This window comes from Heterodontus francisci, unplaced genomic scaffold, assembly GCF_036365525.1.
Source record: "Heterodontus francisci isolate sHetFra1 unplaced genomic scaffold, sHetFra1.hap1 HAP1_SCAFFOLD_51_2, whole genome shotgun sequence".
In the NCBI taxonomy this organism is placed as follows: Eukaryota; Metazoa; Chordata; class Chondrichthyes; order Heterodontiformes; family Heterodontidae; genus Heterodontus; species Heterodontus francisci.
Window position 1 is genome coordinate 6517131 of NW_027141369.1, and position 72089 is coordinate 6589219.

General features: G+C 44.6%; 1 non-coding gene across 1 annotated transcript; it reads right to left on the reverse strand.

Annotated features, from left to right (window-relative positions):
• Positions 1-47356: 47356 nt before the first annotated feature.
• Positions 47357-47430, reverse strand: trnat-ugu (transfer RNA threonine (anticodon UGU)). The gene has a single exon. It is a non-coding gene; the product is annotated as a tRNA-Thr (tRNA).
• Between the last annotated feature and the right edge of the window lie 24659 nt (positions 47431-72089).

The following is a 72089-nucleotide window of genomic DNA, read 5'->3' on the forward strand; positions in this document are numbered from 1 at the left end:
CAGTCGATGTGGTGCTGTTAGGAAGGGAGTTCCAGGATTTTGACCCAGCCACAGTGAAGGAACGGTGATATAGTTCCAATTCCAGGATGGTGTGTGGCTCAGAGGGGAACTTGCAGGTGGTGGTGTTCCCATGCGTCTGCTGCCCTTGTCCTTCTAGGTGATAGAAGTCATGGGTTTGGAAGGTGCTGTGTAAGGAGGCTTGCTGCGTTGCTGCAGTGCATCTTGTAGATGGTACACGCTGTGTGTTGGTGATGGAGAGAGTGAATATAGTGAATGAGGCGCCAATCAATTGGGCTGCTTTGTCCTGGATGACGTTGAGCTTCTTAAGTGTTGTTGGAGCTGCACCCATCCAGGCAATGGAGAGTATTGCATCACACTCCTGACTTGTGCCTTGTAGATAGGGGACAGGCTTTGGGGAGTCAGGAGGTGAGTTACTTGCCGCAGGATTCCTGGTGTCTGACCTGCTCTTGTAGCCATGATATTTATATGGCTACTGCAATTCAGTTTCTGGTCAATGGTAACCCCCAGGATGTTGATAGTGGGGGATTCAGCAATCGTAATGCTGTTGAATGTCAAGGGGAGATGTTTAGATTCTCTCTTGTTTCAGAAGGTCATTGCCTGGCACTTGCGTGACTCGAATGTGAAATATCCTTATTGTCGGGTATTGTATTGTACTGTACAGTGACTACACTTGGAAAGTCCTTCATTGGCTGTAAAAGGCTTTACAAAGTCCTGTGGTCGTGAAATGCATGCGTTGCTTTTTCCATTGTTACCAGTGTCATTTTGATCAAAAGATAGGTTTCGTGAGCACAAGGTTTAAATCAATGTTGATTCAAATAATGTAAAAGCATCTATATTCTTGCACTGTACTTAATAATCACCATCTTCCCATCCTTACAGAGTACAATGTTTTTGACCCTGAAATTGATTCCACAATCTCAGTCCCTCAGACAATTTCATTCCAGTTCTGATGAAAGATCACAGATCTGAAACGTTAACTCTGTTTCTCTCTCCACAGATGCTGTCAGACCTGCTGAGTATTTCCAGCATTTTCAAGAGTCTCGATTTAATGAACAGGAAACTTGTTTCAGATCAGATTGGGAGACAGTGTGAAACCACTCCATTGTACTCATGTCTGAGATTCTGAGGACAGTTGGCTGTTAGTGTAAGACATTAATTAAATGTACCTTGCAACAGCTCAGACCAATTATTATTTTACATGGTGGTGTGATGGCCATCCAGGGGTTAAAAGTCGGGATCTTGCAAGGTTTCAGTGTGCAGGAACACTAGAAGACCTCAGGGGTAAAGGCTCAGATCATCAACCAAGTTCTCCACCTGATGAGGGATCTAGACTGGACAAAGAGGACCGTGACACTTTGAGACCAAGCTCGAACAGTCCACACACCTGCTAGAGCTGTCAAGTTATATTCCCCAAGTTTGTTAAGTATAATTTTACTTCCAATTATTTAGTACTATTTGACTCTCAATAAATGTTCTGGACTTATTAATCAAGTATCCTGTTGATTTAATTGGTTAAAGTCATGCCCAAAGAGTTTGTCCACAATCGACTTTCCAGAACTGAAAGAGAAGTCTGCAAGGATTGCTAATTTTACAGCCCTGTTTAAAAAGAGAGATAAACCCAGGAACTACAGACCAGTTCATCTAATGTCAGTGGTGGGGAAAGTTTTAGAGACAATTATCCAGGAGAAAATTAACTGGCACTTGGTAGAACATGGGCTAATAAATGACAGCCAGTACAAATTGGTTAACAGAAGATTGTGTCTGAAATAATTAATAAATTAATTTATTTGATGAAGTTTCACAGAGAGTTGACCAGGGTGGTGAGGTTGATGGTGTGTGTCTGCACTTCAAAATTGTGTTTGAAAAAGTACCAGAAAATAGACTTGTTAACAAAATTTGAGCAGATGGGATTAAAGAGGCAGTGGCAGCGTGGATACAAAATTGGCTGAGAGACGGAAAGCATAAAGTAGGGTGAATGCTTGTTTTTCAGAATGGAGGGACTAATCCAGTAATGTCACTGTTGTTGTTGTGTGTGCAGTGTCTGACCCTGAGCTGTCCTAAGGAGGGGGCTGTTTGTGATGTTCCTGTGGGGTGTATTATCATCAGGGTATCTCTCTGAGCTGTCACAGGGATGGGGCAGTGTGTGAGATCCTTGTGCATGTCATGCAGGCCCACTGGCGTGTGGTTCCATCCTGATGCCAAGAAACAGAGCCCCATCTATGGGCAAAAAGTCTCACTTCCCTGTGGGTGTCTTGAGAGAGAAGAAGGCCTAGGGAGTAAACCTGGACAGTAAATCCGGAGTGGAGTCCCGTAGGCGGTTACCTGTTACTTATCAGGTAGTTTTCCAGCAACTCCTACAGCAGAGCTGGTACCAAACAGTGCTGTTTTTTTCCTTTCCTTTGGACAATACTAGCAATGCTGAGAGGGGGTCCTGATGCTCAGTGTCTCCATACTATTTGCCCAGGCCTGTGCCCTGGAGAGGACACTCCAGCTTCATGGTTAAACATCAGCAAAACATGGGAAGAAACAGTTACCGATTATAAGCTCTCACTCAATTGGTGTAGAGTATGAGCACCAGGGGTTACTTTTGACAGTGGGAGAGATCATCGCGTCTCAATGGATAACTACCACCTACTCCAAGCTGTGCAGCCGCCAATCAGTTAGGTGCTGTCCTGCCACGACCTACCTGCTTCAATGGGTGCTTGCACCTTCGAGAGATATCTCTCAACTGGCGGATTGATAATCTATGCACCAGGCAAGACAAACTCAACAAAGAAGACACCAGTGCTTCGCATCACAAGCTGGAATGTAAGGACCATGTGTCCTGGCCTTACCGACAACATTCTGCAGCACACACAATACAGCTGTGATTGACAAGGAACTAACAAGGCTCAATGTGGACATTGCTGTGCTGCAAGAAACTGGACCCATTCAAAGTGGATCCCTCAAAGAGAAACACTACACCTTCTTCTGGCAGGGGAAATCCCAAGAGGCAACTCGTGAGCATGAAGTGGGTTTCACAGTAAAAAAAACACGCCACTTGCAATGAGTGAACCCTCCACAGTTGGCTCAGAGAGACTTCTTCCCCTTCACTTGTTAACAAGCGCGGGCCCAGTTAATCTCATGTGCATCTATGTCCCGACACTCACCTCCACCCCAGATGTCAAGGATCAATTCTATGAGACACTTGACACTGCCATCAGTAGAATTCCCAGCACTGAGGGACTGTATCTTCTAGGGGATTTCAACGCAAGCTTGGGTACTGACTACAGCTTGGCCAATGAGCATAGGGCACCAGGGGATTAGCAAGATGAACAAAAATGGACAGAGGTTTTGGAGCTATGCTGTCACCATGGACTCTGTGTGACGAACAGCTACTTCCAGGTCAAGCTGTGCCACAAGGTGTCCTGGAGACATCCGAGATCATGCCACTGGCACCAGCTAGACGTTATCATCACCAGACATACCACCCTCAGCAGTGTCCTCATCACTCGCAGCTATCACAGCGCTGACTGTGACACTGACCACTCCCTGGTGTGTAGCAAGGTCAGGCTTCAACCAAGGAAGCTTTATCCATCCATGAAGAAAGGTCGTTCTCGGATCAACACTCTCCGAACCACTGATCCAGAAAGGACCCAGGAGTTCCTCAACATCCTAGATCAGGCTCTTTCAGAAAACACCCAAGGCTTCAGTGCAGTGTCAAAGTGGAATCATCTGCACGCCACCATCTATTACTCTGCACTCACTGTATGGGAAAAGAGATGGGAGGAATGCTGACTGGTTTGAGGCTTATTGGACTGAAATGGAGTCAGTTACTGCAACTAAGAAGAGAGCCCTCATGAACTACAAACAAGTCCCCAGCAAACAAACTCTAGATGCTCTCAGAGCTGCCAGAAACAAGTCTCTGCAGACTGCTCGGCACTGCACCAATCAATACTGGTTAAAACTCTGCAACAGCATACAATCTGCCACTGAATCTGGGGGATGCTAGAGGGACATATGAAGGAATTCAACACACCAAGGTTCCTTAGACAGCACCTTCCATACCCGCAACCTCTACCAACTAGAAGGACAAGGCAGCAAATTCATGGGAACACCACCACCTGCAAGTTCCCCTCCAAGCCACACACTATCGTGACTTGGAACTATATCGCCTTTCCTTCACTGTTGCTGGGTCAAAATCCTGGAACTCCCTTCCTAACAGCACTGTGGGTGTACCTACCTCACACAGACTGCAGCGGTTCAAGAAGGCAGCTCACCACCACCTTCTCATGGGAATTAAGGGATGGGCAATAAATGCTGGCTTAGCCAGTGATGACCACATCACATGAATGAATAAAAAAAAAATTATGAAAGCAACGGGCCCAGCAGTAACTAAATCAGCACCTTTGAAGACAAAGACAGGGACAATCATCACTGAACCTAACAAGCAGATGGAAAGGTGAGTGGAGCATTACCTTGAACTCTACATAACGGAGAACATTGTCATTGAAGTAGCTCTCAGCACCATTCCAGACTTCCCTGTCATGGAGGAGCTGGACAGCGACACCACCATAGGAGAGCTCAACAACGCCATTGACCGTCTTGCCAGTGGTAAAGCACCGGGAAATGATGGTATTCCACCTGGAATCATCAAAAGTGGAAAAGCAGCTCTGCTGCAGCATCTCCATGAACTTCTGTGTCTCTGTTGGAAGGGGAGATCTGCGCCTCTAAACATGCGTGATGCAAACATTGTCACCTTGTGCAACAATAAAGGTGATCGCAGTGACTGCAGAAATTACCGAGGCATCTGCTTGCTAAGTATTGTGGGGAAGGTCTTTGTTCGCATTGCTCTGACCAGATTGCAGACCCTGACATCACACATCTATCCTGAGTCTCAGTGCAGCTTCAGAGCTGGTAGATCGACAGTCGACATGATTTTCACACTTCGGCAGTTACAGGAGAAGTACTGTGAACAGTACAGACCAGTCTACTTTGTCTTTATAGACATCACCAAGGCCTTCTATCTTGTCAGCAGAGACGGACTCTTCAAACTGCTGTGGAAACTAGGCTGCCCTCCTGAACTCTTGGGCGTCATCTCTTCTTTCCACGAGAACATGCACAGTTCCGTCAGTTACAATGGAGCAACATCAGACACTTTCACGATCAGCAGTGGGGTAAAACAGGGCTGTGTCCTGGTGCAAACTCTCTTCGGAACGTAGGAGGAGGCAGTTTAACCTGTCGAGCCTGCTCTGTCATTCAATTACATCCTTGCTGATCATCTACCTCAATACCACTTTCGCGCGCTCTCCCCATATCCCTTGATGTCATGAGGATCAAGATTTCTATCAATTTCTGTCCTGAACATGCTCAATGATTGAACTTTCACAAACCCCTGAGGTAGAGAATTCCAAAAATTCACCACCCTCTGAGTGAAGAAATTCCACCCTATCTCAGTTTTAAATGGCCTTTTAAATGAAACTTTAAGGAATACAATCCCAGTTTCCTCATAAGACAATCCCACCATCCCAGGGATTAGTCTGGTGACCCTCCGTTGCACTCCCTCTGTGGCAAGTATATCCTTCCTTAGATAAGGAAACCAAAACTGTACACAATACTCCAGCACGATCTCACCAAGGCTCTATACGATTGCAGCAAGACATCTTTACTCCTGTACTCATGACCCCTTGTGTTAAGGCCAACATACCATTTGCCTTCCTAATTGATTGCTGCACCTGCATGCGAGCTTTTAGTGTCTCATGAAGAAGGACACCCAGGTCCCTTTGGACATCAACACTTCCCAACCTCTCACCATTTAAGAAATACTCTGTCTTTCTGCTTATTCTACCAAAGTGGATAACTTCACACTTATTCACATTATATTCCATCTGTCATTTCATTCACTTATCCTGTCCAAGTCCCCTGGAAACCTCCTTGTAACCTCCTCACAGCTCACATCCTTTACAATTGGCATATTCTTCTCCATGCTGCTATTTTAAACTTTCAGTGACTCAGATGGGGATGTCCACCTGCATACCAGAGCTGATGACAAGCTGTTCATCTTGGCAAGACTGCGCACCAAGACCAAAATGAGTCAGTTCTTGGTCTGTGAGTTGCTGTTTGCTGATGATCTGTGCTGACATCCCATAATGAAGTTCATTAACAGCAGCTTGTATATCGGTTCTCCCTGGCCTGCAACGAGTTTGGACTGACGATCAGCATCAGGAAGATCAAAGTTATGGGCCAGGCCGGAGAGACTCCACTTTCCATCAACATCGACAACCTCACTTTGGAGGTTGTCAACAGCTTCACAGACCTTGGATCAACAATCACCAGCAATCTGTCCCTTGATACTGAAATCAGCACCAGAATTGTCAATGCTGCAGCTGTCATGTCAAAGTTGAGAAGACGAGTGTGAACCAACAGCAAACTGATCGAAAATACAAAGCTCCGCGTGTAACAGGCTTGTGTTCTCAGCATCCTTCTTTTGTAGTAGAGAAGCATCAACAACTTATACAAGCCAAGAAAAGCAGCTGAACAGCTTCCACCTCCGCTGTCTCAGATGGATATTGGGCATCTCCTGGCAGGACAGAGTGCCGAATGCGGAAGTACACCAGCGTGCAGGGATCTGAAGCATGTTTGTCCTCTTGAGTCAGCAGTGACGCTGTTGACTGGGTCATGTGTGCTGAATGGATGACGGTCGCTTTGCCAAAGACACGCTCTTTGGTGAGCTTGCTATCAGCACGAGACCAACAGGTCACCTACGTCTGTGATACAAGGACATCTGCAAAGCGAGATCTCAAGCTGACTGGGATTGGAGTCGATGCATGGGACGTCCTTCCTGCTGACTGGAATTCCTGGAGAAAGGCATTCAGGAAGACCATGGGAAAAGCAGAGGACAAAAGAAATGACCAGATGGTGGGAAAGAGAGCTCAGAGGAAGGAAAAATTATCAGTCGACCTCGGGCCAATGATATTCATCTGTACCAGCTGCAGAAGGGATTGTCACTCACGAGTCATCCTCTACAGCCACAACAAACGATGTTTCATACAGAAGTGACGTACACCCCGGGTGTAGCCCATCGTCTTCCAAGACGGACGGTTGCCTATTACAATTAAAACGACAGCTACAACTACAAGAGCGAGTCAGAGGCTGGGAACTCTGCCGTGACGAACTCAACTCTTGACTCGCCAAAGCCTGCCCACTATGTACAAGGCCTTCCTCTGATTTCAATTGTACACACATTTGTGATGTCTCTGTAGCTTAGTTGGTTCAAGCACCTGTGCAGTAAACAGAAAATCTTGGATTCAACTCCCAGCAGAGCCTTGTTTCACAGTAACAACATGCTTGAAAAGTTTCATCATTAACATTGACATTTGTGAACTTTAATTCAAAATACATGATTAATTTCAATTACATAAAAAAACAGCCTTTGTGAAGGATATGAGTTTGGAATGGCTGTTCCTCCTTGTGCAGAATTTCAGTGCTGATACATCAAAGGTAACTTCTTTGACATAAATTTGTTCACAGTTCCATTCAACCTGGAAAACAGCTTGATATTAATCTCACTGAAGGAGAGTGTTTGTGTCATTATGTGTTGCTTTTAACCGAGACTGGGACATGACGCAAGTGGGAGGGTTTCTCTGAGGTTTGGAATATTTGTCAGTCAGGAACAAGAAAAATCAAAGGAACCAAATCAGAAAACCTATGTCTCATGTGGTTACCGAGAAACGGTGAGAAGATATTAAAAATTGTTGTATTTAATACAACTGTGTGAACTTTGATCTTTCCTGCCTTTTATAAACAGTATTTGAAGATTCTCAGTAAAAATGTTCAGTGTTGATGAGAGTGGGGTCTGGCTGAGCAGCTGCTTAATGTGACAGGGTCAGGACTGGATGCAGGAAGTTCTCTGACAGTCTCTCTCTGATGGGTTGAGTTGATTTTCAACTGGCAGCTGTTGATGTTTTGATAATTCAAGTTCCCTCCACCAATTTTTTTGGACAGACAGTGCAGTATGAGGATGTAAAGGGTTAATGCTGAAGACAGTGGGATCAACCCCTCCCACAATCAGAGTGATGATGTAACAGTCACATGAGATGAGGTTTGGGAGGAGAGAGAGCAGCACCAAGGATGCTAGTTTAGGAGGCTTGATGAGTGTGTATATAGTATTGTGTAAATTAGAAAAGAGTTCTTAGTTCTTTCAGCAGGAAATGTGTCCAGAAAATATCGCGAAACTCACAATTTTATTATTCAGGAGTTGGAACACAGGGATATTAACTCCAAGTGACAGTAGTGGTTTCATTTAACAAAAGAAAAGTAGAGAATAATATTGCTCATTGATTGAAATCCCCCAGTGAGGCGACAGTTAAACAGGTGATCTGTTGGGGCATCCTTCCATCCAAGGTTTCAGCAGCATTTAATCTCCCTTTTTGGTGAAATTCTCTGTTTTTTGCATCTTTTTTTAATCCAGCTTTGATGGACCAGTGAAAAAACTGGAAAAAGTGAACAGATCCATCCTTTCTTTTCTTCCTTCTTCCCAACAGTTTCTCTTTTCTGTCCCAATTTAATCTGCTGTTTTATCCATTCCAATCATAATTCAACATTCCAATCAAATCTATTTGTTATTCCACAGTCTCTCTCCATGTGTTTTATTCTGTTGTATTCTCTCACAGTCTGTTTGATGATCAATTTTACATCTCACTCTGTTCTGGTGAAGATCAGAAGCAGTGTTATCTGTTTGCAACACACGACAAGTCGGCCTGAGGCTGTGTCTCATAGATAATGTGGAGTTAGGAACATAGGAACATAGGAGCAGGAGTCGGCCATTCAGCCCATCGAGCCTACCCCACCATTCAATATGATCATGGCTGATCATCCACTTCAATGCCCTTTTTCCAACACTTTCCTCATATTCCCTTATGTCATTTGTATTTAGAAATCTATCAATCTCTGCTTTAAACATACTCAATGACTGAGCTTCCACAGCCCTCTGGGATACAGAATTCCAAAGATTCACAACCCTCTGAGTAACAACATTTCTCCTCATCTCTGTCCTAAGTGGCTTGCCCCTTATTTTGAAATTGCGTCCCCTGGTTCACGACTCCCCAACCAGGGGAAACATGTTAGCTGCATCTACCCTGACTGTCCTTTAAATATTTTGTAGGTTTCAATGAGATCACCTCTCATTCTTCAAAACTCTAGAGAATACAGCCCCAGTTTCCCCAATCTCTCTTCATAGGACAGTCCCACCATCCCAGGAACAAGTCTGATGAACCTTCTTTGCACTCCATCTATGGCAATAATATCCTTCCTGAGGTAAGGCGACCAAAGCTGCACACAGTACTCCAAGTGCAGTCTAACCAAGGTTCTATACAATTGAAGCAAGAATTCACTACCCCTGTACTCAGATCCTCTTGCGATAAAGGCTAACATACTATTCGCCTTCCTAATTGCTTGCTGCACCTGCATGTTAGCTGTCAGTGACTTATTGACATGGATTCCAGGTCACCCTTATATTCTATACCTCAGTTATTGACCTGTACTGCTACTTCAGGGATCTGTGGACATTCACTCCAACGTCCCTCACTTCCTCTACACCGTTCAGTGTTCTCCCATTAATTGTGTATTCCTTTGCCTTTTTTGACGCCTGCTCTCGCTGTTCCCTGCTCTCCGAGTGAACTCTTGCTCCCTCTCTCTCTCCTGGGCTCTTTATGCTCCACTCTGCTCTCACTGTTTCCTGCTCTCTTAATGTATCAATATTTGTTTGCCTTGTGTTTAATTTAAAATATGGATTAACTGTATTTTACAGTTGTAGGTTTTATTTGGTAGTCCTGTGCAAGTTGTGGATTGGTATTTAATATTTAGCTCTGTGAAAACGATTGTGAATGAAAATATAACTTTCAATCTTATACATGGGCTGGTCTGCAAGCTCCAAGTCCTTCATTTTGTAGTAATGGAATTGATACTGTATCTTTCAGTCTTAACCTCTGTGGGATTTTTGAGCTGGTATGTAATGCATAACTTGGTCTAACGTCTGATGTACATTATTGGGATTCATAGGATCATAGGAAATAGGGGCATTAGGTCATTGAGCCCATCAAGCCTGCTCCAACATTCAAACAGATCGTGACTGATCATCTACCTCTACGCCATTTTTCCCTGCTATCACCATATCCCTTGATCTTGTTAGTATTTAGAAATCTATAGATTTATGTCTTGAATATGTTCAATGATTGATCTTCCACAGCCCTCTGGGATAAAGAATTCCACAGATTTCTCACCCTCTGAGTAAAGAAATTCCTGCTCATCTCAGTCTCAAATGGCCTGCCCTTATTCTGAGACTGTGTCCCCTTGTTCTAGACTCACTAGACAGAGGAAACATCCTATCCATATCTACCCTGTGACACCCTGTAAGAACGTTGTCTGTTTCAATGAGATCACCTCTCATTCTTCAAAACTCCAGAGAATTTCGGCCCAGTTTCTGCAGTCTCTCATCATCAGACAATCCCACCATCCAAGGGGATGAGACCGGTGAATCTCTGTTGCACTCCTTCTGTGACAAGTCTATCCTTCCTTAGATAAGGAAACCAAAATTGTACAGAATACTCCAGGTGCGGTCTCATCCAGACTTCATACATCTTTCCTCATGTACTCAAATACGCTTTCAATGAAGCCAATATACCATTTGCCTTCCTGATTGCTTGCTGCACCTGCATACTAGCTTTTAGTCTCATGAACAAGGACACCCAGGTGCCTTTGGACATCGACACTTCCCAGCCTCTCACCATTTAAGAAATACTCTTTCTGTTCATTCTACCAAAGTGGAGAACTTCACACTTATTTACATTATATTCCATCTGCCATGTTCTTGCCCATTCATTTAACCTGTCCAAATCCCCTTGAAGCCTCCTTGCATTCATTCTGTACCTTTCAACCAGGTAAATTTTGTCTGTTCTATTTCAGATTTTATATTTAAAATGTAACCATGGTGACAGAGTTTATTTAGATCTGATAGTGAGTTTGTTTTTGGACTGTGATTGATGTATCAACCTGTCAGCTGTATTGAATTGGAGTGAAATGGAAACAACTTCTGTCTCTCCTGCTGTTGTTTGACTGTTGGATTGAAAATGTGTCTCTTGACTTTGGGATCAGTGTCTGTCTGACTACTTATTTTGTTTGCTACAGTGGAACTGATGAGCTGGCAGTATCTCTGTGCTTTGGGAGTGATCCTGTACCGACTGTGTGTTGGAACGCGATCACTTTCCTTGTGTCCAAGAACCACCACATCCATTCAGGTTCCTTCGTGTATTTTCCTGCAGGAATGAAAGAACTGGTGAGGTAGAAGATACAAAAACGATCAATGTAATCGTCCCAATAATAATCATTATGAACAATCATAAAATGAAAACCAGGAACACAAACAGTGTCAGTGTCTGACTCCACTGCAGTACTGCAGCATTCAGCTTCTGTTTACCAGGTGTTTGCAGAGGTTTTACAAACACTCCCCGACTCCCCCTCAACTTCCCGCCACTCAGTGCTAATCTCTGAGCACATCTGCGGACACGCTCCCAAAGCAGTGGCTGCTGGAAGCAGATGCTGTTTGTTCCCTTCCCCCGAGCCCGGGAAGTCTCCATTCGCAGCTGATTTAAAGCATCTTCCCCTGATTGAGTGAATGGCCTCACAGACTGGGTTGGGGAACGACTGCGCATGCGCTCCACTCCTCATTGTGACGTCCCACTGGGGCGGGGCTGCATCGCGCGTGCGCAGATCTTTGCAGCAATTCAGCATTCAAACATCAATGGGAACTTTCCCCATTTCACCCTCATCAAAGTCCCAAAGAAAGTGAAGAGGGGCTTGGACTGGAGGGAGGGAGGGGCGGGGTAGGGGGAACCTAGAACCCAGAAAGCTGCCCATTTGCCCCATTTTGATGCTCAATTTGCGGTCATTCCCTGCAGGGGGTTTGTTATTATTGAGTCCCTCCTGGTAAAACAATCCGATAGAAAGAGGGGAGAAAGGAGGGAGCCGGTGTGTTTGCTGGGACCTTGCAGAATTCATTTCAGCAGCAAAAGTCCCGGGTTATATTAACCCGAGTGAAACACGCTGTCAGTGAGAGGGAAACCGAACGGCCCTTTTCATCTTTTCATTGGAAACAAAGTAGAGCGGGAAGTGCGGCGAGCAGAGCAGACACACAAGCTCAATGACAGGAGAGCTCGGCCGTCCCTGAGTTTCAGCTCCCGGCTCTTACATTTCTTCATCCACACTGTCTTTACTGTGGATGTTCAGGGGTTCCTTGTCGGATCTGAGGACTGTATCCATTAAACATTCTGAGTCAGGGGATCCATACACTCTCTGTTACCAAGATTTATGGGCAGGAATGTTTCAAAACTTTGTCTATTAAATCATTGTATTATTCACAGAACTAATGAGGCAATCGGTTCATTATTCAGGCCTTGAACTTGGTTTGGGTAGACCGAAAACTGAGAGGTTCAGCACCTTTCCAGTTCTTCACGAATATAACTGATTTTTTTTGATGAGGTAACAGAAAAGGTTGATGAAGGTAAAGCAATGGATGTTGTCTATATGGATTTTAAGAAAGCGTTTGACAAACTACCACATAAAAGACTGGGTAACAAAACTGAGGCTCTTGGAATAGGAGGGTCAGTATCTGCTTGGATTTAAAAATGGATGAAATATCAAGAAAAGCGAGTTGTGATATTTGGTTGTTTTTCAGAATGGAAGATGGTGAACAGTGATGTCCACAAGGGTCAGTGTCAGGACCACCATATATAGAAATGACTTGAATATTGGAATCACAGAATCACCGAATTGTTACTACACAGAAGGAGGCCATTTGGCCCATCGTCTCTGCACTGACTCTCCAAATGAGCAATTCACCTCATGTCACTTCCTCGTCTTCTCCCCATAATCCTGCACATTCTTCCTTTTCAGATAACAGTCTAATTCCCCTTTGAATTCTTCAATTGAACCTGCCTCCATCACATTCTCAGGCAGTTCATACTTTAACCACTCGCTGTGTGAAAAAGTTTTTCCTCATGTCGCTTTTGCTTCTTTTACCAATGACTTTAAATCTGTGCCCTCTCGTTCTCGATCCTTTCACAAGTGGGAACAGTTTCTCCCTATCCACTCTGTCCACACCCCTCATCATTTTGAATACCACTATGAAATCTCCTCTTAGCCTTCTTTTCTCCAAGGAAAACAGTCCTAACTTCTCCAATCTATCTTCATAACTGAAGTTCCTCATCCCTGGAACCATTCTCATGAACCTCTTCCATAATCTCTCCAATGCCTTCACATCTTTCCTAAAGTGTGGCACCCAGAACTGGATGCAGTACTTCAGCTGAGGCTAGTGTCTTATACAAGTTCAACATGACCTCCTTGTTCTTGTACTCTATGCCTCTATCACTAAAGCCGAGGATACTGTATGCTTTATTAACCACTCTCTCAACCAATAACATATAACCCCAGGTCCCACTGCTCCTGCACCCCCTTTAGAATTGTACCCTTTATTCTATATTGTCACTCCATGTTCTTCCTACCGAAATGAATCAATTCACATTTCTCTGCATTGAACTTCACCTGTCATCTGTCCTCCCATTCCACCAACTTGTCTATGTCCTTTTGAAGTTCTACACTATCATCCTTGCAGTTCTCAATGCTTCCAATTTTCGTATCATCCATAAACTTTGAAATTCTGCCCTGTACACCAAGGTCTAGGTCATTAATATATATCAGGAAAGGCAAGGGTCCCAACACTGACTCCTGGGGAACTCCACTACAAACCTTCCTCTAGCCCGAAGAACCTCCATTGCTCACTACTCTTTGTTTCCTGTCACTCAGCCAATTCCATATCCATGTTACTGCTGTCCCTTTTATTCCATGAGTTATAACTTTGTTCACAAGTCTGTTGTGTTGCATTGTATCAAATTCCTTTTGAAAGTCAATAAAAGCAAAATACTGCAGATGCTAGAAATCTGAAATATAAACAGAAAGTGCTGGAAATACTCAGCAGGGCTGGCTGCATCTGGAGAGAGAGAAACAGAGTTAACATTTCAGGTCAGTGACCATTCAGATGCTGTCAGACCTTTTGAAAGTCCATGTCCACCACATCAACAGCATTGCCCTCATCATCCCTCTCTGTTACCTCATCAAAAATCTCCAGCAGGACAGTTAAACATGATTTTCCCTGAAGAAATCCATGCTGTCTTTCCTGAATTAACCCACATTTGTCCATGGGACTATTAATTTTGTCCCGAATTATTCTTTCGAGAAGTTTTCCCACCACCGAAATTGAACTGACTGGGGAGTGAGACGAGGTGAGTTGCTTTAGCAGAGAGCCAGCATGGGTTCGTCAGGCCGAATGGCCTCCTTCTGTGCTTTAGCCATTCTCTGATTGTATGATTCTAGCAACAACTGTTGGTGGAGAGGCAGTGATGCAGGAATGGGTTGACAGAAAGGGGAAAGTCTGGGCTGGTGTGTGTTTGCAGCATTTGCAGCTTGTGTTCGGGTTTGTGAATAAAGGTGATTTGGAAGCTGTGTTCCAAATTGAAGTGTTTATTGGAAGCAAGAAGTTGATGTCAATGAATAATAAAATATGTTAAGATGAAGCGTGGTGTGATTGTGGGCAGCAGTAAATATCGTGTTGGTGAATTATTTGTGTTAATAAACTTCCACTGCACCCTCTGCTGCAGGCTGCTGTTTATATCCAGCTGTGCATTAGTGCTGTGTGTTAACCAGATAAACGTTTGTTTCAACGCTGTTTATAAAGCAATAGCATTGCACTCAAACAGTCCCAGACATAGCAACACACGTACAAAAGCAAAATACTGCGGATGCTGGAAATCTGAAACATAAACAGAAAATGCTTGAAATAGTCAGCAGGTCTGGCAGCATCTGTGGAGAAAGAAACAAAGTTAATGTGAGCAAAGGAAACAGACCTGAACTGTGAACTGTTTCTCTCTGCACAGATGCTGCCAGACCTACTGAGCATTTCCAGCATTTTCTGTTTTTATTACAGCAACACCTTTGATCAGCAGTAGCGGTGATAGTGCGAGCCAGGGGGCAGCCGGGAAGGTAAGTTTCACTATAAAGTACTTACCTGGCGATTCGGCGGACGCGGACACGAGGACTTCTGGGTAAGTGAACTTATATATTCGGGCAGTGGCTAAACCCGAAACACTACACGTGTAGTGTCTCCCACCCATCCTCCTCCTCCATGCCATCCTCCTCCTCCAACCAAAAAAAAGAACTCTTGTGTGGAGGGTTTGGTAAGGTAAGGTTTTCCTTTATATTTTTTTATTCTCTGTTGTCAATTTAGAGCAGAGGGGATGGAAACTAGGGCAGTTGCATGCTCCTCTTGCAGGATGTGGGAGGTAAGGGTCACCACTTGTGTCCCTGCTGACTTCACCTGTGAGAAGTACACCCAACTCCAGCTCCTCAGAGACCGCGTTAGGGAACTGGAGCAGGAGCTGGATGAACTTCGGATCATGCGGGAGGCAGAGGGGATGATAGAGAGCAGTTACAGGGAAGTACTGACACCGAAATCACAGGATAAAGGTTGCTGGGTGACAGTCAGGGGAGGGAAAGGGAATAGGCGCACAGTGCAGGGATCCCCTTTGGTTGGCGGGGTGGGGGGACCTACCAGGGGAAAGCCACAGTGGCCAGGTCTCTGGCACTGAGCCTGGCTCTGCGGCTCAGAAGGGAAGGGTGGAGAATAGGAGAGCGATAGTGATAGGAGATTCAATGGTTAGAGGAACAGACAGGAGATTCTGTGGTCGCGAACGAGACTCCCGGATGGTATGTTGCCTCCCGGGTGCCAGGGTTAGGGATATCTCGGATCGAGTCTACAGGATTCTTAAGGGGGAGGGGGAGCAGCCAGAAGTCATGGGACATATCGGTACCAATGACATAGCTCAGAAAAGGGATGAGGACCTGAAAAGCAAATATAGGAGTTCGGTTGGAAGGTAAAAGGCAAGACGAGCAGAGTAGTAACCTCAGGATTGATACCGGTGCCACGTGCTTATGAGGCTAGGAACAGAGAGCGAGTGCAGCTGAACACGTGGCTACAGAGCTGGTGTAGGAGGGAGGGCTTCAGTTATGTGGATCATTGGGATACCTTCTGGGGAAGGTGGGACCTGTACAAGAAGAACGGGTTGAATCTGAACTGGAGGGGCAGCAATATCCTGGGCGGGAGGTTTGCTAGAGCTCTTCGGGAGGGTTTAAACTAGTTTGGCAGGGGGATGGGAACCGGAGCTATGGATAATTGGATGGAGTAGCTGTTGAACAGGCAGATACAGAGTGCAGAGAGTCTGTCAGAAAGGTTAGACAGTTGACAGGGCAAAGTTTCAGCCAGTATGATGGGTTGAAGTGTGTCTATTTTAATGCAAGAAGTGTCAGGAATAAGGTTGATGAACTTAGAGCATGGATCAGTACTTCGAGCTACGATGTTGTGGCCATTACGGACACTTGGATATCACAGGGGCAGGAATGGATGTTGGATGTTCCGGGGTTTAGATGTTTCAAAAGGAATAGGGAGGGAGGTAAAAGAAGTGGGGGAGTGGCATTGTTAATCAGGGATGGTATCACAGCTGCAGAAAGGGAGGTCATCGAGGAGGGTTTGTCTACTGAGTCATTATGGGTGGAAGTCAGAAACAGGAAAGGAGCAGTCACTTTATTGGGAGTTTTCTATAGACCCCTCAATAGCAACAGAGACACGAGGAACAGATTGGGAGGCAGATTTTGGAAAGGTGCAGAAGTAACAGGGTTATTGTCATGGGTGACTTCAACTTCCCTAATATTGATTGGAACCTCCTTCGTGCAAATAGTTTGGATGGAACAGTTTTTGTCAGGTGTGTCCAGAAAGGTTTCCTGACTCAATATGTAGATAAGCCGACTAGAGGGGAGGCTATGTTGGATTTGGTGCTTGGCAACGAACCAGGCCAGGTGGCAGATCTCTCGGTGGGAGAGCATTTCGGTGATAGTGATCACAACTCCCTGACCTTTACTATCGTCATGGAGAGGGACAGGAGCGGACGGGATGGGAAAATATTTAATTGGGGGAGGGGGAATTACAATGCTATTAGGCAGGAACTGGGGTGCATAAATTGGGAACAGATGTTCTCAGGGAAATGCACGACAGAAATGTGGAGGTTGTTTAGGGAGCACTTGCTGCGACTGCTGGATAGGTTTGTCCCGATGAGGCAAGGAAGGGATGGTAGGGTGAAGGAACCTTGGATGACAAGAAATGTGGAACAGCTAGTCAAGAGGAAGAAGGAAGCTTACTTAAGGTTGAGGAAGCAAGGATCAGACAGGGCTCTAGAGGGTTACAAGGTAGCCAGGAAGGAACTGAAGAATGGACTTAGGAGAGCTAGAAGGGGACATGAAAAAGTATTGGCGGGTAGGATTAAGGAAAATCCCAATGCGTTCTACACATCTGTAAGGAACAAGAGGATGGCCAGAGTGAGGGTAGGGCCGATCAGGGATAGTGGAGGGAACTTGTGCCTGGAGTCGGAGGAGGTAGGGGAGGTCCTAAATGAATACTTTGCTTCAGTATTCACTAGTGAGAGGGACCTGGTCGTTTGTGAGGACAGCGTGAAACAGGCTGATATGCTCAAACAGGTTGAAGTTAAGAGGGAGGATGTGCTGGAAATTTTGAAAGACATGAGGACAGATAAGTCCCTGGGGCCAGACGGGATATACCCAAGGATATTAAGGGAAGCGAGGGAAGAGATTGCCGCGCCTTTGGCGATGATCTTTGCGTCCTCACTGTCCACTGGAGTAGTACCAGATGATGGGAGGGTGGCAAATGTTATTCCCTTGTTCAAGAAAGGGAATAGGGATAACCCTGGGAATTACAGACCAGTCAGTCTTACGTAGGTCGTGGGCAAATTATTGGAGAGGATTCTGAGTGACAGGATTTATGATTAGTTGGAAAAGCAGAGTTTGATTAGAGACAGTCAGCATGGCTTTGTGAGGGGCAGGTCATGCCTCACAAGCCTTATTGAATTCTTTGAAGATGTGACAAAACACATTGATGAAGGAAGAGCAGTGGATGTGGTGTATATGGATTTCAGCAAGGCGTTTGATAAGGTTCCCCATGGTAGGCTCATTCAAAAAGTAAGGAGGCATGGGATACAGGGAAAGTTGGCTGTCTGGATACATAATTGGCTGGCCCATAGAAGACAGAGGGTGGTAGTAGATGGAAAGTATTCAGCCTGGAGCTCGGTGACCAGTGGTGTTCCACAGGGATCTGTTCTGGGACCTCTGCTCTTTGTGATTTTTATAAATGACTTGGATGAGGAAGTGGAAGTCTGGGTTAGCAGGTTTGCCGATGACACGAAGGTTGCTGGAGTTGTGGATAGTGTGGAAGGCTGTTGTAGGTTGCAACGGGACATTGACAGGATGCAGAGCTGGGCTGAGAAGTGGCAGATGGAGTTCAACCTGGAAAAGTGTGAAGTGATTCATTTTGGAAGGTCGAATTTGAATGCAGAATGCAGGCTGAAAGACTGGATTCTTGGTAGTGTGGAGGAACAGAGGGATCTTGGGGCCCATGTCCATAGATCGCTCAAAGTTGCCACCCAAGTTGATAGGGTTGTTAAGAAGGCATATGGTGTGTTGGCTTTCATTAACAGGGGGATTGAGTTTAAGAGCCGTGAGGTTATGCTGCAGCTCTATAAAGCCCTGGTTCAACCACACTTGGAATATTGTGTTCAGTTCTGGTCGTCTCATTGTAGGAAGGATGTGGAAGCTTTAGAGAGGGTGCAGAGGAGATTTATCAGGATGCTGCCTGGACTGGAGGGTATGTCTTACGAAGAAAGATTGAGGGTGCTAGGGCTTTTCCCATTGGAACGAAGAAGGATGAGAGGTGACTTGATAGAGGGGTACAAGATGATGAGAGGCATAGATAGAATGGATAGTCATAGACTTTTTCCCAGGGTGGAAAGGGCTATCACCAGGGGGCATAATTTTAAGGTGATGGAGGAAGGTTTCGGGGAGATGTCAGAGGTAGGTTCTTTACACAGAGAGTGGTGGGTGCGTGGAATGCACTGCCAGTGGTGGTAGTAGAAGCAGATACATTAGGGACATTTAAGCATCTCTTGGATAGGTACATGGATGATAGTAGAATGAAGGGTATGTAGGTAGTTTTGATCTTAGAGTAGGTTAAAGGTTCGGCACAACATCGTGGGCCGAAGGGCCTGTACTGTGCTGTATGTTCTATGTTCTATAACACAGGTGTTGGGAGGCTCAGCCTGGCTACGCAATGTTACAAGGACGCTGAGTAACACCATCGACAACGGGACAGAGAGAAAAACACACATAAAACTAATAGACTGTGAGGAAATAAAAGTGAGGGACGGAGAGAGAGAGACAGACAAAAAAACTGAGATGGAGAAACAAGGCATTTGTATGATTGTATTCTCCCTGTTGTCTAAAGGTATTTCCTGTTGTGTAATTATGTTTTCTGTTGTGTAAAGATGTACCCTGTTGTTGTGTAAAGGTTTTCCCTGTTATTGTTTTATTTTCTGTTCCTGACCGTCTCCTCACTGTGACCATTTGTCCTGGTTTTATTGTGGCCAACATCACCATCTGGTGGTGGAGAGGAGGCTCTGCAGGAAGGGGTTGACAAAGTGGGAGAGACTCGGCTGTTCCGTGTTTGCAGCTTGTGTTCGTGTGAGCAAAAGTGATTTGTTACTGATTGATGTGTTCACTAGAAGGAAAAAGCTGATTGCAGTCGAGCACATCTTGTTATTATGGGTAAAATACTTGATATTTTGAAAGTGAACTGTTTGTGTTACTACCAAACATAAATAGCAGAGAATGGTTTCGATCCATCGACCTCTGGGTTATGGGCCCAGCACGCTTCCGCTGCGCCACTCCGTTAACTGTTGGTTTAAATTTTAGCTGCCCGTTAGTGAAATATGTTCATTTCCCCAATGTTTTTATAAAAATAGGATTGCAGTCGGATTTCTCAAGAATCCCGGACTCAGCAACACACGTGCTGACGGACTCACCCTCACTGCACAATGACACAAGGACACAGAGTAACAGCACCGACAATGAGGCAGGCAGAGAAAGACACACAGAAAACCGGGCAGAGATCATTCGGACCCAGAAAGGAACAGACAGAGAAAGATACACAGAAAACCAGGAAGAGATCTTTCGGACCCAGAAAGGAACAGACAGAGAAAGACACACAGAAAAGCAGGAAGAGATCATTCGGACCCAGAAAGAAACAGACAGAGAAAGACACACAGAAAAGCAGGAAGAGATCATTCGGACCCAGAAAGGAACAGACAGAGAAAGACACACAGAAAAGCAGGAAGAGATCATTCGGACCCAGAAAGGAACAGACAGAGAAAGACACACAGAAAACCAGGAAGAGATCATTCGGATCCAGAAAGGAACAGACAGAGAAAGACACACAGAAAACCAGGAAGAGATCATTCGGACCCAGAAAGGAACAGACAGAGAAAGACACACAGAAAAGCAGGAAGAGATCATTCGGACCCAGAAAGGAACAGACAGAGAAAGATACACAGAAAAGCAGGAAGAGATCATTCGGACCCAGAAAGGAACAGACAGAGAAAGACACACAGAAAAGCAAGAAGAGATCATTCGGACCCAGAAAGGAACAAACAGAGAAAGACACACAGAAAAGCAGGAAGAGATCATTCGGACCCAGAAAGGAACAGACAGAGAAAGACACACAGAAAACCAGGAAGAGATCATTCGGACCCAGAAAGGAACAGACAGAGAAAGACACACAGAAAAGCAGGAAGAGATCATTCGGACCCAGAAAGGAACAGACAGAGAAAGACACACAGAAAAGCAGGAAGAGATCATTCGGACCCAGAAAGGAACAGACAGAGAAAGACACACAGAAAAGCAGGAAGAGATTATTCGGACCCAGAAAGGAACAGACAGAGAAAGACACACAGAAAAGCAGGAAGAGATCATTCGGACCCAGAAAGGAACAGACAGAGAAAGACACACAGAAAACCAGGAAGAGATTATCAGGACCCAGAAAGGAACAGACAGAGAAAGACACACAGAAAACCAGGAAGAGATTATCAGGACCCAGAAGGGAACAGACAGAGAAAGGTACTGAGCAAACCAGCAAGAGACAGCGAAAGACTGATGGTTTATGTAATTGTGTTCTCTGTTGTATAAAGATGTTCCCTGTGTTCTTTTAAAGATATTTCCTGCTGTGTAATATGTTCTCTGTTATTGTGTAAAATTCACCCCTGTTGGGTGAAGATCTTCTCAGTTGTGTAAATATGATCCGTCTTGTGTAAAAGTGTTCCCGGTTGTTGAAACATGTTCCCTGCTCTGTAATGTACGGATGAGTCTGCACTAATGGAATTGCTACAGTATCTTCCAGTCTGATACTGTATGAGGGCTGGAATGTGATCCAATGCACAGTCTATACAAATTAAATTGCTATTGTATCTTTTATTTTCACAATCCGGGTGAGTTTTAAACTGAAATCTCAGTTTGTATCTCAGGTTATACTATCTTTCAGATTCTCTCAATCTGGTATCGCACTTGGGATTTAGACTTAAGAAAGGATGTACTGGCATTGGAGGAGTTCAAAAGAGATTCACTCAGCTGATTCCTGAGATGAAGGGGTTGACTTATCAAGAACGGGCTAAACAGGTTATTCATTCGTGTTTAGAAGAATGAGGGGTGATCTTTTTGAAACGTACAAGATTCTGAGGGGGCTTAACAGGGTGAAGAAGGGTCTCTGACCTGAAACATTAACTCTGCTTCTCTCTTCACAGATGCTGCCAGACCTGCTGAGTATTTCCAGCATTTCTTTTTTTTATTAACAGGGTAGATGTTGAGAAAATGTTTCCACTAGTGGGGGAATCTCAAACTAGGCGACATAGTTACAGAATAAGGGGACACTCATTTAAAACTGAGATGCAAAGGAATTTCTTCTCTCAGAGGGTAGTGAATGTCTGGAATTCTCTACCCCAGACAGTATTGGAGGCTAAATCACTGAAAGTATTTAAAGAGGATGTAAATAGATTTTTGAAATATTGGAGAGTTGAGGGCTATGAAGAGCTGGCATGAAAGAGGAGTTGAGGTCTGGGGCAGATCAGCCATGATCTTACTAAATGGCAGGGCAGGCTTGAAGGGCTGAATGGCCTACTCCTGCTCCTATTTCTTCTGTTCTTATGTTATATCTAATGTATATGTCAGGATGCACTATGGGAATTAATACTGAAACTTATAAACTCATAATGTGTGTAAATATTGGGCTGATATTTAACTTGAATCTCAGAGTACATTATTGTGGTTAATTCTGTAAGTTTGAAAAGGGAACTCTGTGCCATAATGAAAACAAAAAATACTCGAAAGACTCAGCAGGTCTGGCAGCATCTGTACAGAGAGAAGCAAAGTTAACGTTTCAGGTCAGTGACCTTTCAGATGCTGCCAGACATTTTGAAAGTCCATGAAGACCACATCAACAGCATTGCCCTCATCATCCCTCTCTGTAACCTCATCAAAAAACTACAGCAGGACAGTTAAACATGATTTTCCCTTATGCTATCCATGCTGGCTTTCTTGAATTAACCCACATTTGTCCATGGGACTATTAATTTTGTCCCGAATTATTCTTTCGAGAAGTTTTCCCACCTCCAAAATTGAACTGACTGGGGAGTGAAATGAGGGGAGTTGCTCTAACAGAGAGCCAGCACGGGTTCGACAGGCCGAATGGCTTCCTTCTGTGCTGTAGCCATTCTATGATTGTATGATTCTAGCAACAACTGTTGGTGGAGAGGCAGTGATGCAGGAATGGGTTAACAGAAAGGGGAAAGTCTGGGCTGGTGTGTGTTCGGGTTTGTGAATAAAGGTGATTTGGAAGCTGTGTTCCAAATTGAAGTGTTTACTGGAAGGAAGAAGTTGATGTAAATAAAGAGTAAAACGTGTTAAGATGAAGTGTGGTGTCATTGTGGATAGCAGTAAATATAGTGCTGGTGAATTATTTGTGTTAATAAACTTCCACTGCACCCTCTGCTGCAGGCTGCTGTTTATATCCAGCTGTGTATTAGCGATGTGTGTTAACGAGATAAATGTTTGTTTTAACGCTGTTTATAAAGCAATAGCATTGCACTGAAACAGTCCCAGACATAGCAACACACGTACAAAAGCAAAATACTGCGGATGCTGGAAATCTGAAATATAAACAGAAAATGCTTGAAATAATCAGCAGGTCTGGCAGCATCTGTGGAGAAAGAAACAAAGTTAATGTGAGCTAAGGAAACAGACCTGAACTGTTAACTGTTTCTCTCTGCACAGATGCTGCCAGACCTCCTGAGCATTTCCAGCATTTTCTGTTTTTATTACAGCAACACAGGTGTTGGGAGGCTCAGCCTGGCTACACAATGTTACAAGGACGCTGAGTAACACCATCGACAACGGGACAGAGAGAAAAACACACATAAAACCAAGAATAGACTGTGAGGAAGCAAAAGTGAGGGACAGAGAGAGAGACAACGAGACTGAGATGGAGAAACAAGGCATTTGTATGATTGTATTCTCCCTGTTGTCTAAAGGTATTTCCTGGTGTGTAAATATGTTTTCTGTTGTGTAAAGATGTAGCCTGTTGTTGTGTAAAGGTTTTCCCTGTTATTGTTTTATTCTCTGTTACTGACCGTCTCCTCACTGTGACCATTTGTCCTGGTTTTATTGTGGCCAACATCACCATCGGGTGGTGGAGAGGAGGCTCTGCAGGAAGGGGTTGACAAAGTGGGAGAGACTCGGCTGGTCCGTGTTTGCAGATTGTGTTCGTGTGAGCAAAAGTGATTTTGTTGATGATTGATGAGTTCACTAGAAGGAAGAAGCTGATTGCAATCGAGTGCCTTTGGAAGCATCTTGTTATGATGGGTAAATACTTGATGTTTTGAAAGTGAACTGTTTGTGTTATTACCAAACATAAATAACAGAGAAAGGTTTCGATTCATCGACTTTTGGGTGATGGGCCCAGCACGCTTCCGCTGCGCCACTCTGCTAACTGCTGTTCTAAATTTTAGCTGCCCATTAGTGAAATATGTTCATTTCCCCAATGTTTTTGCAAAAACAGGATTGTAGGCAGGCAGAGAAAGACACACAGAAAACCAGGAAGATATTATCAGGATCCAGAAATGAACAGGCAGAGAAAGACACACAGAAAACCAGCAATTGAGTTTATCAGGACTCAGAAAGGAACAGACAGAGAAAGGTACTGAGCAAACCAGCAAGAGAGAGCGAGAGACTGATGAACACCACTTGGAGGGAGCAGTGAGGGTGGCAAGGGCACAGAATGTAGTCTGGCTGGGGGATTTCTATGTCCATCACCATGAGTGGCTCGGTAGCACCACTACTGACCATGCTGGCCGAGTCCCAATGGACATAGCTGCTCGATTGGGTCTGCAGTAGGTGGTGAGGGAACTAACAGGAGGGAAAAACATACTTGACCTCATCCTCACCCAACTGCCTGCCGCAGATGCATCAGTCCATGACAGTTTTGGTCGGAGTGACCACTGCACAGTCCTTGTGGAGATGATGTCCCGTCTTCACAGTGAGGATACCCTGCATTTTGTTGTGTGCCACTACCACTGTGCTAAATGGGATAGATTTTGAACAGATCTAGCAATGCGTAGCTGGGCATCCATGAGGTGCTGTGGACCATTAGCAGCGGCAGAATTGTACTCAACCCCAATCTGTCACCTCATGGCCCGGCATATTCCCCCACTCGAACATTACCAACAAGCTGGGGGATCAACCCTAATTCAATGAAGAGTGCAGGAGGGCATGCCAGGAGCAGCACCAGGCATACCTTGAAATGAGGCGTCAGCCTGATGAAGCTACAGCCCAGGACTACTTTCATGCCAAACAGCAGAAGCAGCATGCAATAGACAGGGCTAAGTGATCCCACAACCAACGGATCAGATCTACACCCTGCCACATCCAATGATGAATGGTGGTGGACAATTAAACAACCAACAGGAGGAGGTGGCTCCACAAATATCCCCAACCTCAATGATGGGGGAGCCCAGCACATCAGTGCAAAAGATAAGGATGAAGAATTTGAAACAATCTGCAGCCAGAAGTGCTGGGTTGATGATCCATCTCGGCCTCCTTCTCAAGTCCCCAGCATCACAGATGCCAGTCTTCAGCCAATTCGATTCACTCAACGTGATATCAAGACATGACTGAAGGCACTGGATACAGCAAAGGCTACGGGCCCTGACAATATTCCGGCAATTGTACTGAAGACATATGCTCCAGAACTTGCCGCGCCCCTAGCCAAGCTGTTCCAGTACAGGTACAATACTGGCATCTACCCGGCAATGTGGAAAATTGCCCAGGTATGTCCTGTACACAAATAGCAGGACAAATCCAACCCAGCCAATTACTGCCTCATCAGTCTACTCTCAATCATCAGTATAGTGATGGAAGATGTCATCGACGGGGCACTTGCTTTGCAATAACCTGTTCAGTGACGCTCAGTTGGGTTCCGCCAGGGCTATTCAGCTCCTGACGTCATTACAGCCTTGGTTCGAACAAGGACAAAAGAGCTGAACTCAAGAGGTGCGGTGAGAGTGTCTGCCCTTGACATCAAGGTAGCATTTGACTGAGTATGGCATCAAGGAGCCAGAGCAAAACTGGAGTCAATGGGAATCAAGAGGAAAACTCTCCACTGGTTGGAATCGTACCTAGCACAAAGGAAAATGGTTGTGATTGTTGGAGGTCAATCATCTCAGCTCCAGGACATTACCGCTGGGGTTCCTCAGGGTAGTATCCTCGGCCCAACCTTCTTCACTACTTCATCAGTGACCTTCCTTTAATCATAAGGTCAGAAGTGGGGATGTTCACTGATGATTGCAAACTTTAGCACCATTCGCGACTCCTCAGATACTGAAGAGGTCCATGTAGAAATGCAGCAAGACCTGGACAATATCCAGGCTTGGGCTGATAAGTGGCAAGTAACATTCGCGCCACACAAGTGCCAGGCAATGACCATCTCGAACAAGAGAGAATCTAACGATCTCCCATTGACATTCAGCGGCATTACGATCGCTGAATCCCCCACTATCAACTTCCCGGGAGTTCCCATTGACCAGAAACTGAACTGGAGTAGCCTTATAAATAGTGTGACTACATGAGCTGGTCAGAGTTTAGGAAGCATGCGGTGAGTAACTCACCTCCTGACTCCTCAAGCCTGTCCACCATTTACAAGGCACAAGTCTGGAGTGTGATGGAATACTATCCACTTGCCTGGATGGGTGCAGCTCCAACAACATTCAAGAAGCTCGACACCATCCAGGACAAAGCAACACGCTTGATTGGCACCACGTCCACAACATTCACTCCCTTCACCACTGACGAACAGTGGCAACAGTGTGTACCATCTACAAGATGCACTGCAACAATGCACCAAGGCTACTCAGGCAGCACCTTCCAAACCTACATCCTCTACTGCCTAGAAGGAGAAGGACAGCAGATGCATCGGAACACCACCACCTGAAAGTTCTCCTCCAAGCTACACATCATCCTGACTTGGAACTAAATCGCCATTCCTTCACTGTCGCTGGGTCAAAATCCTGGAACTCCCTTCCTAATAGCACTGTGGGTGTACCTACCCCACATGGACTGCAGTGGTTCAAGAAGGAAGCTCACCACCACCTTCTCATGGGCAATTAGGGATGGACTATAAATGCTGGCCTGGCTGGCGACGTCCACATCCCATGAAACAAATAATTAAATACAATAACAGCTCATCTCAATTCCTAGTATTTCTAAATCCCACCAGTCCAACATAAGCTGAACAATTATTGCATGTTGTGATTGATGGTCTGGTCTGTAAACTGCACTGTATCACAGATTGCTGACATTTGCTAACTGGAAGTGAGAACTGCAAAATCGGGACAGTAGTTCACATAGTCTGTCAGTGTGAAAGAATCAGGCAATGGGAGGTAATAGAATTTGTCTGTAAATGTTACACTCATATTGCTTGATATTTTATATTGAAAATAAAAGTAATCATTTCGTGAAAATAGTGACATGTTGTCCAAACGTTGGTATCCAGTTGTTTTCGTCTTGCACTCAGCAGGGCAATCCACAAGAATACCAATTTAAAGGAAAACAACAACTTTCTTCTGTATGAGAAGAGAGTGCGGATTGGTTGGCAAGTGAACTCTGATTGGTCGAGGCATTGCCATTCAGAATGCACCAGTTTATGGTAACTGACAGATAACTGCCCAGCTTTGTTTGAAATTTAAACCAGGCAGCTTGACTCTGATTGGTCAAGGCATTGCCCTGTGGAATGAGCCAGTGAATGGCTGTCACTTATTTTGTTTAGCTGAAACTGGCACAATATGTGTGCATGTTCTTTCTGCCTGCAAAGAACAGGGCCCTGTGTATTAATATATGTAGCTTACAGTACACACCAATGCACCACACTGCGAGCCCAACTGACAGTCTTAAATCAGTTGTCAGTGTAATTCTTAGCACACTGAGAATTATTTAGCAAATGTTGTCCTATTGTGGAATCACATCTCATGTTGGATACTGTGTTTTGAGTTTTGCAAGCACGGGTTGGTTGGGTAGGGCCCATTGCGAACAGCGGAAGGGACATGTTATTTGATACAATCCGCCAGTTTTGGGATGTACGGTCTCGAAACCTAGCATCACACTGGTATTGAAATTCATATATCACGTTACTTATTTGTGTGATAGGCAGGACGTCTCTTTTGCTTGAGAGCAGCATCCTGTTAGTGGCGAAGAGCACACTTGTTGCTCCTGCATAGTAACAGCAGGAAACAGCGAGCTTCACCTGTTACTCAAATACTGGGGATATATTACCTTTCCAGGGTAATTTGAGGAGACTGGGCACTTTTCAGGGCTCAAAATGACGTCCTTCAGCCCGTTTATAAGTTTGTGTGATATGCAGATATAAATGATCTGATCAGTGCAGCCATTGTAATGCACGATGTCTTTGATTTGCCCTATTTCAGCATCAAGCTTGCATGGTGAGCAAATGGCTCAGCCCTATTTATGAGGTTTTCGATAAGACTCCGTGGTTACGGAGGGAGGGAGGGAGGTGGTTACGGAGGGAGGGAGGTGGTTATGGAGGGAGGGAGGGAGGTGGTTACGGAGGGAGGAAGGACGTTGGGACAGGTGAGAACACATAAGGATTTAGAAACAAGGATGAGTATTTTGAAATAAAAACAAGAAATGCTGGAACTACTCAGCAGGTCTGAGGATTTTGAGGTTGAGTTGTTGCTGGACCAGGAGCCAACGTCGGTCAGTGATTGGTTGCCGATAAGGCCAATCTGATAGCTCATGGAACTGTAAGAATCCCAACGCGTGCATTGACCTGGGAAGGTAGGTTTGCGATAGACCGTGGTAGAAAACCCCTTAGCAGATTTCTCAAGTAGTACATCAAGGAAAGGGAACTCATTTGACTGCTCCATTCCAAAGGTGAATTTGAGTGTAGGATGGAGCCCATGAAGACGTGCAAGGAAATTATTTCATGCAGCTGTGGATTCAAATATAGCAAACGTATCATCTCCATATTGGAAATATGCAAGAGGTCGGAGGTTAGGTGTCATTCCCTTAAAAACAGGTTTGTCATGGAATCCAACAAAGATGTTTGTGAGAGCTGGGCCTCGAGGGGATCCCATGGCAACACCAGCGATACATGGTGTCAATAAAACTGAACTCAACTGTGCAAGTTGCCGAGTTCATAAGTTCAATGAATACTGATTCACACAATGGTGACGGGTCTAGATCGCCATGATATAGCACTGCAGTGCAAATATCTATGGCTTCCTGAAGTGGTACATTGATGAATCGGCTAGCAATGTCAGATGAACACATGGACACGGCATTGCTATCGATATGCAAGTCCTGTATGGTCTTCACAAATGTGAAGGAATCCTTCACTGTGTATGTGGAGAACTTGCTCAAAAACTGGTTGTAACAATTTGCCCAATCATTTGGCAAATTCATTTCAGGATACTATTTACATTACTTCAAATAAAGAAAACACAACGACACAAAGAATTGAGCACAACGCTGAAAGTTTCACAGCAAATAGTCAAATGGGAAAAGGATGAAATACAGAAAGAAAAAGCCTAAAATACTGAAAACACTCAGCCAGTCCGGAAACAACTGTGGAGAAGAGAAGCTCGGGATAGTGGTCCAGTTCTGTGACCCTTCTATGGACCTGAAACATTGCTCCTACCTTCCTCTCTCCACAGATACTGCTGGAACTGCTGAGTGTTTCCAGAATCTTCTGTTATTATTCAGATTTCCAGTGTGCAGTATTTCTCTTTTTGAAAATAAAATATTCCCTGAGAGGAATGGAACTTTACATAAAAAATAGGAGTAAGCCATTCGGCCCATCGAAATAGCTCTGCCATTCAATAAGATCACAGCTGATCTCCTACATCAACTCCATCTTACCACACTAGCACAGATCCCTTGATTCCCTTAGTATCCAAAAACCTATCAATCTCTCTCTTGGATATATCCAATGATTGAGCATCCACAGCTCTAGAGTCATAGAGAGATACAGCACTGAAACAGGCCCTTCAGCCCACCGAGTCTGTGCCGACCAACAATCACCCATTTATACTAATACTACATTCATCCCATATTCCCTACCACATTCCCACCATTCTCCTACCACCTATCTACACTAGGGGCAAATTACAATGGCCAATTTACCCATCAACCTGCAAGTCTTTGGCTGTGGGAGGAAACTGGAGCACCCGGCGGAAACCCACGCGGTCACAGAGAGAACTTGCAAACTCTGCACAGGCAATACCCTGAACGGAACCGAGGTCACTGGAGCTGTGAGGCCGCGGTGCTAACCACTGTGCGTCGAGAATTCCAAAGATTCACAATGCTTTGAGTGAAAAAAAATTCTCCTCTTCTCAGTCCTAAATGATTGAGCCATTTATACTGAGACTGTGATCCCTAGTTCAAGATTCCCCAGCCAGAGGAAACATCCTCCCAGCATTTACCCTGTTAAATCCCTTAAGATGTTTAGGTGCCAGTAAGATTACCTCTCACTCTTCGAAATTCTGAGGAATATTTTTTTTTTATTTCCAAAATATACTTTATTCATAAAAATCTGTAAAAATTACATTGCAAACAGTTTCCAAACAGCACCAAAAAATACAAACATTGCAAGGGAGATCAGTTTCCTTCAATACTGTCATGTGTTTCTTCACAACCCTTCCGTTTCACAATTGTCATGCCAATTACAGTTTTACATTTACAGCAAATTAAAATATTAACGATACAGTTCGAGTGGCTTCCCATGGATCCAGCGCCTCAGTTCAGCTTGGTGGGGGGGACCTTACATTGTGGTCTTTGCCCATTGAGCCTTTGCTGCGGCTGCCCCAAGCTTTAGTGCGTCCCTCAGCACGTAGTCCTGGACCTTGGAATGTGCCAGTCCGCAACATTCGGTGGTGGACAACTCTTTGCGCTGGAAGACCAGCAAGTTTCGGGCAGACCAAAGGGCGTCTTTCACCGAATTGATAGTCCTCCAGCAGCAGTTGATGTTTGTCTCGGTGTGCGTCCCTGGGAACAGCCCGTCGAGCACAGACTCCTGTGTTACAGAGCTGCTTGGGATGAACCTCGACAAAAACCACTGCATCTCTTTCCACACCTGCTTTGCGAAAACCCATTCCAGGAGGAGGTGGGCGACCGTCTCTTCCCCAACACAGCCACCGCGGCGGCACTGTGCGGAGGGGGCGAGACGTCGGGTGTGCATGAAGGATCTGACGGGGAGGGCGGAGGGCCCTTCTCACCACCAGCCAAGCTACGTCTTGGTGCTTGTTTGAAAGTTCTGGTGATGAGGCATTCCGCCAAATGACTTTGACAGTCTGCTCAGGGAACCATGCGACAGGATCCACCGTCTCCTTTTCCCGTAGGGCCTTGAGGACATTCCGTGCAGACCACTGCCTGATGGACCGGTGGTCAAAGGTGTTTTCCCGCAGAAACTGCTCCACGAAGGATAGGTGGTACGGCACGGTCCAACTGCATGGAGCGTTCCGCGGCAATGTGGCCAAGCCCATCCTTCACAACTCCAGGGACAGATAGAACCTTAGCACGTAGTGACACTTGGAGTTTGCGTCCTGGGGATCTACACACAGCTTGATGCAGCCGCACACAAAGGTGGTCATCAGGATGAGAGCCACGTTGGGTACATTTTTCCCGCCCTTGTCCAGAGATTTGAACATCGTGTCCCTCCGGACCCGGTCCATTTTAGATCCCCAGATGAAGCAGAAAATGGCTCGGGTGACTGCCACAGCGCAGGAGTGGGGTATGGGCTAGACCTGCGCCATGTAGAGCAACAACGTGAGCGCCTCGCACCTGATGACCAGGTTCTTACCCACAATGGAGAGAGATCGCTGCCCCCACATACCCAACTTTTGTCGTACCTTGGCTACTCGCTCCTCCCATGTTTTGGTGCACGCCCCGGCCCTTCCGAACCATATCCCCAGCACCTTCAGGTAGTCTGACCTGACGGTGAAGGGGACAAAGGATTGGTCAGCCCAGTTCCCAAAGAACATGGCCTCGCTCTTGCCGTGGTTAACTTTGGCTCCCGAGGCCAGTTCGAACTGGTCGCAGATGCTCATCAGTCAGCGCACGGACAGCGGATCCGAGCAGAAGACGTCAACATCATCCATGTACAGGGAGGTTTTCACCTGAGTGCCTCCGCTGCCTGGGATTGTCAACCCTCTTATGCTCGCATCCTTCCTAATAGACTCAGCAAAGTGTTCAATAAAGCAAACAAACAAGACCGGGGAGAGAGGACAGCCCTGTCTGACTCCAGATTTGATCGGGAAACTTTCAGATTCCCACCAGTTGATTGAGACTGCGCTACTGATGTTTGTGTAGAGCAGTTTGATCCAATTGCAGATTCCCTCCCCAAACCCCATTTTGGAAAGCACGTCCATCATGTCGGTGTGCGATATCCTGTCAAAAGCCTTCTCCTGGTCCGGGCTGATGAGGCAGGTGTCCACCCTTCTGTCCCGTACGTAGGCGATCGTATCCCTGAGTAGTGCGAGACTATCAGAGATCTTCCTGCCGGGTACAGTACAGGTCTGATCGTGGTGAATCACCAACTCCAGAGCAGACTTGACTCGACTGGCTGTGACTTTGGACAGAATCTTGTAATCAACATTAAGCAGTGAGATGGGCCGCCAATTTCTGATTTCTGCCCTCTCCCCCTTCCGCTTGTAAATGAGGGTGATGATGCCTTTCCTCATGGATTCTGACATGCTGCCGGCCAGGAGCATACTCTCGTATACTTCCAGCAGGTCCGGGCCGACCCAGTCCCACAGGGCCGAGTACGAGGAATATCGGCCTTGTCGACTCAATCTCTTCTCAAAGGACAATTCCCTCATCCCAGGAAGCAATCGAGTGACACTTTGTTAAACTTCCTTTAAGGCAAGTATGTCCTTCGTTCGGTAAGGGGAACCAAAACTGTGCACAGTGCTCCAGGTGTGATCTCACCAAGGCTCTGTCTAATTGTAGTCAAACTTCTTTATGCTTATAAAAACTCTTCACAATGTTGAACACAACTATTAACTACCTCATTAACATTTCTGCTCGAAGAAGAAGGACCCCAGCTTCACACACACCAGACCCCTATTCTTTCCACATTAGCTGAATTCATGCATCTCTGATACCATTCTAGTAAATCTCCTCTGTGCCCTCTCTGAGGCCTTGACATTCCTGCTAAAGTGTGGAACATGGAATTAGACACAATGCTCGAGCTGAGGTCTATAACCAGTGAGATTTATAAAGGTTCAGCCTCAATTCCTTGTCTGTGTCCCGTACTCCCATTTCTGGTTTCTGACTCAAAGTCGGCTCAAAGCTGTTGAAACTGCCTGAAGAAACATTTCCACCCAACAAAGCGCTCGGAATGTGAGAAGGGACAAATTGAGTGACCAAGTACATCAACTCCAAGTAAAACTCCACCATGTAGTGAAAACACTCGAAACACAACGGCTCTTTTAAGAGCCACCCACAATCTCTCTGAAAAAGCTGCACCAACATCTCTCCAGAATTGGTTTATTTAATTGGTTTTAATGCGAAGTAACTCTCTTGAACTTTGTCTATGTTTTCTGTTTCAATCTGGTATGGAGATTCTGGGAAGATGAGTTTCACTGCCTGGGAGGATCTTTGTGGTTTTCCTGCAGAATGCAGCATCAGTGAAGCGGTCACTTGCACTGAGCAGGTCAAGCGCAAGATGTAACCATGTGGTGTCCGCTCTGAAACTGGAGGGCTGCATTCCCTGTGGATTCGGCAGTCGAAAAACTCGACCGTTTCTCTCAAACACAAAACAAAGTCTCTTTTCAGAGTCACCCACCGCCTCATAGGGACAGCAGTGACCTCGAACGGGAGCTGGGGTGTGTTTTATGCCGGAAATAACAGTTAATGATTTGTGTTGTGCTCTCGTTATATTCCAATCTCTGAATTGAGCCTTTCCACCGCACCAGGGTATGGGGAGAGTTTTCATCGTTTCTTTTCCAAACGTACAGACGATGTTATAAAGTTGCTGATTTACCCAGATGGCGGATTCTCCCCTCACAGTGAAAAGTAACATCACACCTTCACATCTGCCCATTGTTTTATAATTGAATAATTAGTCAAATGGAATTATTTGTGATGTTATGTCCCCCGAGACGGTGTTTCCTGCAGTGAAACTGATCAGTTTCAGCTCATTCATTCAGGGACCTGGAATTCCTGCAGTTTGAACCTGCTGTAACCCCAGCCCACTTCTGATTGGTCACCCTCTTCTCATAAAGTCAGTGACAGCACTTTTTCTTTATTTCCAAAATATACTTTATTCATAAAAATCTGCAAAAATTACATTGCCAAACAGTTTCAAACAGCATCAAAAAATAGAAACATTGCAAGGGAGATCAGTTTCCTTCTATACTATCATGAGTTTCTTCACAACCCTTCCATTTCACTATTGTCATGCCAATTACAGTTTCACATTTACAGCAAATGAAAATATCAACGATACAGTTCGAGGGGTTTCCCATGGATCCAGCCCCTCAGTTCAGCTTGGTGGGGGTCCTTACACTGTGGTCTTTCCCCATTGAGCCTTTGCTGCGGCTGCCCCAAGCTTTAGTGTGTCCCTCAGCACGTAGTCCTGGACCTTGGAATGTGCCAGTCTGCAACATTCGGTGGTGGACAACTCTTTGCGCTGGAAGACCAGCAAGTTTCGGGCAGACCAAAGGGCGTCTTTCACCGAATTGATAGTCCTCCAGCAGCAGTTGATGTTTGTCTCGGTGTGCGTCCCTGGGAACAGCCCGTCGAGCACAGACTCCTGTGTTACAGAGCTGCTTGGGATGAACCTCGACAAAAACCACTGCATCTCTTTCCACATGAGGCGGCCATTCGCCCCATCAAGTCCATGTCGGGTTTCCAATCTGTTCAGTCCCTGACTCGATCCCCAAAGCCCTGCATAACCCCTTTGGGTCAAAATGACCGTGGCAGAACTCGAACCTACAATCTTCCGATAACCTCATAAAATACACTGAAGTCAAACGCCTTATTCATTAGGCCACACGGCCATTAGATGAAATGAATGATCCAATCGGAGAACCTCGAAGCACAAAATACAAAAATTCATTGGCTGAACCTGTCAACCTGGCAGAATATTTGAATTCGTGAAAGCTGCCAATTTCACTGTGGAAAAGAAGTGATCGACTGGAAAAGTACATAAAAATCTATTTTCCGTCACGCTTTAAAAAAACGCTTTTAAAACGCAATTTTGCTTTTACCGACTCAAATTGCTGGTGCTATTTTATGAACAGCTTTATTTTGCCAATTTTTGTCAACTTCTTATCCGTAACTGACAGGAAAAGACTCCGTTCAGCAATCTTTCACGTGAAAAATAACTCAAACTCGGTGTGGAAGTAATAAATTACAGACTATTGGTAATTTCCCTTCACACAGGCTTCAGGGGGACAGTGAGAAGCCACTGAAATAGTTGCTTCATTCTTTTAAAGGTTCCCAATCTGTCCTGTTACTGACATGTTGGAATCAGATTTGTATTTAACAAGATATTTCTGTGCAAACAAAATCCTCAGCGGACCAGCTGGGAATCTGGGAATCACTGTAGTAAAATAAAAGGCTTTTGATTGAGAAGACGGGACCTTCTCACCAGCAGCCGGGTTACATTCCCCTCACATCCTTACACAGTAAGCAGCTCTTTCCCTCTAGAAATAGACAGCAGCAGTTGGAAGTTCAGTGAAAGGATCAGTTCATTGAGACAAGTTTCTGACTGACAGGTGGTGCTGAATATTAATACAAGTAGGTCCTGGAATGGGAAACAAGTGTCCAGAGTGGGGTCTGAAATCAGGACAGGGAAATGGCCAGCACTGACACAGATCATTTCATTATTACATTGATATCTGACTGTCTATAAGGAGAAGCGAGTTAAACATATGATGGTGAAAGGAATGGAAGATGACGCTGGTTGTTCTAGATGAAGAGGGATAGACAGAGGTGTGGGTACAGCAGACTTCAGACAGTAATCAGCCCTTTCAGATACTGTGGGTGGATCTGAAAAGAGCCTTTGGGTATTTGATAAAATCCTGGCAGATTGACTTGGTTTTGGTGCCCGGAGCGCTGGTTTTCTTGGGCAGCAACACGGCCTGGATATTCGGCAGCACCCTGTCCTCAGTGTCCTGGAATCAAAAGCAAGTGTCCAGAGTGGGGCCTGAAATCAGGATGGGGGAAAAAGCTCTTTGTTTAAAAACCCTCAAATAGCTACCTTGTCATTGGTCAGGTTACGAATGTTTTAGTTAGTGTAATTTATAATAATTACTAATTAGAAAGTGCTGTTTGGACAGAGTGTAAAGCTGTGAGTTGATGTGTGAGGGACTTCACTGACTAGGGGAAGGAGGTGCTGTTTGGTCTCTTTTCTTTTCTGCTTTTTCAGCCTCCATGGTACAGGGGAAGAAGCTGATTGGTGAGTAACTGGTAAATTAATCTACTTATTACACTTATTACACGAGCAATAATGAGTTTGTAAAGCTAAGTTATGGCAGGGCAGCTCGGCCAAGTGGAATGTGCCTCCCGGGGTATGTGGGAAGTCATGGATGCACCATGTGTCCTTGACAAACACATCTGCAGGAAGTGTCACCAGCTGCAGAAGCTTGAGCTCCAGGTTTCAGAACTCGAGCAGCAACTGGAGTCAGTGGTGTGCATCCGCAAGGCAGAGAACTACGTGGATAGGACTTTTCAGCAGGTTGTCACCTCGGAGTTGAAGAGAGCACACGCTGAGAGGGATTGGGAGTTTGCCAGACAGACAAGAAGGTCAAGGCAGGTAGTGCAGGAGTCCCTGGAGGGCATCCCACTTTCTAACTGGTATTCAGTTCTGAGTACTGATGGGAGAGAGGGTTCCGCTGGAGAGTGCAGTGAGAGTCATGACCAGAACTCCATGGGTGGCTCAGCTGTGCAGGGAGGGAGGAGAAAATACAAGCGAGCAATACTGGTAGGGGATTGTATAGTTCGGGGAACAGATAGGTATTTCAGTGCTCGCAAACCAGGTTTCCTCCTTGGTGCAAGGATCATGGATATCACTGAGTGGCTACAGAGCATTCTGGAGGGCAAGGATGCACAGCCAGAGGTCGTGGTCCACATTGGTACCAACGATATAGGAAGAAAGAGGGATGAGATCCTTCAGGCTGAGTTTAGGGTGTTAGGAAAGAGATTAACAAACAGGACCTCAAAGGTAGTAATCTCCAAATTACTCCCAAGGCCACATGCTAGTGAGTGTAGAAATAGGAGAATACACCAGATGAATGCATGGCTGGAGAGATGGTGCAGGAAGGAGGGCTTCCGATTTCTGGGGCATTGGGACCAGTTCTGGGGAAGGTAGGACCTATATAAGTCGAACGGTCTACACCTGAACAGGACCGGGATGAATATCCTTGCAGGTGCTGTTGGGGATTGTTTAAACTAATTTGGCAGCTTGATGGGAACCTGAGGGCAGTTTCAGACAGGGCAATTTCAGGGCAGGGAACGGGAGGCAGAAAATTAGCGAATGACTCTGAAAGACAGAAGAAGCAAAGTTTCAAAAGTGTGCAGCAGAGGAATTTGGCAGTGTTAAAGGATATTTATTTATTTAAAGAGGCAACTTGATTGAAACATATCAGATCCTGAGGAGTCTTGAGAGGGTGGATGTGGAAAGGATGTTTCCCCTTGTGGGAGAATCTGGAATTAGGGGTCACTGTTAAAAAATAAGGGGTCACCCATTTAAGACAGAGATGAGGAGAATTGTTTTCCCTCAGAGGGTGGTGAGTTTTTGGAACTCTCTTCCTCAATAGGCGGTGGAAGCAGAGACTTTGAATATTTTTAAGGCAGAGGGACATCGATTCTTGATAAGCAAAGGGGTGAAAGGTTATCGGGGGTAGGCTGGAATGTGGAGTAATCAGTTCAGCCGTGAACTTATTGAATGGGGAAGCAGGGTCTAGGGGTCGAATGGCCTACTCCTGCTCCTAATTTTTATACTTGTATGTATATTCATATAGTAAATAAAGCTGATGAGCTGAGGGCACAGAGAGACACATAGAACAATACAGCACAGGAACAGGCCATTCGGCCCTCCAAGCCTGCGCTGATAAAGTAACATCACACTTTTTATTTTTATTTAGAGATACAGCACTGAAACAGGCCCTTTGGCCCACTGAGTCTGTGCTGACCAACAACCACCCATTTATACTAACCCTGCAGTAATCCCATATTCCCGACCACCTACTTACACTAGGTGCAATTTACAATGGCCAATTTACCTATCAACCTGCAAGTCTTTGGCTGTGGGAGGAAACCGGAGCACCCGACGAAAACCCACAGGGAGAACTTGCAAACTCCACACAGGCAGTACCCAGAATCGAACCCGGGTTCCTGGAGCTGTGGTGCTAACCACTGCGCCATTGTGCCCACACATGGTAACACAATATCATTGCAATAAGGGAAACTTGGCTTCAAGAGGGCAAGAATGGCAGCTCAACATCTCTGGGTATAGAGTTTTCATGTGGCATAGGGATAAAAAAGGTGGGAGTGTAGCATTATTAGTTAAGGAAGGCATACAGCTTTGAGGAGGGATTATTTGTTAAATGAATCATCAAATGAGGCCATATGGGTGGAGCTCAGAAATAAAAAAGGGGCAGCCACACTACTAGGAGTGCACTGTAGACCCCCAAATAGTGAGAGAGAGATAGAAGAAGAAATATGTAGGCAAATTTCTGAGTGCAAAACTATAGGGAAATAATAGTTGGGGATTTCAACTATCCCAATATCAACTGGGGTACAAACAGTGTGAAGGGCACAGAGGGCACAAAATTCCTGAACTGCATTCAAGAGAACTTTAATAGCCAGCACATCACAAGCCCAATGAGAGGAGGCACAATTCTAGATGTAGTCTTCAGTAATGAAGCTGGGCAAGTAGCAGTGGGTGACCATTTTGGAGATAGCTTTTTTTATTCATTCATGGGATTTTGGGCATCGCTGGCCAGGTCAGCATTTATTACCCATCCCTAATTGCCCTTGGGAAGGTGGTGGTGAGCTGCCTTCTTGAACCGCTGCAGTCCATTTGGGATAGGTGCACCCACACTGCTATTCAGAATGGAGTTCCAGGATTTTGACCCAGTGACAGTGAAGGATCAGCGATATAGTTCCAAGTCAGGATGGTGTGTGTCATGGTGGGGAACTTGCAGGTGGTGGTGTTCCCATGCATTTTCTGCCCTTGTACTTCTAGTTGGCAGAGGTCACAGGTTTGGAAGGTGCTGTTCAAGGAGCCTTGGTGCATTGCTGCAGTGCATCTTGCAGATGGTACACACTGCTGCCACTGTGCGTCGGTGGTGGAGGGAGTGAATGTTTGTCGATGGGGTGCCAATCAAGTGGGCTGCATTGTCCTGGATGGTGTTGAGCTTCTTGAGTGTTGTTGGAGCTGCACCTATCCAGGCAAGTGGAGACTATTCCAACACACTCCTGACTTGTGCCTTGTAGATGGTGGGCAGGCTTTGGGGAGTCAGGAGGTGAGTTACTCGCCTTAGGATTCCTAGCCTCAGACCTGCTCTTGGAGCCACGGTATTTATATGGCTACTCCAGTTCAGCTTCTGGCCAATGGTGCCCCTAGGATGTTGATAGTGGGGGATTCAGCAATGGTAATGCCATTGAATGTCAAGGGGAGTTAGTTCGGTTCTCTCTTGTTGGTGATGGTCAATGCCTGGCACTTGTGCGGCCCGAATGTTACTTGCCGCTTTTCAGCCCAATCCTGGATATTGTCCATGTCTTGCTGCATTTCTACACAGAAATGCTTCAGTATCTGAGGAGTCATGAATGGTACTGAACATTGTGCAATCATCAGCGAACATCCCCACTTCTGACCTTATGATTGAAGGAAGGTCATTGATGAAGCAGCAGAAGATGGTTGGGCCGAGGACATTACCCTGAGGAGCGCCTGCAGTGATGTCCTGGAGCTCAGATGATTGACCTCCAACAACCACAACCATCTTCCTTTGCGCTAGGTATGACTCCAGCCAGTGGAGGGTTTTCCCATTGACCTCAGTTTTGCTCGGGCTCCTTGATGCCATACTCGGTCAAATACTGCCTTGATGTCAAAGGCAATCACTCACACCTCACCTCTTTTGTCCATGTTTGAACCAAGGCTGTCATGAGGTCAGGAGCTGAGTGGCCCTGGCAGAACCCAAACTGAGTGTCACTGAGGCAGGTTATTGCTAAGCAAGTGCCGCTTGATGGCACCTTCCATCATTTTACTGATGATTGAGAGGAGACTTATGGGGCCTAAAGTGATGGAAGGTGTCATCAACATTGCCATCAAGCAGCACTAGCAGATATGTCCTTTAGGATTCGGCCAGTAGAGATGCTCCCGAGCCACTCTTGGTGATGGACATTGAAGTCCCCCACCCAGAGTACATTCTGTGCTCTTGCCACCCTCAGTGCTTCCTCCAAGTGCTGTTCAACATGGAGGAGTACTGACTCATCAGCTGAGGGAGGGCAGTAGGTGATAATCAGCAGGAGGTTTCCTTGTCCATTGTTTGATCTGATGCCATGAGACCTCATGGGGTCCAGAGTCGATGTTGAGGACTTCCAGGGCAATTCCCTCTCTACTGTACCGACACCTCTGGTGAGTCTGTCCTGCCCGTGGGACAGGACGTACCCAGGGATGGTGATGGCAGTGTCTGCGACATTGCCTGTAAGGTATGATTCTGTGAGTATGACTATGTCAGGCTGTTGCTCTCCCAACTTAACACAAGCCACCAGATGTTACTAAGGAGGACTTTGCAGGGTCGACAGCGCTGGGTTTGCCATTGTCATTTCTGGTGCCCAGGTCGACGCCGGGTGGTCCGTCTGCTTTCATTCCTTTTTATTGACTTCGTAGTATTTAGTTTCAACTGAGTGGCTCGCTCGGCCATTTCAGAGGGCATGTAAGAGTCAAACACATTGCTGTGGGTCTGCAGTCACATGCAGGCCAGACAAGAACAGCAGATTTCCTTCACTAAAGGGCATTAGTAAACCAGATGGGTTTTTACAACCATCAACAATGGTTTCATGGCCATCATTAGACTTGCTTTTTAATTGCAGATTTATTATTTGGATTTAAATTTCAATGGTGGGATTTGAACCCACGTCCCCTGAGCAATACCCTAGGTGTCTGGGTTACTAATCCACTGACAAGTCCACTGACAAGTCCACTGACAAGACCACTACGCCACCACCACCCCTAGTGACCATACTGCAATTAGTTTTGGCATAATCATGTAAAGGGACAAAGATACAACAGAAGTAAAAGTTCTAAATTGGGGGAAGGCAAATTTTACAAAACTGAGAGGTGACTTGGTGGATGTGGACTGGATACAACTACTTGAAGGAAACACCAAAGATGTTCTGTCAGTACATTAAGAGCAAGAGGATAACTAAGGAAAGGGTACGGCCTATCAGAGATGTACAAGGGAACGTATGAGTGGATGCAGAAGGTGTGTGTGGGGTTCTTAATGAGTTTTTGTCTCTGCCTTCACAAAGGAGAGGGATGATGCAGACAAAGAAGAGGAGTATGACATTTAGATATGATAAGCATAATGAGAGTGGAAGTACTAGAGAGTCTGACATCCTTCAAAATGAATAAGTCACCAGGGCCGGATGATTTGCATCTAAGGTTGTTAAAGGAAGCCAGGGAGGAAATAGTGGATGCGCTGAGGATCATCTTCAAATCCTCACTGGATATGGGGGAGGTGCCGGAGGATTGGAGGTCTGCGAACGTTGTACTATTATTTAAAAAGGATGTGAGGGATAGGCCAAATAATTATAGGCCGGTCAGTCTGACCTCGATGGTGGGTAAATTATTAGAATCAATTCTGAGGGACAGGATAAACTGCCACTTAGAAAGGCACGGATTAATCAGGGATAGTCAGCATGGATTTGTTAAGGGAAGGTCATGTCTCACTAACTTGATTGAGTTTTTTGAGGAAGTAACAAGGAACATTGATGAGGATAGTGTGGTGGATGTGGTCTACATGGATTTTAATAAGGACCCACATGGCAGACTGGTCAGTAAAATGAAGGCCCATGGAATACAGGGGAATGTGGCAGGTTGGATCCAAAATTGACTCAGTGACAGGAAACAAAGGATAGTTATCGACGGATGTTTTTGCGAATGGAAAGCAGTTTTCAGTGGCATTCCACAGGGCTCAGTGTTGGGTCCCTTGCTGTTTGTGGTATATATTAATGATTTGGAATTAAATGTGGGAGGTATGATTGGGAAATTTGCTGATGACACAAAAATTGGCCGTGTAATTGATAGTGAGGAGGATAGCTGTAGACTTCAGAATGATATGAATGGATTGGTTGAGTGGGTGGAAAAGTGGCAAATGGAATTCAATCTGGAGAAGTGTGAGGTAATGCATTTGGGGAGGGCAAACAAAGCAAGGGAATACACAATAAACGGGAAGATATTGAGAGGGTTAGAAGAAGTGAGAGACTTTGGAGTGCATGTCCACAGGTCCCTGAAAGTGGCAGGACAGGTAGATAGAGTGGTGAAGAAGGCATATGGAATGCTTTCCTTTATTGGCCAAGGTATTGAATAGAAAAGCAGGGATGTAATGCTAGAACTGTATAAAACGGCGGTTCGGCCACAGCTGGAGTATTGCGTACAGTTCTGGTCACCACATTACAGAAAGGACATAATTGCTCTGGAGAGAGTACAGAGGGGATTTACAAGAACGTTGCCAGGGCTTGAAAGTTGCAGCTATGAGCAAATATTGGAGCAACTCGGGTTGTTTTACTTAGAACAGAGGAGTCTGAGGGGTGACTTGAATGAGGTGTACAAAATTATGAGGCGCCTAGACAGAGTGGACAGTAAGGACCTGTTTCCCCTGGTGGGGAGGTCATTTACCAGGGGGCACAGATTTAAGGTGATTGGTAGAAGGATTAGAGGGGACATGAGGGGAAACGTTTTTACCCAGACGGTGCTGGGTGTCTGGAAATCGCTGCCAGGAATGGTGGTGGAGGCAGAAGCCCTCAACTCATTTAAAAATACCTGGACATGCACCTGAAGTGCTGTAACCTGCAAGTCTACGGATCAGGTGCTGGAAGGTGGGAATAGATTGGGTGGCTAGTTTTTTCGGCCAGAGCAAACGCGATGGGCTGACTGGGCTCCTTCTGTGCCCTAATTTTTCTATGATTCTATGGAAATTGCCAGCACTGACACAGATCATTTCATTAGTACATTGATATTGGACTGACTATAAGGAGAAGCTAGTTAAACACATAATGGTGAAAGGAATGGAAGATGGCATTGGTTGTTCCAAATGAAGAGGGATAGACAGAGGTGTGAGTACAGCAGACTTCAGACAGTAATCAGCCCTTTCAGATACTGTGGGTGGCTCTGAAAAGAGCCTTTGAGTATTTGAAAAAATCCTGGCAGATTGACTTGGTTTTGGTGCCCGGAGTGCTGGTTTTCTTGGGCAGCAACACGGCCTGGATATTAGGCAGCACCCTACCCTGAACGATGGTCACCCCTCCCAGCAGCTTGTTGAGTTCCTCATCATTGAGGACGGCCAGCTGTAGGTGTCTGGCAATGATGCGGGTCTTCTTGTTGTCCCGGGCCGCGTTACCGCCCAGCTCGAGGATTTCAGCAGTCAGATACTCGAGCACAGCAGCCAGATAGACCTGGGCTCTGGCACCCACACGCTCAGCATAGTTACCCTTTCTCAGGAGCCTGTGAACGCGGCCCACCGGGAACTGCAGTCCAGCCCGAGAGGAGCGAGACTTGGCCTTGGACCGAGCTTTCCCGTTGGTCTTTCCTCTTCCAGACATTTCCACAATCTCACAAATACTTTCACAATGAATGGATAATTTCGTCGGCATTAAACATACACATGGGGTAGTCAGGATGGTCGAGCAGTCTGAGACGGATCAATCAGATCACAATTCTCTCTGCAGGGGTGGGTTCAAATTCCCCTTCTGACAAGTTGTGTTTTGACATGACTAGAGGTATTTGGGAGTAGCGATGAAGAACAAACAGAGATCATGAAAGAATATAATCAAGCAAAATCAAAACAAATCCAAAGATGTTTCATCAATACATTGCAGTCAGAGGCAACTGAGGAAAGAGTAGGGCCCATCAAAGACCTAAAAATGTAACCTATGTGTCAGTGTGGAAGATGTTGGTATGTTTATTAATGAATATTTTACTGTCTTCACAAATGAGGGGATGATGCAGATATTGTAATTAAGGAGAAGGAGTGTGAAGTATTGGACATGATAAACTGAGGGAGAGAAGAAGTATAAATGGGATTAGCATCCTTGAAAGTGGATAAATCATCAGGGCCGGATGAAATGTACCCCAGGCTGTTAAAAGAAGTCAGGGAGGAAATAGTGGAAGGTCTGACCATCAGTTTCCAATCCCTCACTGGATACGGGTGTGATGTCAGAGGATTGGAGGTCTCGTAACACTGCAATAAAAGCAAAATTCTGCAGATGCTGCAAATCTGAAATAAAAACTAGTTGCATTGGAAATATACAGCAGATCTGGCAGCAACTGTGGAGAGAGAAGCAAAGTTAACGTTTCTGTTCTGATGAAAGGTCACTGACCTGAAATGTTAACTTTGCTTCTCTCTCCACAGATGCTGCCAGACCTGCTGTGTATGTCCAGCACTTTTTGTTTTTATTGCTAACATTGCACCATTCTTGGAAAAGGAAGCGAGTGATCGGCCGAATAATTAAAGACCAGTCAGCCTAACCTCAATAGTGGGCGAATTATTGGAATTAATTCTGAGAGACAGGATAAACTGTCACTTAGAAAGGCACAGATTAATCAATTATCATCAGCATGGATTTGTTCAGGGAAGCTCCTGTCTGACTATCTTGATTGAATGTTTTTGAAGAAGTAACAAGGAGGATTGTGAGGATAGTGCAGTTGATCTGATCTACATGGATTTTAGCAAGACTTTTGACAAGGTCCCACATGGCAAACTGGTTAAAAAAAATAAAAGCACATGGGATCCAGGGGAATGTAGCAAGCTGGACACAAAATTGGTTCAGTGGCAGGAAACACGAAGGAATTGGTTACAGGTGTTTTTGCAACTGGAGGACTGTTTCCAGTGGTGTTCCACAGGGCTCAGAACTAGGTCCCCTGCTTTTTGTGGTATATATTAATGATATGGACATAAATGTAGAGGGCACAATCAAGATGTTTGCAGATGAAACAAAAATTGTCCGTGTTGTTGATAGGGAGGAGGATAGCTGTACACTGCAGGAAGATATCAATAGACTGGTCAGGTGGGCAGAGAAGTGGTAAATGGAATTCAAATTGGACAAGGGTGAGGTGATGCATTTGGGAGGTCAAAAAAGGCAAAGGAATACACAATTAATGGGAGAACACTGAACGGTGCAGAGGAAGTGAGAGACATTGGAGTGAATGTCCACAGATCCCTGAAGGTAGCAGGACAGGTCAATAAGGTGGTTCAGCAGGTATATGGAATCCTTTCCTTTATTAACTGAGGTATAGAATATAAGGGTGATCTGGGTGCCCATGTCAATAAGTCACTGACAGCTAACATGCAGGTGCAGCAAGCAATTAGGAAGGCTAACAGTATGTTAGCCTTTATCACAAGAGGATTTGAGTACAGGAGTAGTGAATTCTTGCTTCAATTGTATAGAACCTTGGTTAGACCGCACTTGGAGTACTGTGTACAGTTTTGGTCTCCTTACCTTAGGAAGGATATTATTGCCATGGAGGGAGTTCAACGAAGGTTCATCAGACTTGTTCCTGGGATGGTGGGACTGTTCTGTGAAGAGAGATTGGGAAACTGGGGCTGTATTCCCTAGAGTTTCAAAGAATGAGAGGTGATCTCATTGAAACCTACAAAATATTTAAAGGACAGTCAGGGTAGATGCAGCTAAGATGTTTCATCTGGATGGGGAGTCGAGAACCAGGGGCTCAATTTCAAAATAAGGGGGAAGCTCCTTAGGACAGAGATGAGGAGAAATTTCTTTACTCGGAGGGTTGTGAATCTTTGGAATTCTGTACCCCAGAGGGCTGTGGAAGCTTAGTCGTTGAGTATGTTTAAAGCAGAGATTGACAGATTTCTAAATACAAATGACATAAGGGAATATGAGGAAAGTGTGGGGAAAAGGGCATTGAAGTGGATGATCAGCCATGATCATATTGAATGGCGGGGCAGGCTCGATGGGCTGAATAGCTGACTCCTGCTCCAATGTTCCTATGTTCCTATGTTCCTAACTCCATATGATAGGCGAGATACAGCCTCAGTCCGACTTGGTGGGTGGTGCAAACGGATATCACTGCTTCTGATCTTCACCAGAACAGAGAGTGAGATGTAACATTGATTATCAAACAGACTGTGAGAGAATACAACAGAATAAAACACATGGAGAGACACTGTGGAATAACAAATTGATTTGATTGGAATGTTGAATTTGATTGGAATGAATAAAACACCAGAAACAGCAGATTAAATTGGGATTCTCATCATTATATTGATCTGAGACAGAAAAGAGAAATTGTTGGAAAGAAGGGAAGAAGGAAGAAAAGAAAGGATGGAACTGTTCAGTTTTTTCACTTGCCCACCAAAGCTGGATAAAAAAAAAAGTTGCATATAACAGAGAATTTCACCAAAAAGGGAGATTAAATGCTGCAGAAACCTTGGAACGAAGGATGCCCCAACAGATCACCTGTTTAACTGTCTCCTCACTGGGGGATTTCAATCAGTGAGCAATATTATTCTCTACCTTTTTTTGTTAATGAACCCAGAACGGTCACTTGGAATTAATATCTGTGTTCCGATTCCTGAATAATAAAATTGTGAGTTTCTCGATATTTTCGGGACACATTTCCTGCTGAAAGAACTAAGAACTCTTTTCTAATTTACACAATACTATATACACACTCATCAAGCCTCCTAAGCTAGCATTGGTGCTGCTCTCTCTTCTCCCAAACCTCATCTCCTGTGACTGTTACATCATCACTTTGACAGTGGGAGTGATTGATCCCAATGTCCTCAGCATTAACCCTTTACATCCTTATACTACACTGTCTGTCCAAAAAAATGGGTGGAGGGAACTTGATTTATCGAAACACCAACAGCTGCCAGTTGAAAATCAACTCAAACCCATCAGCGAGAGAGAGAGAGAGAGAGACTGTCAGAGAACTTCCTGCATCCAGTCCTGACCCTGTCACACTCACAGATGCTCACCCAGACCCCACTCTCATCAACACTGAACATTGTTACCGAGACACTTCAAATACTGTTTATAAAAGGCAGGAAAGGTCAAAGTTCACACAGCTGTATTGAATAGAACAAAGTTTAATATCTTCTCACCGTTTCTCGGTAACCACGAGACATAGGTTTTCTTATTTGGTTCCTTTGATTTTTCTTGTTCCTGATTGACAAATATTCCAAACCTCAGATCAACCCTCCCACTTGCATCATGTCCCAGTCTCAGTCACAAGCAACACATAACAACACAAACACTCTGAAACATGCAACGCAGTCACATTTTCCTTCAGTGACAATAATGTCGAGCTGTTTTCCAGGTTGAATACAACTGTGAACAAATTTGTATCAAAGAAGTTGCCTTTGAAATATCAGCACTGGATTTCTGTACAAGGAGGAACAGCCATTCCAAACTCACATCCTTCACAAAGGCTGTTATCTCCTGTAACGAAAATTAATCATGGAATTTGAATTCTCACTTCAAGGTCAAAAGACACAGTTAGAAGTGATTGATAAGGTAATTTCTACATCACAAATGTGAAACAAGGCTTTACTGAGAATTGAACCCAGGATCTCGTGTTTACAAGACACGTGCTTTAACCAACTAAGCTACAGAGCCAGAAGTTGTGACTGCTAACATCAGAGGAGTGCACTATTTATTCTCATATAATAACAATATCAAAGCAAAATCCAGCAGATGCTGGAAATCTCAAATAAAAACAAGAAACGCTGGAAATACTCATCAGGTCTGGCAGCATCTGTGGAGAGAGAAGCAGAGTTAACGTTTCAGGTCAATGACCCTTCTTCATTCCCTTCTATATATTCTCATCCCACTTCTCCACAGGTCACAACATATATTTTAACTTTTCCCACTTCCTGAAACAGTCAATCATATACTCTATTCTTCCCAGAATAGAAGACACTGACCAGGTTTCTTTAATGAACAGCAAAATTATCAGTTTATTACAGAACAAGTTTTAACTAGTCATGAAATAAAGCATAAATACACAGGTAGAAATTTTAAAAGTTCCCTTTTTACCTTAACCAACATTGAAAGCCCCTTTCTTACCACAGCCCCACACACGCACACACACATACACCGGTTAACTGTAAAAAAAGAATTATTGTTTACAATTCTGAGTTCTGTTAAAGACAAAAACAACACTTGGGCTGATTACTTGTTCATTCCTGAAGAAAACAGCAGATGAGATATGTTGTTCCAAAACTGGCATACAGTCTAACTTCTGAGTGTGCGTAGACAGGTCACTAGGGTCTTTTAGAACAGTTTTTTAGGGGCAGTGTTGAGAATTAATTTTAGCAGGCTTTCTTCAAAGACAGGAGAAGAGATGAATTGACACAGTGAAGTTCTCAGGGTCTTTTAAAGATTTGCTGCAAAACAACGTGGGTTGTGATCTTCTCTCCTTCCTTGACACTTCTTCAGGTTAACTTTATCAGCTGCTCACTCCAGAAGGTAAAACACAATGACTGCGACAAATAAAAGCTTGTGATTTTTCTGCCCTCTTCGGTGAGTGCTGCTGCTGCCGGGTTTGTCCAATCAAGAGGCGCAACTGACTTCTCTGTCCACATTTCCCCCTGTTACCAGGGTTTCTGTTCTACATTTAACTTGAGTCATGTGACAACCAGTAAACATAGTTGCCAAATTAGTACTTTCAGTACCCTCTTGAAAAAGAACTGGTCTGACATTTATTAAGTTTGACGATGAATTCCTCAAAAAAAATTTCACAAAAAAAAAATCAATATCACTTCCATAACATCATGTACTTTCCCTGAGCTACAGGTTATTGCAAGTCTCTCTGGCTGTGTTTATTTTTGTTGATTTTGCACTCAGGTTCTTTCTGAATCCATGTGTTTGCAGAACTTTGTCAGTGAGAAACATGGAGATATGCTTAAAGATTTCCCTGCAAATTATTCATATCTCCGTCTTTCTCCGAACTTTGTAGAAACACATTATTGTGGGAATCACACACATCAGGCCGTCAAACCTCTCCGTTAAACATTGAAAGGTGACAGTGTTTATTGTGACGGGGTTCCATTTATTCAGACACATCTGGTATAAAAGTGCTCAAGAAATGATTCACACATGTAATGTATTTGTATATTATGTGCATGACATAATGACGCAAATAAACAATTCCTTGCACTTGCCACGCTTGGTGTATATTTTCTCTGCTGATGCCCCCTGAATATATTAGAGAAAATGGTGATGAGGATGAGATAAAAGTCTGTAAATATAGGCAGCAAACAGCAGCAGGGACTGCAGTGAACAGGATCAGGCAGCTCCTGGTGACCTACCTGCTCGGATGGTGGAGATTTTAGGTGGATTGTGTGAAGCCTGGGCCACAGAATGTCTCTTCAGTTGAAGGAGATACCGCAGGGTCTTCCTGTGCATCTGATTCAAATTGCTTATTTGGGACAATATGGCTGCACACATGTGGGATACATCGGAAGGTGAGGAACTTATGAGAGGGCTTGAGAACCATTCAGTTCATATATTGAAAGAATGGACATGTTTTTCAGAGCTAATAACATTTTGGAATTTGAAGGTGAAAGTGCAGAAGTCAAGACTCAGAATAAAGCAATTCTTGAGGGCAAGAAAGCAATTTTGCCAATGGAAATTAGCCTGGAAGTGTATGACCAGCTAACAAAGCTTCCTGCTCCCATCAAAGCAAAAGATGTGCCATTCAAAACAATCATCACCAAGTTGGAGGAACATTTCAACCCTAAGCCACTGGAGATCACGGCAAGCTAGAAATTTGGAAGCAGAAATCAGAAAAGTAGTGAAACAGTTGGTGAGTACATTGTGGCACTGAAGAATTTATCACTACATTGCAACTTTGGCATATTCTTAGACCGTGCATTATGAGACAGATTTGTGCTTATATTGGTGGATAAGAAAAGATACTAAACACACAAAATCTCACATTCGAGCTCGCATGTAAGATTGCTCTTTCCATGGAGATTGCATCAAAGAATGCTCGAGAATTTCATCCTGTGCCAGTGATTGTAACACACTTCAGGGGAGCTTAAAAAAACTGGTAAAATGGGCTTTCACATGGCAGATAAAATTTACACAGAGAATTGTGAAGAGATACAATTTGGGAGGAAGAATAAGGAGAGGCCATATAAATGAAATGGTACAATTCTAAAGTGGGTGCCGGAACAGAGAGACAATGTACACCAATCTTAGAAGGTTTGAAAAGGCTTCTAAGAGCAAACAGGACACTTGGCTTTATTAATAGAGACATATAGTAAAAGCAAATAAGTTATGATAAACCTTTATAAAATACTGGGTCTGAATGGCCTACTCCTGTACCTCCACAGAAAGCTTCCATTCCAGGTTTGCACACACTCGTCAGGATCACTCTCCACAGATCCCGCCACTCCAGGCTCGGACACCCTCTTCAGGATCACTTTCCATAGATCCCACCACTCCATGCATGGATATCTCCCTCATGATCAGATCACAGGTCCTGAGTCCTGCGACATCCAGTCATGAATGATGGTGGACATTTAAATAACTAACCAGGTGAGGAGGCTGCAAAAAATCCCCATCCTCAATAATGGTGGAGCCAAAGCTAAATCATTTACAACCATCTTCCATCAGAAATTGCTCAGTGGATGATTCATCTCGGCCTCCTGAGGTCCCCAGCATCACAGTTTCCAGTCTTCAGCCAATTCGATTCACTCCACATGATAGCAAGGAACAGCTGAAGTCACTCGATACAGCAATGACAATAGGCCCTAACAACATCCCGGCTCTAGTACTGAAGACTTGTGCTCCAGAACTAGCTGCGCTCTCAGCCACACTGTTCCAGTAGAGTTACAACACAGGCATCTACCCGACAATGTGGAAAATTGCCCAAGTGTGCCCACTCCATAAATAAAAGCAGGACCAATCCTATCTGACCAATTACCACCCCATCAGTCTCCTATCAATCATCAGCAAAGTGATGGAAGATGTCATCAATAGTGCTATCAAGCACCAGACACTTAGCAATAATCTGCTCATCGATGCTCAGTTTAGGTTCTGCCAGGGTTCCTCGACTCCAGGCAAATACTTGGCAGGTAGAGTATAATGTGGGAAAATGTGAGGTTATCCACTTTGGTAAGAAGAATGGAAAAGCAAAATATTATTTAAATTGTGAGAGATTACAGAATGCTGTGGTATAGAAGGATCTGGGTGTCCTCGTACATGAATCACAAAAAGTTACCATGCAGGTAGAGCAAATAATTAGGAAGGCAAATGGAATGTTGCCCTTTATTTCAAGGGGGATGGAGTATAAAAGAGGAGAAGTCTTGCTGCAAATGTACAGGGTGTTGGTGAATACACACCTGGAGTACTGTGTACAGTTTTGGTCTCCTTATTTAAGGAGGGATATACTTGCATTGGAGGCAGTTCAGGGAAGGTTCACTGGATTGATTCCTGTGATGAAGTGGTTGTCTTATGTGGAGAGTTGATCAGGTTGGACCTATACTCATTGGAGTTAAGAAAAATGATAGGTGATCGTATTGAAACATATAAGATTTTGAGAGGGCTTGACAGGGTGGATGCTGCGAGGATGTTTCCCCTCATGGTGGAATTTAGAACTAGGGGACACAGTTTCAGAATAATGGTCTTCCATTTAAGAAGGAAATGAGGAATTTCTTCTCTCAGAGAGTCATTAATCTTTGGAATTCTCTACCACAGAGAGTAGTGGAGGCTGGGTCATTGAATGTCTTCAAGACTGAGTTTCACAGAATTTTATCTGCAAGGCAGTCAAGGGTTATGGGGGGCAGGCAAGAAAGTGGGGTTGAGGCCATGATCAGGTCAGCCATGATCCTATTGAATGGTGGAGCAGGCTCGAGGGGCCAAATGGCCTACTCCTGCTAATATTTCTTCTGTTCTTATTTTTTATTGCAGCTTGGTTCAAACAGACACAAAAGAGTGGAGTTCTAGAGGAGAGGTGAGAGTGATTGCCCTTGAGTGAGTGTGGCATCAAGGATCCCTAGCAAAATTGAAGTCAATGAGAATCAAGGGGAAAACTCTCCACTTGGTGGAGTCATACCTCGCACAAAGCAAGATGGTTGTGGTTAGTGGAGACCAATCATCTCAGCCCAGGACATTGCCTCAGGACTTTCTCAGGGTAGTGTCCTCGGCCCAAACATCCTCAGCTGTTTCTTTGATCACTTTCCCTTCAACATAAGTCAGAAGTGGGAATGTTCGCTGATGACTCACAACTCCTCAGCTACTGAAGCAGTCTGTGCCCACAAGCAGCGAGACCTGTACAAACTTCAGGCTTGAGCTGATAAGTGACAAACAACCTTCTGGCCGCACAAGTGCTTAGCAGTGAACATCTCCATTGAGGGAGAATCAAACCATCTACCTTTTGATATTCAGCAGCATAGTCATCACTGAATCCCCCACCATCAACATCTTGGGGGTTACCAATGACCAGAAACTAAACTGGACCAGTCACATCTATGCTGCAGCTATACATGTAGGTCAGAGAGTAGGAATTCTGCAGCAAGTATCTCGCCTCCTGCCACCTCAAATCCTGTCCACCATGTACAAGGCACAAGTCAGGAGTGGGATGGAATACATCCCACTCAACAACACTCAAGAAGCTCAACACCATCCAGGAGAAAGCAGCCCACTTGATCGGCACCTAACCCACCACCTTAAACATTCACTTCCTCCACCACCAGTACACAGTGGCTGCAGTGTGTACCATCTCCATATGCACTGCAGTATCTCGCCAAGTATCCTTCAACAGCACCTTCCAAACCCGTGACCACTACCACCTCGAAGGACAAGGGCAGCAGATGCATGGGAACTCACTACCTGCAGGTTCCCCTCCAAGTCACTCACCATCCTGACATGGAACTATATCGCCATTTCTTCACTGTTGTTGGGTCACAATCCTGGAACTCCCTCCCCAATAGCACTGTGGGTGTTCCTGCACCATATGGACTGCATCAGTTCAAGAAGGCAGCTGACCACCACATTCTCAAGGGCAATTAGGGATGGGTAATAAATGCCAGCCTTATCAGCGATACTCGCGCCCATTAATGAATAAAAAACAAATCACTCTCCACAGATTCCCCACAATCTGGGCTTGGACATTTACTTCAGGAGCACAGAGCTTTATATAACTGCAACATGAGTTCCAATCTTCATATTCCGTTCACTTTTCACAATATTTTTCTACCAGTCCACTAGCTTTTAGTGATTCAGTACTCGGGTCTCTGCACCTCCGCAGTTTCTAACATCTCACCACTTAACAAAAAACACTCTGATCTATCTTTCGTAGGTACTAGATGACCCCTCATTTTAAACTCCATCTGCCAAAGCATTGCTCACTCACTTAATCTATCAAGAAGATTTGAAAATAAATTTCTTGCCAAAGGATAATGTTCTGCTTCTGCTCCCTCGCCATTTGCTTTTCCCGTTAGTCTTTCACTTGGTGTAAATCCAGAGAAAGTAAAGATGGAAAGAAGGAAGGAGGGGAGGACAAATCCTGCTCCGTTTTGTGATCCCTATTTGATCTTCATTCCAGTCCAATTTGGGTGAAGAATTCCAATTGTCTGTCTCAAGTTTAATAAAGTATAAACAATTCTGGAACCACCGTCAAGATACTGACAAGAACAGGTTTCCAGGCCGACATTACATTGAAGCTGCAAACAAGAATGCAACAGGCTGTTGATAAACTAACGACAAGGATGGGATTCAAACCAACGCGTGCACAACACAAAGGATTAGTAACCCATTGCCTTAAGCCCGCAGCCACCTCGTCACCTGGCAAGTAATAGAAGCACAACCGTCACCTTCACACAGATCCTGGCTGTGCAGCCAGATGCGCAATGATGGAAATGTAGCTTCTGAAAGTAAATGAAATTTCCATCACATCAGGTCATGGCCTGTTGGGAATGGAGCGGTGTGAAACATTTCCAGACCATTTCCAACACGTTTCTACTCAGTGTGAAAACCCACCACGGAAAGACTGGAACATACAATCATTTGATCACAGCATGATTAACATCACTCAGACACCTGAACCATTCGGTCACTGACGAAGTCATGATAACTTCAAATTTCTCATGAAATGACAACTGAGAAAACTGACTGGAAGAATTGCTTCAACTCCACGTGATCAGTGAGGCACAGCCTCAGCCGACTTGTCAGGTGGTGTAAACAGATATCACTGCTTCTGATCTTCACCAGAACAGAGAGTGAGATGTAACATTGATCATCAAACAGACTGTGAGAGAATACAACAGAATAAAACACATGGAGAGACACTGTGGAACAACAAATAGATTTGATTGGAATGTTGAATTTTAATTGGAATGGATAAAACACCAGAAACAGCAGATTAAATTGGGATTCTCATCATTATATTGATCTGGGACAGAAAAGAGAAACTGATAGAAAGAAGAGAAGAAGGAAGAATGGAATTGTTCAGTTTTTTCAGTTTTTTCACTCGTCCATCAAAGCTGGATAAAAAAAAGTTGCAAAAGTTGCAAATGCTGCCAAAACCTTGGATTGAAGGATGTCCCAACTGTTTAACTGTCTCCTCACTGGGGGATTTCAATCAGTGAGCAATATTATTCTCTAAATGTTTTTGTTAAATGAACCCAGAACTGTAACTTGGAGTTAATATCTGTGTTCCGACTCCTGAATAATAAAATTGTGAGTTTTTCGATATTTTCTGGACACATTTCCTGCTGAAAGAACTAAGAACTCTTTTCTAATTCACACAATACTATATACACACTCATCACGCCTCCTCAGCCAGCATCCTTGGTGCTGCTCTCTCTTCTCCCAAACCTCATCTCATGTGACTGTTACATCATCACTCTGACAGTGGGAGGGGTTGATCCCACTGTCTTCAGCATTAACCCTTTACATCCTTATACTACACTGTGAATCAAAAAAAATGGTTAGAGGGAACTTCCTTCATTTATCGAAACACCAACAGCTGCCAGTTGTCAACCAACTCAAACCCATCAGAGAGAGAGCGAGAGACAGACTGTCAGAGAACTTCCTGCATCCAGTCCTGACCCTGTCACGATCAGCAGTTGCTCACCCAGACCCCACTCTCATCAACACTGAACATTGTCACTGAGACCCTTCAAATAATGTTTATAAAAGGCAGAAAAATTCAAAGTTCATCACAGCTGGATTGATTGAAACTAAGTTTAATATCTTCTCACCACTAGGTAACCACATGAGAAAGTCCTTCAATCGTTAGCATAAATTATCAGCTGTAAGAATGTTTGTCATTGGGTTGAATAATGTCTGTGTGAGGAATGTTCCAGCATCATAAACCAGGGGAACGTGCTGACTGAGCTGTGTCTTCATCTCTTCTGGGCAGTCAGACAGTTCACCCTTCATTCTGCTCTGATTCACTTTCCCAAAGCGGATCTACAGATTCTCAAATCTGGAGACTGGGTTTTCTTATTTGGTTCCTTTTGATTTTTCTTGCTCCTGAATGATAATATATTCCAACCTTGGATCAACCTTGCCCTGTGTCCCAGTCTCGGTTAAAGGCGACACATAATGGCACCAACACTCTGAAACATACAACATGGTCACACTCTGCTTCAGTGAGATTAATGTTGAGGCGGTTTCACGTCAAATGCAATTGTGAACAAATTTCTCTCGTGGAAATTGTGGGTGATCTGAGTATTTGCACTGAATTTCTGTGCAAGGAGGGGCAGTTTCAAACAGCCACTCCGAAATCACTTCTTTCACAAAGACAAAGACTGTGCTGTCTTAACGTGCCACTCAACTTCACAAACAAATTTGAACTCAAAGTTCAGGGGAAGACAGAGATGTGAATGATTGACAGAGTAATCTTTAAATCATAACTTTCCGTTTCTTCACTGCAGTGAGGCTTTGTTGGGGTTTGAAGTGAGGTTCTGCTGTTTATTAGACAGAGGCTTTAACCAACTAAGCTACAGGGCAAAATCTCAAACACATCCTTTCCTGGAGTTACAGGTTATTGCAGGACTATCTGTCTCTGGGTTCTTTCTGAATCCACAAGTTTGCAGATCTTTGTGAGTGAGAGACATGGAGATATGCTTCAAAGATTTCCCTGTAAATTATTCATATCTCCATCTTTTCCTGAACTTTGAACAAACACATTACTGTGGGAATCACACACATCTGGCCCTCACACTCGTCCGCTAAACATTGAAAGGTGACAGTGTTTATTGTGAGGGGATCCATTTATTCAGACACATCTTGATCGGGACGTGTTTCACACGTGTAATGTTTTTGTATATTATGTTTATGATGTAATATTGTAAATAAACATTTCCTTGCACTTGTCGCATTTGATGTCCATTTTCTCTGCTGATGCCCCCTGAATATATTGGAGAAAATGGTGATGAGGATGAGATAAAAGTCTGTAAATATAGGCAGCAAACAGCAGCAGGGACTGCAGTGAACAAGAACAGCCAGCTCCTGGTGACCTACCTGCACAGATGGTGGAGATTTTGGGTGGATTGTGTGAAGCCTGTGCTACAGACTGTCTCCTCAGTTGAATGAGATGCCCTAGGGTAAAGCATGGCTACCCGACCCGACTCCGACCAGACCCGATGACATGTGTCGGGTTCGGGTCGGGTCTCTCTTCCGTGTCCGGCATTCGGGTTCGTGACGGGTCGGGCTGGAGGCCGACACAGTGCTGCCTTGCTCAGGGAGGGAACTTCTGCATGATTCCGCAGGAATAGCCAGCTTTCGGAATGGAGGATCACAACATTTGGACAAGGTATGTTTGTTATAATTAACTTTATTATGGTAGTCGGGTCGGGTCGGGTCGGGTCGGTTCAGGTCGGGTGCGGGAAAAAAATCAAAGGACTCGGGCCCGGGTCAGGTTCAGGTTGGATGTGGTCAGGTCGGACCGGGTCGGGTTTCAATTTCATAAATGAACAGGCCTTTATCGCAGGGTCTTAGTGTGCATCAGATTCAAAGTGATTATTTGGGACAATATGGTTGCACCCAAGGGATACATCAGAAGGCTTGGAACTTATGAGAGGGCTCGAGAACCATTCAGTTCATAGATTGAAAGAATGGACATGTTTTTCAGAGCTAATAACATTTTGGAACTTGAAGGTGAAAGTGAAGAGGTCAAGACTCAGAATAAGGCAATTCTTGAGGGCAAGAAAGTAATTTTGCGAATGTAAATTATCCTGGAAGTGCATGTCATGCTAACAAATCTTCCTGCTCCCATCAAGGCAAAAGATGTGAATTCAAAACAATCATCACCAAGTTGGAGGAACATTTTAACCCGAAGCCACTAGAGATCACGGCAAGCTAGAAATTTGGAACCAGAAAGCAGAAAAGTAGTGAAATAGTTGGTGAGTACATTGTGGCATGAATAATTTATCACTACATTGCAACTTTGGCACATTCTTAGACCGTACATTATGAGACAGATTTGTGCTTATATTGGTGGATGAGAAAAGATACTAAACACGCAAAATCCTACATTTCAGCTGGCGTGTAAGATTGCTCTTTCCATGGAGATAGCATCAGAGAATGCTGGGGAATTTCATCTTATGCCAGTGACAGTAACACACTTCAGGAGAAGATAAAAAAACTGTCAAAATGGGCTTTCACATGGCAGATAAAATTTTACACAGAGAAGTGTAAAGTGATAAAGTTTGGGAGGAAGAATGAGACAATGTGCACCAATCTTAGAAGGTTTGAAAATGTTGCTAAAAGCAAACAGGACACTTGGCTTTATTCATAGAGGCATAGAGTAAAAGCAAATAAGTTATACTAAACCTTTATAAAACACTGGGGCTGAATGGCCTACTCCTGCACCTCCACAGAAAGCTTCCACTCCAGGCTCGGACACCCTCTTCAGGATCACTCTCCATACATCCTGCCACTCCACGCACGGATATCTCCCTCAGGATCAGATCACAGCTCCACAGTCCTGCCACATCCAGTCGTGAATGGTGGTGGATAATTTAATAACTAACCACATGATGAGGCTCCAAAAACACCCACATCCTCAATGATGGTGGAGCCGAGCACGTCAGTGCAAAAGGCAAAACTGAAGCATTTGCAACCATCTTCAGTCAGAAGTATTAAGTGGTTTCGATCTGTGCTAATTTCAGCTCCTCATGCTCGCTGGTGCCTTGATTCTCTGGTGCTAATTTCAGAGTAAATCATGCAGCTTGACAATTGGAGCCAAAGAAAAAGACACAGGAGAGGTTGAAAGTGCCAAAACCTGGGATTGAACCAAGAACTGCGATTTTTAGTGCAATGCAAATCCAGCTGATCTATTTCAGCCACACACTAAAACCAGCCTTCGCTCATTGCTTTGGAAGACAATATTTACATTCAAGTGTTTGTCAAAATTTACAGAACACAACATGAGTAATATTTCCCATTGTTTTCTCAGCACTGATGGAATGTGAAGCAGGAGACAGCCAGAAGTCCCACTGATCCACACCTACCCAGAGCTGAGAGTGAAATGAGATAAAGTTCAATCTTTAGCAACGAGACGCTGGAGAGACATAAGAGTCCTGAATCAAGGAGAGACTTTCTGATATAGTAAAAGCAAAATACTGCATATGCTGGAAATCTGAAATAAAAACAAAGGTGCTGGAAATACTCAGCAGGTCTGGCAGCATCTGTGGAGAGAGAAACAGAGTTAAAGTTTCAAGTCTGTGACCTTTCATCAGAACTGGCAAAGGTTAGAAAAAAATTGGGTTTTAAACAAGTGAAGGAGAGGGGCCTGTGGGAGAGAACAAAGGGGAAGGTGTTTGATAGGGCAGAGGGCAGGAAAGATTAAATAACAAAGTTGTCCTGGGACAAAGGCAAAGAGTCCGTTAATGTTTGTGGTCAAAGACAAAGCATTTGTCCAGAGAGAGTGTTAATAGCAGAATAATGAGCAGCTCTGACTACATGAAAAACAGGCACATGGTTTTAAACACACTGTGTTTTGTGCTCCCCCTTTTGTGAATCCTTGTTCACAGCTTTCCAATTATAATGCAAAGAAATGAACACAAACAGGCTTTCTTTGGTTTAAAGAAGAAAAGTGAAACTTATTAAACTTGCTTAAACTTTAATATGGTTCAGGCCTACAAACATACGATGTACCCAGGCTAGCATGCACACATGATATACAGATGCAGCGGGGACAGAAAAAATAAAAGATAAAGTGGAACAGTTTGAGGCAATATCTTGTTACTGTGCTTCGAGCTCACGGTATAGCACTTTTGTAGGTAATTCTTACATTTCGTAGGGCCCAGTATTCTACTTAAACCTTGTACATGTTGGAGACTTTTCTCTCTTTGAGATTCACATGTTTTCACAAGGTTCAGTCCTGTGGGAAAGAGATGGAGGCAGGCAGGACTGGAGAGGGTCTGCCCCATCCGGGAGCACATGGTGTTCTGAGTTCAAATCTGTGGCAAGTTCAAAAAACCAACAGCCAACTAGTCATGTGACTAAAACTGGTCTGACCACTTCTGCTGTGTATTGGGGAAGCAAAAGACTGCGTCCCTTTGTTTCAATACTGTTTGTTACTATGCAAATTTCTTTCCAGTCAGGCGCTTGCAATTTTAAGTTTTAATGTTCATGTGGCAAAAATCATGTGCGCCTCAGTCTTGGCAGGTGGGGTGGGGGGGTTTTCCTGACACCAGTCATGTTCTGAAGTTATTGAACTCAAGGTTCGGTCCACAAGGCTGTAGAGTGACGAATCGAAAGATCAGGTGCTGTTCCTCGAGCTTGCGTTGATGTTCACTGGAACACTGGAGCAGGCCAAAGACAGAAATGTTGACATGAGAGCAGGGGGAAGTGTTGAAATGGCAAGCAACCAGAAGCTCAGGGTCATGCTTTCGGACTGAGTGGAGGTGTTCTACAAAGCGGTCAGATAATCTGCGTTTGGTCTCCCCACTTTCGAGAAGACCGCATTGTGAACAGAAAATACAGTACACTAAATTGAAAGAAGTACAAGTAAATCGCTGCTTCACCTGAAAGGGGTGTTTGGGGCCTTGGATAGTGAGGAGAGAGGAGGTAAAAGGGAAGCTATTGCACTTCCTGCGATTGAATGGGAAGGTGCCGTGGGAAGGGGACGAGGTATTGGGGTTAATGGAGGAGTGGACCAGAGTGTTGCGGAGGGAACGATCCTTTCAGAATGCTGACAGGGGAGGGGAAGATGCATTTGGTGGTGGCATCACGCTGGAGGTGGTGGAAATGGCGGAGGATAATCCTTTGGATGTGGAGGCAGGTGGGTGGAAAGTAAGGACAAGGGGAAACCTGTGGCGTTTCAGGGAGGGATGGGAAGAGGGGAGGGCAGATGTGTGGGAAATGGACCAGACACACTCCTTGAACTCTCTGCTGACGAAGTCTGAAAAAGGGAAGAACAACCACACAACATGGGTCTCAAATCGAAGACCCTGGGATTAAAAGTCTCATGCTCCACCGACTGAGCTAACAAGGCCTGATACAGTACTTCCACTCTGTCTGTTATTGGACGGATGCAGCTGTTGGCTCCACCCCAATGGCGGGCGTTTGTTCCACCAACCATGAAGCAGCTTCCTATCAATTCCCAAAATTATCATCTCCAACAAGAGAGAATCTAACTATCTCCCCTTGACATTCAATGGCATTATCATTGCTGAATCCCTCACTATCAACATCCTGGGGGTTGCCAATGAACAGAAACTGAATTGGAACAGCCATATAAATACCATAGCTTCAAGAGCAGGTCAGAGGCTGGGAATTCTACTGTGAATCACTCACCTCCTGTCCACCATCTCCAAGACACAAGTCAGGAGTGTGATGAAAGGCTCCTCACTTGCCTGGATGAGTGCAGCTCCAACAACACCAAAGAAGCTCAACACCATCCAGGACAAAGCAGCTCACTTGATCAGCACTCCATCCACCACTACCTCGACCACCTGGAAGGACATTGGGTGACTGGCAACACTACCATCTGCAAGTTCACCTCCAAGCTACACACCATCCTGTCTTGGAACTATATCATGATTCCTTCACTGTCACTGGATCAACATCCTGGAACTCCCTTCCTAACAGCACGTATTGCAATGGCTCAAAAAGGCGGCTCACCACCACCTTCCCAATGGAAATTAGGGATGGGCAATAAATGCTGGCTTTGCCAGCAATGCCCACATCCCATGAAAGAATAAAAAAGAGATTTACCACAATGGTAGCAGGGTGAGGGATTTCAGTTATGTGAAGAGATTGGAGAAGCTGGGGTTGTTCTCCTTGCAGCAGAGAAAGGTCAGAAGAGATTTCACACATTTGTTCAAAATCATTTTAAATAAGGCAAAACTGTTTCCAGTGGTAAAAGGGTCAGTAAGCAGAGGACACAGATATCAGGTGATTGGAAGAAGAACCAGAGGTGACATGAAGAACCATTTTTTACACAGCAATGTGTTGTGATAAAGAAAGAAAAGACTTGCATTTATATAACACCTTTCAAGACCACTGGACATATCAAAGCACTTTGTAAACAATGAAATACTTTTGAAGTGTAATCACTGTTGTCATGTCAGAAATGCAGCAGCTAATACCCACAAACAGCAATGTGATAATGACCAACTGATCTGATTGAGGGGAAAATATTGATCATAACACCAGGGATAATTAGAATTAGAATTAGAATTAGAATTAGAACATTACAGCACAGTACAGGCCCTTCGGCCCTCGATGTTGCGCCGACCTGTGAAACCATCTGACCTACACTATTCCATTTTCATCCATATGTCCATCCAATGACCACTTAAATGCCCTTAAAGTTGGCGTGTCTACTACTGTTGCAGGCAGGGCGTTCCACGCCCCTACTACTCTCTGAGTAAAGAAACTACCTCTGACATCTGTCCTATATCTATCACCCCTCAACTTAAAGCTATGTCCCCTCGTGTTTGCCATCACCATCCGAGGAAAAAGACTCTCACTATCCACCCTATCTAACCCTCTGATTATCTTATATGTCTCTATTAAGTCACCTCTCCTCCTCCTTCTCTCCAACGAAAACAACCTCAAGTCCCTCAGCCTTTCCTCGTAAGACCTTCCCTCCATACCAGGCAACATCCTAGTAAATCTCCTCTGCACCCTTTCCATAGCTTCCACATCCTTCCTATAATGCGGTGACCAGAACTGCACGCAATACTCCAGGTGCGGTCTCACCAGAGTTTTGTACAGCTGCAACATGACCTCGTGGCTCCGAAACTCGATCCCCCTACTAATAACAGCTAACACGCCATATGCCTTCTTAACAGCCCTATTAACCTGGGTAGCAACCTTCAGGGATTTATGCACCTGGACACCAAGATCTCTCTGTTCATCTACACTACCAAGAATCTTCCCATTAGCCCAGTACTCTGCATTCCTGTTACTCCTTCCAAAGTGAATCACCTCGCACTTTTTCGCATTAAACTCCATTTGCCATCTCTCAGCCCAGCTCTGCAGCCTATCTATGTCCCACTGAACCCTACAACATCCTTCGGCACTATCCACAACTCCACCGACCTTAGTGTCATCCGCAAATTTACGAACCCACCCTTCTACACCCTCTTCCAGGTCATTTATAAAAATGACAAACAGCAGTGGCCCCAAAACAGATCCTTGCGGTACACCACTAGTAACTAAACTCCAGGATGAACATTTGCCTTCAACCACCACCCTCTGTCTTCTTTCAGCTAGCCAATTTCTGATCCAAAGCTCTAAATCACCTTCAACTCCATACTTCCGTATTTTCTGCAATAGCCTACCATGGGGAACCTTATCAAACGCCTTACTGAAATCCATATACACCACATCCACTGCTTTACCCTCATCCACCTGTTTGGTCACCTTCTCGAAAAACTCAATAAGGTTTGTGAGGCACGACCTACCCGTCACAAAACCGTGCTGACTATCGATAATGAACTTATTCTTTTCAAGATGATTATAAATCCTGTCTCTTATAACCTTTTCCAACATTTTACCCACAACCGAAGTAAGGCTCACAGGTCTATAATTACCAGGGCTGTCTCTACTCCCCTTCTTGAACAAGGGGACAACATTTGCTATCCTCCAGTCTTACGGCACTATTCCTGTCGACAATGACGACATAAAGATCAAGGACAAAGGCTCTGCAATCTCCTCCCTAGCTTCCCAGAGAATCCTAGGATAAATCCCATCTGGCCCAGGGGACTTATCCACTTTCAGACTTTCCAAAATTGCTAACACCTCCTCCTTGTGAACCTCAATCCCATCTAGCCTAGTAGCTTGAATCTCAGTATTTTCCTCGACAACATTTTCTTTCTCTACTGTAAATACCGACGCAAAATATTCATTTAACACTTCCCCGACCTCCTCTGATTCCACACACAACTTCCCACCACTATCCTTGAATGGCCCTAATCTAACTCTAGTCATTCTTTTATTCCTGATATACCTATAGAAAGCCTTAGGGTTTTCCCTGATCCTATCCGCCAATGACTTCTCGTGTCCTCTCCTTGCTCTTCTTAGCTCTCCCTTTAGATCCTTCCTGGCTAGCTTGTAACTCTCAAGCGCCCTAACTGAGCCTTCACGTCTCATCCGAACATAAGCCTTCTTCTTTCTCTTGACAAGCGCTTCAACTTCTTTCGTAAACCACGGCTCCCTTGCTCGACAACTTCCTCCCTGCCTGACAGGTGCATACTTATCAAGGACACGCAGTAGCTGCTCCTTGAATAGGCTCCACATTTCGATTGTGCCCAATCCCTGCAGTTTCCTTCCCCATCCTACGCATCCTAAATCTTGCCTAATCACATCATAATTTCCTTTCCCCCAGCTATAATTTTTACCCTGCGGTATATACCTGTCCCTGCCCATCGCGTAGGTAAACCTAACCGAATTGTGATCACTATCACCAAAGTGCTCACCTACATCTAAATCTAACACCTAGCCGGGTTCATTTCCCAGTACCAAATCCAATGTGGCATTGCCCCTGGTTGGCCTGTCTGCATACTGTGTCTGAAAACCCTCCTGCACACACTGGACAAAAACTGACCCATCTAAAGTACTCGAACTATAGTATTTCCAGTCGATATTTGGAAAGTTAAAGTCCCCCATAACAACTACCCTGTTACTCTCGCCCCTGTCGAGAATCATCTTCGCTATCCTTTCCTCTGCATCTCTGGAACTATTTGGAGGTCTATAAAAGACTCCCAACAGGGTGACCTCACCTCTCCTGTTTCTAACCTCGGCCCATACTACCTCAGTAGACGAGTCCTCAAACGTCCTTTCTGTCGCTGTAACACTCTGCTTGATTAACAATGCCACAGCGCCCCCTCCCCCCCCCCCCCCTCTTTTACCATCTTCTCTGTTCTTACTGAAACTTCTAAATCCTGGAACCTGCAACTTTTGCTCTTCACTTGTTTGAAAATGCAGCATGGGATCTTTTACATTCACCCAAACATGCAGACCAGGTCTTGGTTTAACATCACACCTGAAAGGCAGCACCTTCAACACCCTCAGTGCTGCACTGGAGTGTCAGCTGTGAAATCTGAACCCAGAAGCTTGTGATTTAGAGGTGTGTGTGACCAACTGAGCCACAGCTTTTACCTGAGTCTCAATCCTTCTACCAACAGTTTCTCTCTATCTGGTCTGTCACGACCCCTCATGATTGTGAACACCTCTATCAAATCTCCTCTCCAAGGAGAACAGCCCCAGCTTCTCCAATCTATCCACATAACTGAAATCCTAACCACACATTGCAGAAAGGAATTTTTCCTCAAGTTCCTTCTGGTTTTGTGAGTCACCTTAAATCTGTAACTTTCGTTTTGGACCGTTCAGCAGTTAGAAACAGTTCTTCAGTATTTACTCCACCTCAAACCTTCAAGGAAGCACTGTAAAGTAACTGAAAATCAAGTTGTCAGAAGTGGGATTTAAACACATGCCTCCAGTTAAAGCTGCAACCTGAACAGAGAAGCTGTAACCGCTCAGTCACCTCAACTGTTCAGACCTTTTTGACCTCGTCATCACTTCTGTACTTTGAAAGTTCACTCAGTTCAGTAACTTGTTCAATGTTACTGGAATGCTCAGTGACTGGGATATTAACTCCCCCGGGTTTTCCTGAGCTTGTTCTCGGTGTATGGGGATGTTTGTCCTGGGCTGTGGAATCTTGCATGCCTGTAATGGACATTAACCCACTGATTGAATCTGTATTCACTGCTTTCCGCTGGTGCTGGGTAATTGCAGAGTGTGGGGCTGGAATGTTGCTGCTTGTCCCGGCCTCACTCACTCTGGGAAAGAGTGAATAATTGATGCGTCTGTTTCTGTATCTGAAATGTGACTTCGATCTGCTGTTATTAACCGAGGCAGTGCTGCAGGAGGATACGTTAATAATCTCTCACTAATCAACTGCAAACAGTCAGAATGTGTAACTTTGAACAGCGCTTTCTGCACCGTCAGGGCTGGAAAGTTGAGGGAGGGAGAGACACTGACAATATCTGAGTGTATACAGCACTGGACAGAGAAAGAATCAATATAACGGGGCTGAGACACAGTGCATCTTTTCACATTTAATCACAATAATATCCACAGTCAGGAGCTGAAAAGGATGAAAAACCGAATAGCAAGAGCTAAAGTAAGAATACTAAGCAATTATAGATTAGCTGATAAGCTTTCACTGTGTTACCTGGTCGTCTACTGTTTTATATTCAATGCTTTCTCCACTGTGGCCAGGGAATTGTTTCTTCTCAAGGGCTGAATATTAACAAAACTTCTTAGAATTAAAATCTTTTAAAATTAATTCCATGGAGCTAATGGGGAAAAGTCAAATAACTGCATCAATTATAGGCGAGTTGGTTGGTGATGACGTGGATGTGTCTGCAGTGTGCAGGACCAGACTGTTTCTATAGATTCACAATGAATGTTCCATCTTTATTTATAACAGTAAAACTGATCGTGGACAATGGCTATTCTGGTTGCAGCAACTTGAAGATTTAACTCATTAACACCCTGCTTGAGGGTAATTTAGAAAGCACAACATGCAGCTCTGTCAGTTAGTGTGTTTGTTTGTTAACCCACAATTTGATGGTTCAAGCACATAAAAGGATGAGGCTTTATTAACTTAAACTCTTCTACATCTGCTGTATTACTCTTGCTGTTGATTCTTCAAAGATAAGGTTAATCAAGTCTTTCTTTGTGAAATCTATGCTGACTGTGCTTTATTATATTTTCATTTTCATATGTATTTTCTACTTTTGGGAATTATTGTCTTTTTTATTGATTTTATTTTTATTTATTGCCCATCCCTAATTCCCTGGAGAAAGTGGTGGTGAGCTGCCTTCTTGAACCACTGCAGTCGATGTGATGCTGCTCGGAAGGGAGTTCCAGGATTTTGACCCATCAAAAGGAAGAGAACAGTGATATATTTCCAATTCATGATGTTGGATGGCTTAGAGGGGAACTTGCAGGTGGTGGTGTTCCCATGCATCTGCTGCCCTTGTCCTTCTAGGTAGTAGAAGTCACGGGTTTGGAAGGTGCTGTCGAAGGAGGCTTGCTGCCTTGCTGCAGTGCATCTTGTGGATGGTGCACACTGCTGCAACAGTGCATCGGTGACGGAGAGAGTGAACATTGTGAATGAGGTGCCAATCAAGTGGGCTGCTTTGTCCCAGATGGCGTTGAGCTTCTGAAGTGTTGTTGGAGCTGCATCTATCCAGGCATGTGGAGAGTATTCCATCACACTCCTGACTTGTGCCTTGTAGATAGTGGACAGGCTTTGGGGAGTCAGGAGGTGAGTTACTCGCCGCAGGATTCGTAGTCTCTGACCTGCTCTTGTAGCCATGATATTTATATGGCTACTGCAGTTCAGTTTCTGGTCAATGGTAACCCCCAGGATGTTGATCGTGGGAGATTCAGCAAACGTAATGCTGTTGAACGTCAAGGGGAGATGGTTAGATTCTCTCTTGTTTGAGATGGTCATTGCCTGGCACTTGTGTGACTCGAATGTGAAATATCCTTATTGTCGGGTATTGTATTGTACTGTACAGTGAGAACACTTGGAAAGTCCTTCATTGGCTGTAAAAGGCTTTACAAAGTCCTGTGGTCGTGAAATGCATGTGTTGCTTTTTCCATTGTTATCAGTGTCATTTTGATCAAAAGATAGGATTCATGAGCACAAAGGTTAAATCAATGTTGATTCAAATAATGTAAAAGCATCTATATTTTTGCACCATACTTAATAATCACCATCTTCCCATCCTTACAGAGTACAATGTCTTTGACCCTGAAATTGATTCCACAATCGCAGTCCCTCAGATAATTTCAGCCCAGTTCTGATGAAAGATCACAGATCTGAAACGTTAACTCTGTTTCTCTCTCCACAGATGCTGCCAGACCTGCTGAGTATTTCCAGCATTTTCTGTTTTTATTTCAGAGTTCCAGTATCTGCAGTATTTTGCTCCTGTGTTACTTTGAAAGTTAAAAGTGACCCACCTGTCTACAATTCACACCAGGGTCTCCCATGAAATGATTCTGTATAATGTTGATGTAAGGAATACAGACTCCGAGCACAGAGCTTCCTGTGGGGAATTGGGGATATGAAAACCAGCAGACTCTGCAGGAATTTCCACTGGGAGCACAAATTCACAAAATCTACCTTTTATATATCGATTCATTTTGATTGTCCTTCTTGAAAATTATTTTGAAACAATTTAAACATCAACCCACAGCCCCATGACTTGGTCAATTATGAGGTCATCCTCTGACAGGTCATGTGACAGCTGGAGCCACAAGACATCAGAACCAGATTTGTGATGGATTAAAACCCGGAATCCTGTCCCAATGGCTTTTCAAATAAAGCTGTTGCTGTTTGAAAACACAGCAGTGAAACTTTCTGCCTGACCATGAGGGGAGCTCGGGAGAAATTTACAAAACTCAATCCTTCAACAAAATAGTTCATAAACCATTAATATCGAAATCATGTGAGGATTCATATGCAGGAGAAACAAGCAGAATACAGAAAGTACAGAGGAGAGCTGAAAAAGGAAATGAGATCAGCAAGAGAATGTATGAGAAAAGATTAGCAGGTCACAGAACTGGGAACACTGAAGTCTTTTACCAACATATGGACGATCAAAGAAAGGGTGGGTCAATTAGGAGATCCTGTGGAGGCAGAGGTTGTAACTGAGGTACTAATTAAGTACATTTCATCTGTCATCACAAAACAAGCAGATTGTGCAAATGTCACAGTAAAGGAGGAGGTTGTGGAGAAATTGGAGGGGATGAAAATAGATAAAGAGGAGATAATTACAAGGTTAGCAGTGCTCACAGTAGAAAAGTCACCCGGTCTGGATGGGCTGCATCCTGGGTTGCTGAGGGAAGTAAGGGTGGAAATAGCAGAGACTCAAACCACAATCTTTCAATCCTCCTTGAATATGGGAATGATGCCAGAGGACTGGAGGATGCAGGTAAGCTTAGGTAGTTCGATCTCAGTTTAACTTGACCATTTTTATAATGTATCTGTTGCAATAACTAATAAGGTCAAGGTAGCCATTTTACAATTAACACATGACCAAAGGAGCCATTTTGTGTTCAGTACTAACGTTTATATCCTGTATAATTAATGAGTAGCTACCCAATGAAAGCAATGTGAGATCAATGATACATTGCTTTCATTGATCTCACCAAAGCCTTTGACCTCGTCAGCAGACGTGGTCTCTTCAGACTACTAGAAAAGATCGGACGTCCACCAAAGCTACTAAGTATCATCACCTCATTCCATGACAATATGAAAGGCACAATTCAACATGGTGGCTCCTCATCAGAGCCCTTTCCTATCCTGAGTGGTGTGAAACAGGGCTGTGTTCTCGCACCCACACTTTTTGGGATTTTCTTCTCCCTGCTGCTTTCACATGCGTTCAAATCCTCTGAAGAAGGAATTTTCCTCCACACAAGATCAGGGGGCAGGTTGTTCAACCTTGCCCGTCTAAGAGCGAAGTCCAAAGTACGGAAAGTCCTCATCAGAGAACTCCTCTTTGCTGACGATGCTGCTTTAACATCTCACACTGAAGAATGCCTGCAGAGTCTCATCGACAGGTTTGCGTCTGCCTGCAATGAATTTGGCCTAACCATCAGCCTCAAGAAAACGAACATCATGGGGCAGGATGTCAGAAATGCTCCATCCATCAATATTGGCGACCACGCTCTGGAAGTGGTTCAAGAGTTCACCTACCTAGGCTCAACTATCACCAGTAACCTGTCTCTAGATGCAGAAATCAACAAGCGCATGGGAAAGGCTTCCACTGCTATGTCCAGACTGGCCAAGAGAGTGTGGGAAAATGGCGCACTGACACGGAACACAAAAGTCCGAGTGTATCAGGCCTGTGTCCTCAGTACCTTGCTCTACGGCAGTGAGGCCTGGACAACGAATGCCAGCCAAGAGCGACGTCTCAATTCATTCCATCTTCGCTGCCTTCGGAGAATACTTGGCATCAGGTGGCAGGACTATATCTCCAACACAGAAGTCCTTGAAGCGGCCAACACCCCAAGCTTATACACACTACTGAGTCAGCGGCGCTTGAGATGGCTTGGCCATGTGAGCCGCATGGAAGATGGCAGGATCCCCAAAGACACTTTGTACAGCGAGCTCGCCACTGGTATCAGACCCACCGGCCGTCCATGTCTCCGTTATAAAGACGTCTGCAAACGCGACATGAAATCGTGTGACATTGATCACAAGTCGTGGGAGTCAGTTGCCAGCATTCGCCAGAGCTGGCGGGCAGCCATAAAGACAGGGCTAAATTGTGGCGAGTCGAAGAGACTTAGTAGTTGGCAGGAAAAAAGACAGAGGCGCAAGGGGAGAGCCAACTGTGCAACAGCCCCAACAAACAAATTTCTCTGCAGCACCTGTGGAAGAGCCTGTCACTCCAGAATTGGCCTTTATAGCCACTCCAGGCGCTGCTTCACAAACCACTGACCACCTCCAGGCGCGTATCCATTGTCTATCGAAATAAGGAGGCCCAAAAGAAAGCTACCCATCATGAAACAGATGTTTGTAAAGGTAATGGACCTTGATTGAGTTATAAATAATGAATCAATAAACATTTTAGAGAGAATGGGTTTTCATTTAAAGTTAGTTCAATCTAATTACTGTGAGTTTCTGTGTCTGTGTGGGAAAGGGCAGTTTCAGCGAAACGTATTCAAACAATGGACCTTTCTCAGACCCCTGATAAAACCCATGGTCTGGTACATCGTGACCGTCAAGAGTCTCGATTCAATGAATAGGAAACTGGTTTCAGATCAGATTGGGAGACAGTGTGAAACCACTCCATTGTACTCATGTCTGAGATTCTGAGGACAGGTGACTGTTAGTGGAAGACATCATTAAGAACTTATTAAATGTACCTAGCAACAGCTCGGACCAAATATTATTTTGCAAGGTGGTGTGATGGCAATCCAGGGGTTAAAAGTAGGGATTTTGTAAGGTTTCAGTGCGCAGGAACACTAGAAGATCTCAGGGGTAAAGGCTCAGATCATCAACCAAGTTCTCCACCTGATGAGGGATCTAGACTGGACAAAGAGGACCGTGACACTCTGAGACCAAGCTCGACCAGTCCACACACCTGCTGGAGCAGTAAAGTTATATTGTCCAAGTTGTTAACGATAATTTTGCTTTCAATTATTAAGCACTATTTTACTCTCAATAAAAGTTCTGGACTTAGTAATCAAGTATCCTGTTGCTTTAATTGGTTAAAGTCATGCCCAAAGAGATTGTCCACAATAGACTTTCCAGAACTGAAAGATAAGTCTGCAAGGATTGCTAATTTTACAGCCCTGTTTAAAAAGAGAGATAAACCCAGGAACTAAAGACCAGTTAGTCTAATGTCGGTGGTGGGGAAACTTTTAGAGACAAATATCCTGGAGAAAATTAACTGTCACTTGGTAGAACATGGGCTAATAAATGACAGCCAGGACAGATTGGTTAACAGAAGATTGTGTCTGAAATAATTAATTAATTTATTTGATGAAGTTTCACAGAGAGTTGACCAGGGTGGTGAGGTTGATGGTGTGCGTCTGGACTTCAAAATTGTGTTTGAAAAAGTACCATAAAATAGACTTGTTAACAAAATTCGAGCAGATGGGATTAAAGAGGCAGTGGCAGCGTAGATACAAAATTGGCTGAGGGACAGAAAGCATAAAGTAGGGTGAATGCTTGTTTTTCAGAATGGAGGGACTAATACAGTAATGTCACTGTTGTTGCAGTGTGTGCAGTGTCTGACCCTGAGCTGTCCTCGGGAGGGGGCTGTTTGTGATGTTCCTGTGGGGTGCATTATCATCAGGGTATCTCTCTGAGCTGTCACAGGGATGGGGCAATGTGTGATATCCTTGCGCATGTCATGCAGGCCCACTGGCGTGTGGTTCCATCCTCATGCCAAGAAACAGAGCCCCATCTATGGGCAAAAAATCTCACTTCCCTGTGGATGGCTTGAGAGAGAAGAAGGCTCAGGGAGTAAACCTGGACAGTAAATCTGGATTGGAGTCCCTAAGGCAGTTACCTGTTACTTATCAGGTAGTTTTCCAGCAACTCCTACAGCAGAACAATACCAAACAGTACTGTATTTTTCCTTTCCTTTGGACAATACTCGCAATGCTGAGAGGGTGTCCTGATGCTCAGTGTCTCCATACTATTTGCCCAGGACTGTGCCCTGGAGAGGATACTCCAGCTTTGTGTTTAAACATTAGCACAACACGGGAATAAACAGTTGCTGATTGTAAGCTCTCACTCAATTGGTGTAGAGTATGAGCACCAGGGGTTACTTCTGACAGAGGGAGAGATCATCATGTCTCATTGGATAGCTACCACCCACTCAGTTAACTGCTGTCCTGCCACGACCTACTTGCTTCAATGGGTGCTTGGAGCTGAGAGAGTCATCTCTCAACAGGCAGTTCTATAATCTATGCACCAGGCAAGACAGACTTAACAAAGAAGACACCAGTCCTTCGCCTCGCAAGCTGGAATGTGAGGACCATGTGTCCTGGCCTTACTGACAACCTTCTGCAGGTTGATGACACACACAAGACAGCTGTGATCGACAAGGAGCTCACAAGGGTCAATGTGGACATTGCTGTGCTGCAAGAAACTAGACTCGTTCAAAGTGGATCCCTCAAAGAGAAACACTGCACCTTCTTCTGGCAGGGGAAAGCCCAAGAGGCAACTCATGGGTTTCACAGTAAAAAACACGCTACATGTGATGAGTGAACCACCCACAGTAGGCTCAGAGAGACTTCATACTCTTCACTTGTCAACAAGCGTGGGCCCA